This window comes from Dendrobates tinctorius, unplaced genomic scaffold, assembly GCF_039654945.1.
Source record: "Dendrobates tinctorius isolate UK_male_01 unplaced genomic scaffold, ASM3965494v1 ptg000372l, whole genome shotgun sequence".
Lineage (NCBI taxonomy): Eukaryota > Metazoa > Chordata > Amphibia > Anura > Dendrobatidae > Dendrobates > Dendrobates tinctorius.
In genome coordinates this window covers 3645-75733 of record NW_027362038.1, presented here as the reverse complement: position 1 = coordinate 75733, position 72089 = coordinate 3645, and the positions used below count along the sequence as shown (strand labels likewise).

The 72089-nt window shown below is 48.0% G+C and overlaps 1 protein-coding gene across 1 annotated transcript; it reads left to right on the top strand.

Moving 5' to 3' along the window:
- The first annotated feature begins 18535 nt into the window (after positions 1–18535).
- LOC141075817 (uncharacterized) lies at positions 18536–47531 on the top strand. Its single transcript, XM_073562957.1, has 4 exons — positions 18536–18668; positions 18752–18849; positions 19048–19138; positions 45961–47531. Exons 1-4 carry the CDS (start codon positions 18536–18538, stop codon positions 47139–47141), a joined length of 1503 nt encoding a protein of 500 aa, XP_073419058.1. The 3' UTR covers positions 47142–47531.
- The last annotated feature ends 24558 nt before the right edge of the window (positions 47532–72089 follow it).

Genomic DNA, 72089 nt, shown 5'->3' with positions numbered 1-72089 from the left:
CCAGTTGACGGGGACAGCGATGGGGGCGCCAGATGCTGAAGTTTCACTAATTTGTTCTTGCCAGACTTTGAAAATAAATATATTTATAGTGTAAACCCCCACCTGACACCTCCGTGCGGACCACCGGTACGTGGATGGTGTGTTTCTGGTGTGGGCTGGGACAGAAAGGGGTTAATGATTTCATTAAATATCTGAACGAGGAGAATAAGGTTAATATAAGATTTATTCACAATTTGGACAGAATAACTTAGATTTCTCAGATGTGAATAATAAAATAGTGGATGGTAGAATAATAACCAGCGCCTATAAAAACCTACAGCCACCAATATGTCCCTCCATTCTAATAATGCGCACCTGGAACATACTAACAGAGGCCGACCATACAGCCGGTATCTGAGGCTGAGAACAATGAATAGTAGAGAAGAAGGTTTCCTACAACAAGCGAATGACCTGACAGACGACTTATTACACAGAGGTTATCCGCCAACATTATTACACTGTGCTAGAGCGATGGAGGAACCCATGTGGGTCTAGTTACAAGATCCAGGAGGAAGAGCAGAAAAAAGGACGAGATAATAAAAGGTTTATTGTTACTTTTACACCTAATCCCAATATGAATGTAATAAAATCAGCGATAAACAGGAATTGGCATTTGTGAGGAGATGAAGATTTAGCCGTAGCAGCAAAGAACAACCCTCGATTTCTTCTAGAAGAAGCGGTGACTTAGATGACTTATCGCTACAGGAAAGATTCCAGGAGAAGAACAATAAAGTCACCTGGTTACATGGAAGACGTCCAAGAGGCCATTTCCATTGTGGGGATCGCTCCTTCTGTCATCTCCATCTTACAGGAGAAATCTGAGGATCGGGGCGATGACGGTAGATAAACTAATCACGGGCCGCACAGAGCAAGCGCTTTATGTCATATACTGCCCAGGACGATTATTATATTGCCCAGACTATTAGACCGCGGCACATCAGGCTCAGAGAACATTTCCATTCAGTTACACAGGAGAAGGATCTGTGACATTAATGATATAAGAGAGGTCCATAATGCAGACCCCGATGTGCTGAGATCTGCAGGAATTGAGCCCGCTGATTATCCTGTACAAGGCGGTGACCAGAATAGATTACTACTAACAAGAGAAGCAGCATGGATTGTGGATTGCGATGCACAAGTTCCCCTTGGCCTCAATGATACATTGAATATGTCTGTGTGGCTATGATCTATGTTATATTTCTTTTAATTTTTTATATTAATCATCTCACTGTACTCACTGTAAATGTTTTACACTTCTCAGTTAACCATTCCCTAACCCTTGTTAAAGGAAGTGGTGTAACCCCCTGACAAGTATGGACTGGTAGAAGTGCTAGGCAAGTGTGAAACGGCCGTAGTCCGTCAGGCTCTCTCCTCTGTATAGCTCCCTGCTACCTGCATGCCGCACTCTAATATGGTCTGATGTCACGTTTCACCATGGAATAAACTTGCAAGAAGGATCTGGGTGACAATTCTTTCAATTCCTTATGATTACTCTTATATGTATACACAATGGTGATGAATGGAAGGCCGCATTCAATACACCGGAGGGGCATATTGAAAATTTGGTGATGCCATTCAGATTAAACAATGCTCCGGCAGTCTTTGAAAATTTCATTTTTTTTTTCTCACCGATGGGTAGATTTGCGGTAGTTTACCTGGATGATATATTGAGTTACTCACGTCCTCTGCAGGAGCATCATGAGCATGTCAGACAGCTGGAGTGGGAAAAACATTACCCAGCAATCCCTTTTTGACATTTTGAAGACTTCCATCATTGAAAAATGTCCTAGCACCAAGAAACATAAAAGAGAAGGAAGATTTGCTAAAAATCGCCTGTCTCCTGAATAAAATCATTACATGCAATCTGAAAACTTGCCTCTGTTGTGGATCGATCTGCCATGGTCTCTCTGAATTCACCCTTATTTCTACCGGTGAAATTTCCCGATCAAAAGTCCCATGTCATGTTCCCCCAGTTATGTTACACACGTGATTATATGCTCATACCAGAAATTATATGTGGGAAGGGCGACCCAACCCCTCCACAAAAGGCTGAACTCACACCGTTCCAATACTCCATAGGGTTTTCTCCAACATGGGCTTTCACGTCACTGCACCATCAAACACAAGAAAGATTCCCCACAACTGAGAATATTCCCCACAGAGGAGATTCCCCCACAGGTTCAGATTTGCATTGGACAACTACATCGGAAAGAAATCTTCTGGATTTATAAACTAAACCCCATTACTCCAAATGGCCTCAGTGAGATTACAGATGTTACAGAGGCTCCTGCTGCACCAACCTGGGGTAAGTGAGATCATCGCCGGATCACCGAACACCTCCTGTGACCCGGCTCCACCAGCGCTGCCGATCCCCCCCCCCAGGTTTACTGAATTCGGACTGTGAGACAGACCCCCATTTCACACATTAACTTTTGCCCTATTTTCCTTCTGAAAATTTGGGGTGCGTCTTATAGTCTGGTGCGGCTTATAGTCCAAACCAATGAAGGGACTGCTGGGACCGTAACGGGGTCCATCTGAACCCCCAATGCAGAAGCCAAATGTCCTGAGAACTGGACCTGCTGGACCACAAATTGACATTTCTCCATGTTATCAAATAAACAGATGTCACGTAGAACCTGGAGAACCTGTCTGACATGCTCAGCATGCTCCTCCAGAGGACGGGAGTAACTCACTATATCATCCAGGAAAATTACCACAAATCTACCCAACAGTGAGAAAAAATATAATTAATGACATTTTCACAGACTGCCAGAGCATTGGTTACCTCGAATGGCAGCATCAGATTTTATATCTGCCCCTCAGGTGTATTGAATGCGGTCTTCCATTCGTCCCCCTGACGTACACTTATAAGGTTATATTCCCCTCTCACGGTAAGTTTGTAAAACCATTTAGCTCCAGATAATTGGATAAACAGGTCAGGTATAAGGGGTAAAGGATAGGGAAGGTGAACCGTGACTCACAGGCCCAACCCTCCATCCTTCTACCAAACCCCCCACGGTGACTGGAGAGGAGCATGGCCATATATGAGCCTCAGCCGGACTCTGGAAGGGAGGAAATAACCGAGATTTGGGCATTTTAGCTCCTGGTGTGGAGTCGATAGCACAATCATATGCCGCCATATAGTAGACGGCCGGTAACTGGTGAGAATTCCCTCATGTGTGGGGTCTATTTCCCTCCAGAGAAAACACGTTACATTCCACACATAACACTGTGTAGAGAAGGCGGCGCGGGGTAATTGTGCCAGTAGTGAGGGGCAAATAATGGCGGAAATGTCACTGACTGAGGAGAAGGCTCCATGGAGCGTTTTCACTCCGGAGATCAGGTGACCCCTGACTCCTCCCCTCCTGTGACCTCATCACAGGTCCTGTGCAAAGAGCAGCCATATATGTGGAGTGCAGCTCTGCAGGTTAGTGATGGGCAGTCCGGCTCTTCTGGCTCCTTTCCCCACTTTTTTCCCTCCTGTCCCTTCACTATAAAGCCTGGGCCTCATTATACTGCTGTACAGGGGTCTAGTGAAGGCTTTTTAGCCCTTTCCTCAGTCTGTAGCTCATGGGAACAGGCCCTCACTCCTGTCCCTTCACTATAAAGCCTGGGCCTCATTATACTGCTGTACAGAGGTCTAGTGAAGGCTTTTTAGCCCTTTCCTCAGTCTGTAGCTCATGGGAACAGGCCCTCCCTCCTGTCCCTTCACTATAAAGCCTGGGCCTCATTATACTGCTGTACAGAGGTCTAGTGAAGGCTTTTTAGCCCTTTCCTCAGACTGTAGCTCATGGGAACAGGCCCTCACTCCTGTCCCTTCACTATAAAGCCTGGGCCTCATTATACAGCTGTACAGGGGTCTGGTGAAGGCTTTTTAGCCCTTTCCTCAGACTGTAGCTCCTGGGATCAGGCCCTCACTCCTGTCCCTTCACTATAAAGCCTGGGCCTCATTATACAGCTGTACAGGGGTCTAGTGAAGGCTTTTTAGCCCTTTCCTCAGACTGTAGCTCATGGGAACAGGCCCTCACTCCTGTCCCTTCACTATAAAGCCTGGGCCTCATTATACAGCTGTACAGGGGTCTGGTGAAGGCTTTTTAGCCCTTTCCTCAGACTGTAGCTCCTGGGATCAGGCCCTCACTCCTGTCCCTTCACTATAAAGCCTGGGCCTCATTATACAGCTGTACAGGGGTCTAGTGAAGGCTTTTTAGCCCTTTCCTCAGACTGTAGCTCATGGGAACAGGCCCTCACTCCTGTCTCTTCACTATAAAGCCTGGGCCTCATTATACAGCTATACAGGGGTCTAGTGAAGGCTTTTAGCTCTTTCCTCAGACTGTAGCTCCTGGGAACAAGCCCTCACTCCTGTCCCTTCACTATAAAGCCTGGGCCTCATTATACAGCTGTACAGGGGTCTAGTGAAGGCTTTTTAGCCCTTTCCTCAGACTGTAGCTCCTGGGATCAGGCCCTCACTCGAGTACCTTCACTATAAAGCCTGGACCTCATTATACAGCTGTACAGGGGTCTAGTGAAGGCTTTTTAGCCCTTTCCTCAGTCTGTAGCTCCTGGGAACAGGCCCTCACTCCAGTCCCTTCAATATAAAGCCTGGACCTCATTATACAGCTGTACAGGGGTATAGTGAAGGCTTTTTAGCCCTTTCCTCAGTCTGTAGCTCCTGGGCACAGGCCCTCACTCCTGTCCCTTCACTATAAAGCCTGGGCCTCATTATACAGCTGTACAGGGGTCTAGTGAAGGCTTTTTAGCCCTTTCCTCAGACTGTAGCTCATGGGAACAGGTCCTCACTCCTGTCCCTTCACTACAAAGCCTGGGCCTCATTATACAGCTGTACAGGGGTCTAGTGAAGGCTTTTTAGCCCTTTCCTCAGACTGTAGCTCCTGGGAACAGGCTCTCACTCCTGTCCCTTCACTATAAAGCCTGGGCCTCATTATACAGCTGTACAGGGGTCTAGTGAAGGCTTTTTAGCCCTTTCCTCAGACTGTAGCTCATGGGAACAGGCCCTCACTCCTGTCCCTTCACTATAAAGCCTGGGCCTCATTATACAGCTGTACAGGGGTCTAGTGAAGGCTTTTTAGCCCTTTCCTCAGACTGTAGCTCATGGGAACAGGCCCTCACTCCTGTCCCTTCACTATAAAGCCTGGGCCTCATTATACAGCTGTACAGAGGTCTAGTGAAGGCTTTTTAGCCCTTTCCTCAGACTGTAGCTCATGGGAACAGGCCCTCACTCCTGTCCCTTCACTATAAAGCCTGGGCCTCATTATACAGCTGTACAGGGGTCTAGTGAAGGCTTTTTAGCCCTTTCCTCAGACTGTAGCTCATGGGAACAGGTCCTCACTCTTGTCCCTTCACTATAAAGCCTGGGCCTCATTATACAGCTGTACAGAGGTCTAGTGAAGGCTTTTTAGCCCTTTCCTCAGACTGTAGCTCATGGGAACAGGCCCTCACTCCTGTCCCTTCACTATAAAGCCTGGGCCTCATTATACAGCTGTACAGGGGTCTAGCGAAGGCTTTTTAACCCTTTCCTCAAACTGTAGCTCCCGGGATCAGGCCCTCACTCCTTTCCCTTCACTATAAAGCCTGGGCCTCATTATACAGCTGTACAGGGGTCTAGTGAAGGCTTTTTAGCCCTTTCCTCAGACTGTAGCTCCTGGGATCAGGCCCTCACTCGAGTCCCTTCACTATAAAGCCTGGACCTCATTATACAGCTGTACAGGGGTCTAGTGAAGGCTTTTTAGCCCTTTCCTCAGACTGTAGCTCCTGGGATCAGGCCCTCACTCCAGTCCCTTCAATATAAAGCCTGGACCTCATTATACAGCTGTACAGGGGTCTAGTGAAGGCTTTTTAGCCCTTTCCTCAGACTGTAGCTCCTGGGATCAGGCCCTCACTCGAGTCCCTTCACTATAAAGCCTGGACCTCATTATACAGCTGTACAGGGGTCTAGTGAAGGCTTTTTAGCCCTTTCCTCAGACTGTAGCTCCTGGGATCAGGCCCTCACTCCAGTCCCTTCAATATAAAGCCTGGACCTCATTATACAGCTGTACAGGGGTCTAGTGAAGGCTTTTTAGCCCTTTCCTCAGACTGTAGCTCCTGGGCACAGGCCCTCACTCCTGTCCCTTCACTATAAGCCTGGGCCTCATTATACAGCTGTACAGGGGTCTAGTGAAGGCTTTTTAGCCCTTTCCTCAGACTGTAGCTCCGGGGAACAGGCCCTCACTCCTGTCCCATCACTATAAAGCCTCAGCCTCACTATACAGCTGTACAGGAGTCTAGTGAAGACTTTTTAGCTCTTTCATACCTGACTCCGAGCTTTCCTTCTCCCCCCACATTCGATCACTGGTTCGCTCTTGTCATCTGCACCTCAAAAACATCTCTAGAATTCGACCTTTTCTTGCTTTTGACTCTGCAAAAACTCTTACTGTTTCTCTTATTCATTCTCGTCTTGACTATTGTAACTCTCTTCTAATCGGTCTCCCTCTTACCAAACTCTCCCCCTCCAATCTGTCTTGAATGCAGCTGCCAGGATCATATTCCTCACCAATCGTTACACCGATGCCTCTACCTTGTGCCAGTCATTACACTGGTTACCCATCCACTCCAGAATTCAGTATAAACTTATTACCCTCACCCACAAAGCCCTCCATGGCTCAGCACCACCCTACATCTCCTCCCTTGTTTCAGTATACCACCCTACCCACGCCCTCCGTTCTGCTGATGACCTGAGGTTAGCATCCTCAATAATCAGAACCTCCCACTCCCATCTCCAAGACTTTACATGTGCTGCGCCAATTCTTTGGAATGCACTTCCCAGGTCAATACGATTAGTCCCCAATCTCCACAATTTTAAGCGTGCCCTGAAAACACATCTATTCAGACTGGCCTATCGCCTCAACACATTAACCTAATCTATCCCTGTGTGGCACAGCCAAAAGTTTTACCATAACCAGGTTTCCCCGCATCATGTTCCCACATGCTTTTTACATCCATTAGCCCTCTGTGTCTGTACTGTTACACACTTAACATTATGGCTGGTCCATACAATCAGGGCAACTGTTACCACCCACCTTTCGTGTCTACCTCTTTCCTCTTAGACTGTAAGCTTGTGAGCAGGGCCCTCTTTCCTCTTGGTATTTGTTATAATCTATGTGATTATTGTTATGTTGTAATGTATATTGTCTGTACAAGTCCCTTCCGAAATGTAAAGTGCTGCGGAATATGTCGGCGCTATAGAAATAAAATTTATTATTATTATTATTATTATTATTATTATTATTATTATTATTCCTCAGACTGTAGCTCCCTCAATCCTGTCCCTTCACTATAAAGCCTGGGCCTCATTATACAGCTGTACAGGGGTCTAGTGAAGGCTTTTTAGCCCTTTCCTCAGACTGTAGCTCCTGGGATCAGGCCCTCACTCCTGTCCCTTCTGTATAAAGCCTGGGCCTCATTATACAGCGGTACAGGGGTCTAGTGAAGGCTTTTTAGCCCTTTCCTCAGACTTTAGCTTCTGGGATCAGGCCCTCATTCCTGTCCCTTCTGTATAAAGCCTGGGCCTCATTATACAGCTGTACAGGGGTCTAGTGAAGGCTTTTTAGCCCTTTCCTCAGACTTTAGCTTCTGGGATCAGGCCCTCAATCCTGTCCCTTCACTATAAAGCCTGGGCCTCATTATACAGCTGTACAGGGGTCTAGTGAAGGCTTTTTAGCCCTTTCCTCAAACTGTAGCTCCTGGGATCAGGCCCTCACTCCTGTCCCTTCGGTATAAAGCCTGGGCCTCATTATACAGCGGTACAGGGGTCTAGTGAAGGCTTTTTAGCCCTTTCCTCAGACTTTAGCTTCTGGGATCAGGCCCTCACTCCTGTCCCTTCTGTATAAAGCCTGGGCCTCATTATACAGCTGTACAGGGGTCTAGTGAAGGCTTTTTAGCCCTTTCCTCAGACTTTAGCTTCTGGGATCAGGCCCTCACTCCTGTCCCCTCACTATAAAGCCTGGGCCTCATTATACAGCTGTACAGGGGTCTAGTGAAGGCTTTTTAGCCCTTTCCTCAGACTGTAGCTCCTGAGAACAGGCCCTCACTCCTGTCCCCTCACTATAAAGCCTGGGTCTCATTATACAGCTGTACAGGGGTCTAGTGAAGGCTTTTTAGCCCTTTCCTCAGTCTGTAGCTCCTGGGCACAGGCCCTCACTCCTGTCCCTTCACTATAAAGCCTGGACCTCATTATACAGCTGTACAGGGGTCTAGTGAAGGCTTTTTAGCCCTTTCCTCAGACTGTAGCTCCTGGGATCAGGCCCTCACTCCTGTCCCTTCTGTATAAAGCCTGGGCCTCATTATACAGCGGTACAGGGGTCTAGTGAAGGCTTTTTAGCCCTTTCCTCAGACTTTAGCTTCTGGGATCAGGCCCTCACTCCTGTCCCTTCTGTATAAAGCCAGGGCCTCATTATACAGCTGTACAAGGGTCTAGTGAAGGCTTTTTAGCCCTTTCCTCAGACTTTAGCTTCTGGGATCAGGCCCTCAATCCTGTCCCTTCACTATAAAGCCTGGGCCTCATTATACAGCTGTACAGGGGTCTAGTGAAGGCTTTTTAGCCCTTTCCTCAAACTGTAGCTCCTGGGATCAGGCCCTCACTCCTGTCCCTTCTGTATAAAGCCTGGGCCTCATTATACAGCGGTACAGGGGTCTAGTGAAGGCTTTTTAGCCCTTTCCTCAGACTTTAGCTTCTGGGATCAGGCCCTCACTCCTGTCCCTTCTGTATAAAGCCTGGGCCTCATTATACAGCTGTACAGGGGTCTAGTGAAGGCTTTTTAGCCCTTTCCTCAGACTTTAGCTTCTGGGATCAGGCCCTCACTCCTGTCCCCTCACTATAAAGCCTGAGCCTCATTATACAGCTGTACAGGGGTCTAGTGAAGGCTTTTTAGCCCTTTCCTCAGTCTGTAGCTCCTGGGAACAGGCCCTCACTCCTGTCCCTTCACTATAAAGCCTGGACCTCATTATACAGCTGTACAGGGGTCTAGTGAAGGCTTTTTAGCCCTTTCCTCAGTCTGTAGCTCCTGGGCACAGGCCCTCACTCCTGTCCCTTCACTATAAAGCCTGGACCTCATTATACAGCTGTACAGGGGTCTAGTGAAGGCTTTTTAGCCCTTTCCTCAGACTGTAGCTCCTGGTCACCATGTGATCTCACCATAACCCTAACAAGCTAATTAAGGTGTGAAATCTTGGTCAAAATTATCTCAGTACTCAAATCTCCAAGGGTGCCCAAAGTTTTGCATCGCCCCTTTTTCCTTTTTGCAATTATAAATTGTAATCAATGTGTATATATATATTTTTATTATTATTTTTGAGTGAAATACAAAGGCCATGTGCCATCTTAGAGGTTCGGCCTTTTAGAGATCATTTCATCTTCATCTTACTACTGCTCACAATAACGGTCATTTTGACCATGGGCGCCCACACTTTTACATGCTGCTGTCAATGCTTCATCCCGCTGGTGCTCAATATTTAATAGGGTCTTACTATTAAACTTAATGAAAAGTTTGGTGAATTTCTTTGAGCTGTTATTACTAGAGATGAGCGAATATTGTCGGAGAAGTTGTCATTGGCTGATATCGCTTACCGAATAGCTGCATCGGGACCCCGGATCCCTGAGCGCTCCCGATAATCAGCTGCATGTGTCGCCCTCCATGCAGGTGCTGTGACTATCACACAGCGCGACACACGCAGCTGATTATCGGGAGCGCTCCAGCACACTGAGTCCTGCACACACTGAGGCCCCTGATCATGTGACCCCTGACTCCTCCCCTCCTGTGACCTCATCACAGGTCCTGTGCACAGAGCAGTCATATATGTGGCGGACACTCCTGGATGTTCTGCTTTCTGGGCCGGTTCCTCCTGTGAGTCCTATTAACCCTTTCACTCCCTGTATTCTCCTTTCTGACAGGACAGTATCTGAATTCGGACAGTGTGTCAGGAATTTAAGCAATGTGGAAGGAAAAAATGACAATTTTACTTTTTTTCCTCACAAAAATGTGACTTTAGCCCCAAAATTGGCCGCGTAACAAATCCTTATTTTCCCCACTGTAGTTTGTAGACTCCATATACAGATCCCTTAAGTGCGAAAAGAGCTGAATTCCCCACTTAAGTTATTGCATTTTGGAAATTGCCCCCCACTGGGAATTTATCTCCAGGTAAAGGCACAATTGTGTCTCCATGGGGGTTGTGCTCACAGCCCAACATCGTGCGGCCTCCAAAGAAATGCCACCCCACACCATTACTGACCACTGCCAAACCGGTCATGCTGAAGGATGTTGCAGGCAGCAGATCGCTCTCCACGGCGTCTCCAGACTCTGTCACGTCTGTCACATGTGCTCAGTGTGAACCTGCTTTCATCTGTGAAGAGCACAGGACGCCAGTGGCGAATTTGCCAATCCCGGTGTTCTGTGGCAAATGCCAAGCGTCCTATACGGTGTTGGGCTGTGAGCACAACCCCCATCTGTGGCTGTCGGGACGTCAGACCATCCTCATGGAGTCAGTTTCTAACCGTTTGTGCAGACACATGCACATTTGTGGCCTGCTGGAGATCATTTTGCAGGGCTCTGGCAGTGCTCCTCCTGTTCCTCCTTGCACAAAGGTGGAGGTAGCCATCTTGCTGCTGGGTTGTTGCCCTTCTACAGCCCCCTCCACGTCTCCTGGTAGCTCCTCCAGCCTCTGGACACTATGCTGACAGACACAGCAAACCTTCTTGCCACAGCTCGCATTGATGTGCCATCCTGGATGAGCTGCACTACCTGAGCCACTTGTGTGGGTTGTAGAGTCCGTCTCATGCTACCACGAGTGTGAAAGCACAACCAACATTCAAAATTGACCAAAACATCAGCCAGAAAGCATTGGTACTGAGATGTGGTCTGTGGTCCCCACCTGCAGAACCACTCCTTTATTGAGGGTGTCTTGATAATTGCCAATAATTTCCATCTGTTGTCTTTTCCATTTGCACAACAGCATGTGAAATTGATTGTCCATCAGTGTTGCTTCCTAAGTGGACAGTTTGATTTCACAGAAGTTTCATTTACTTGGAGTTATATTCTGTTGTTTAAGTGTTCCCTTTATTTTTTTGAACAGTGTATATAGATAGAGAGAGATATTTTTATATCTTTACTTTGGAGGGCCCAATTCCAGCTATTGCTGTGGGATCTGTGATTTCTATCTACTCCACTGTATAAAGGATAATAGAGTATAATAAAGTAGTTATGGACGTGACGTAACTAACATTGTGCAGTGACTCTGCTTTCCATATAGTGATGGATATTTCTTGTTGCTGAAACTGTGATATTTTTTCCACTTTAAACCTTTTTTAAACCCCTATGATCAGTGCGATCATACAGCATACAAGCCTCTGATGGCTCCGGTGATGCCCTGTACTACTGTAGTGCCGTGTATCATCACTGCCTGTCAGTGTAATACTAACGGCCCCATACACATGAGATCAGAGTTGGCTGATCGGTCATTTGGCAGACGGCGATCTCTCCCGACTCCCCCATACACACAAATATTCCAGCTTTCCAGTGGTCTGTATGAGAGAGTCGCCTCCAGACTCCTCTAGAGGAGGATTATCTACAGGAAGAACAAACGGATTATCCTCTGAAATTCAGGATGCCAGATCCTTCTCTGCCCTGACATCATCTGTCGGGAGGCCCCCAAATACATTATATGGTCGGCCAAACCCCCCGAAATCAGTGCTTTCATGGAGCTTTAGTCTACTGTGTATGGGGGCGTTATAAGGTAACTTATTGGACGCTGCCTGTGGCCCGGCCTAATAGACCTTCATACATTGCAGCCCAGACACCATAGGCATGTAAGTATCGTAGTAACTAGGCCGCCCCATACTATCGAGTACTTGGAGGTGGGGGGCATTCAGCCAAACTCTGTCACACCTTCTTAGATGCCATGTTTGCTTTTCAGGGTTTATGTTGAAGCCTCACCTGTACCGTCCCTGCGGTGTACATCTATGTTCTGGGGCCCAAAAAGATTAATTTCTTTGTAATAAATGTTTAATATGCTAAAAATTATAAAATGTGTCTTCTGCTTTTTGCAATTTTTTTCTTCTTACAAGAATTGTTGGAGCCAATTTTTCTTTAGAAACATTTTAATATCGGCTTTTTCTGGAGTTTTTCTTGTAATATAGGAAAGTCTAAGGCCAGAAATAATCCCCATAAATCACTGTACATGGAGACTTTGGGATCAGATCATTTCTGTCCGTTGTGTTTGTGGAAGCAAAAAATCTTTTCTAAAAGCCTTGTGATAAAACACTCTGGGATCGCCTTTGCTGGGGTCAAAGGTCACGTGCGTTCAGCATGAAACTCGGGCGCAGAGCTGGGATTCGGGTGTAACTGACACTGGGTCAGGTTTATTAATGGTGAAAGCAATGCATAAAGAAATAAAACATAAAACAAATCCTTGCCTGTCCGGCACTAACTAAACAAAGTACAACCTAACTACCAACTGGCGGGCTTCTCCCGTCCAGCCAAACCACAGTTGCAGTGGGCACTGCTCTCACATGTGTCTCTCACACAGACAGGCTCTCTGTGTTCCCAGGGTGAGACACTCACACAACCACCTGGCATCCTTTCATATCCACCTCCCATTATTCATTAGCAAGCAGGTGCGATACTGACCAGACTAGGCCACATAGGAAAGGAATCTGGGCGAGATATACCTGCCCTCATCCACTATTCCCACATGATTCTCACATATCCCCCCCCTCTGCTCAGACCACTCCGGTCAAGCAATGACACCCGCCAAACAGTGCACTCGGGACAGGGCATCTGCATTTCCCATCTGTACGACTGGGCGGTGCTCCACCGTAAAAGTGTAGGCCTGCAGGGCAAGGAACCACCGGGTCACCCGGCTATTCCGTTCCTTGTTCAAGCCTGAACTTTCGGCCCACCAGGTAATATTTGAGGGCCTCTAGAGCCCACTTAATGGCGAGGCACTCTTTTTCTACGACTACATACCTTTGCTCGTGTTTATTCAGCTTCCTGCTGAGATAGAGGACTGGGTGTTCCACGTCCCTCACTTGTGAGAGTACGGCCCCGATACCGGTATCAGAGGCATCTGTTTGTACCACAAACTCGCTGCAGAAGTCCGGAGTCACTAGTACGGGCTGAGAGCAAAGTGCCCGTTTTAGGCTATGGAAGGCTTCTTCAGCCGCTAAACTCCATTCAATCATGACGGAGTCTTTCCCTTTTGTAAGATCCGTCAGGGGGGTAGCGATGGCTGCAAAATTGGGTATGAACCGGCGATAATAGCCGGCGATCCCCAGGAAGGCTTGTACCTGCTTCTTGTTGACAGGCTGCGGCCAGTCATGAACTGCCTGAATCTTATCAACCTGGGGTTTAACAACACCCCTCCCAATTACATACCCCAAATACCGGGCTTCTTATAGCCCGATGTGACATTTCTTGGGGTTTGCGGTTAGACCTGCCTCCCACAGGTCGTCAATCACAGCTTGTTCTTTCTGGAGATGAGTCTCCCAGTCCAAGCTGTAAATGACAATGTCGTCCAAATAGGCCGAAGCGTACCGCCTATGTTGCCTCAGGACTCGATCCATCAGTCTCTGGAAGGTCGCCGGTGCTCCGTGCAGTCCAAACGGCATATACACATACTGAAATAGACCTTCTGGGGTAGCAAATGCCGTCTTTTCTCTGGCAGCCTCCGCCAGAGGGATCTGCCAATACCCCTTTGTTAGGTCTAGGGTCGTAATATACCGGGCTTTTCCTAACCGATCTATTAACTCGTCGACCCGGGGCATAGGGTAGGCATCAAATTTTGAGACCGCATTCAGTTTCCTGAAGTCATTGCAGAACCGGATGGTGCCGTCCGGTTTAGGAATTAGCACAATCGGGCTGGACCAAGTACTGTGCGATTCCTCAATGACACCTAACTCTAACATTGCCTTCACTTCTCGGGAAACGGCTTCACGGCGCGATTCTGGGATTCGGTAGGGCTTTACATGAACTGTGACACCAGGTTCCGTTACAATGCCATGTTTCATTAGCGTAGTCTGCCCGGGTTTTTCTGAGAAAAACTTTTGGTTGTAAAGTAGAAACTGCCTGACCTCAGTCTTTTGCCGCTCCGAGAGAGTCTCTGCAACCCGTACCTCCGGTACGGTATGTGAGCAGACGGGACGGGCCAGCTCCGCTGACAAGGCAGACCGATCTTTCCAGGGTTTTATCAGATTTACATGATAAATCTATTCAGGTTTCCGTTTACCTGCCTGGTATACTTTGTAGTTTACTTCACCAACTCTTTCCTTAATCTCAAAGGGGCCCTGCCACTTTGCCAGGAACTTACTGTCCACCGTGGGGACCAGGATCAACACCCTATCTCCGGGTGCAAACGTACGGATCTTGGCGCCCCTATCATAGATTCTTTTTTGGGCTCCTTGAGCCTGTATCATGTGTTCTTTGACGATAGGCATAACAGCCGCAATACGGTCCTGCATTTGTGTGACGTGATCTATCACTGTTTTAAACGGTGTGACCTGACCCTCCCAGGTTTCTTTTGCAACGTCTAACAGTCCGCGAGGACGTCGGGCGTACAATAACTCGAAAGGCGAGAATCCCGTGGAAGACTGGGGTACTTCCCTGATGGCAAAAAGCAAATACGGAAGTAAATAGTCCCAGTTCTTCCCATCCTTGTCTATCACCTTTCTCAGCATCTGCTTCAGAGTTTTATTGAACCATTCGACCAACCCGTCTGTTTGAGGGTGATACACGGATGTGCGTAACAGTTCGATTTGTAACAATCGGCAGAGCTCCTTCATTACATAAAGGGGGTCCCCTGGTCAGTGAGTATCTGTTTTGGTATACCGACCCGACTAAACACATGCACCAGTTCCTTGGCAATCGTCTTGGTGGCCGTGTTACGCAAAGGGATGTCCTCCGGGTAACGAGTGGCGTAATCCAAGATGACCAGGATATGTTGGTGTCCACGTGCAGACCGTGGAAGGGGCCCAACTAGATCCATCCCAATCCTCTCAAACGGGACTTCAATAATAGGTAGGGGTACCAAAGGGCTACAGAACCGGGGCTTAGGTGCAGAGGCTTGGCAGTCAGGACAAGACTCACAATATACACGAATATCGTGATGCATGCCTGGCCAAACAAAACAGTGTAATATCCTTTCGGTGGTTTTCTGGACTCCCAGTTGACCTCCCATCACATGTCCGTGGGCCAGGTCCAGCACCTGCCGCCGATAGGGTTTTGGCACGACTAATAGTTGCACCGTATCTTCCCCCTTTTTCTCTATCCGATAGAGTAAATCATTCTCCAGAACCATGTAAGGATATGCCAGCCTAGAGCCAGGTTCTACGGGTACCCCATTTATCACTTTTACATTTGTCCTAGCCTGAGAAAGGGTAGGATCCTTTATTTGCTCGCTTTGGAAGTCATCTTTCTGAACTTCTAAATCCGGCAAACGGGGAGGTGGACGGCTGTCGGCCTCCTCCTCTTCCCCGGTCTCCTCCGTATCACCCGCCATGACTGAAAACGGGAACTGCAGGTCATTTCCCGCAGACTCTTCCCCCGAGTCTTCCGGGGAGACATCTTCCAGGGATTCGAGACCCCCACGCGCCCTGGGAGAAGAATCATGTACACTATTACCCGAGGGCATCAACTGATTCTCCCACAATTGCCAGAAGTGGGGAAAATCCCGGCCCAGGATAACATCATGCAATAACGCCGGGACGAGTCCCACTTTATGTTGCACAGACCCATAGGAAGTAGTAATGCATATGACCGTGGTGAGGTACGAACAGGTGTCTCCATGCACACACGTTACAGAAAATATGTCTGATGGTCCAGTCGGGGCTGACACCAGACTGGCCTTCACCAGAGTCACCACACTTCCCGAGTCTAACAATGCCACCACATTTTTGCCATCAACAGTTAAATCACACAAGTGTTTTTCCACATCCTTTTGACCGGCATTCACACTCACTACCCGTGCAACCATAGACATGCGGTTTTTAGAGTCTGTGACGTCGCACTGCATGGGTTCAGTAGTGACCGGACAGTTCGCAGCAATATGTCCCATCTCTTGGCAGCGGAAACACCTAACGGGCCCCTTGCTTAGACCATAGTTCGTTACTCTCGGCCTCGCAGTGCGGGCAGTCCCGTTTTCCTCCCCCACTGTCTTAGGGATTTTTCCATCTCCCCTACTCCCTGGAACAGTCTTAACGGTTCCACGTGGAGATGATGAAGAATGAGGTGGGGTAGCGTCGTCTCGGAGTCCTTCCGCCACGGAGTAACGTTCAACCAGATCCACCAGTTGATCTGCCGTCGTACGATTTCCATGGCTTACCCACTTCCTCAGGGCTAGCGGTAGAGCTCTCAAGTACTTGTCCATGACGACTCTCTGGATTATCTCTGGCGCTGTCAACACCTCGGGTTGTAGCCACTTCTTCGTCACGTGGATCAGGTCGAACATCTGTGACCGCGGTGGTTTATCCGGCTGATAAGTCCATTGATGCACTCTCTGTGCACGGACAGCGGTCGTCACTCCCAGCCGGGCCAAGATCTCAGCTTTCAGTTTGTCAAAGTCCTGCGCGGCTTCAGGCTCTAAGTCATAATAAGCCTTTTGGGCCTCACCGGAAAGAAACGGGGCAATCAGGCTGGCCCATCGTGCCTTCGGCCATGTTTCTCGCACCGCAGTCCGTTCAAACGTGGTCAGGTATGCCTCGACGTCATCTTCGGTCGTCATCTTCTGCCAGTACCGACTCACGTGAATCACACTCGACTCAGCTTCCAGGTTAACCTCATGTAGGCTTGCCAGGCGCTGCGCCACCTGCTGGAGAAGCGAACGATCGGTAGCTGTCATGTCCACCAACTCCTTCAGCTGGGCCATCATCACCCGATTAGCTTCTTGCTGGACGGCGGTGGACTGTACCAGCGCTTTCACCACGTCCTCCATGCTCATGCTTGCAATGTGATGCCCGCGTTCTCCACCACAATGTGATAAAACACTCTGGGATCGCCTTTGCTGGGGTCAAAGGTCACGTGCGTTCAGCATGAAACTCAGGCGCAGAGCTGGGATTCGGGTATAACTGACACTGGGTCAGGTTTATTAACGGTGAAAGCAATGCATAAAGAAATAAAACATAAAACAAATCCTTGCCTGTCCGGCACTAACTAAACAAAGTACAACCTAACTACCAACTGGCGGGCTTCTCCCGTCCAGCCAAACCACAGTTGCAGTGGGCACTGCTCTCACTCACATGTGTCTCTCACACAGACAGGCTCTCTGTGTTCCCAGGGTGAGACACTCACACAACCACCTGGCATCCTTTTATATCCACCTCCCATTATTCATTAGCAAGCAGGTGCAATACTGACCAGACTAGGCCACATAGGAAAGGAATCTGGGCGAGATATACCTGCCCTCATCCACTATTCCCACATGATTCTCACAGCCTCAAACTTCTTTGTGTGACTCAGAGCTGAGATATAACGTGATAGAAGATTCCAGTGCAGGGAAGACGGGAAACCTTCATATAGACGGCCGATGGGGATGGAGGCAGTGACCAACTCTGGCCAAATCTGTTCCTAGAGCCGTAGTAGAAGATGAAGATGTCGTCCTCATTATGAAGGAGTTATTTCTCATGTCGCGTGTAATGAATATCTCCTGCAGTATTGCTAATGCCGATTCCAGTGTCGGTAATGAGACGAGAATTAGCGTTATGGAAGATGAGTCTATGAGGAACGTGTTCATCTGCCGACTCCGAGGAGGAAACTGCTTGTTGTCTGTGGCCTAAATATATAGGTTTTATTAGTAGATGTCAGGGAAGACAACTAAACCCTGTAAGATAATAAATCTCCTCATATGTTTCCCTTATTATCTCCAGTAATTGTATTATTACACAGGATTCTTATGATGTTACATCGGATCATCTTCTTCTCATTCAGGTCTCTACAATATTGGATCCTCTCAGTGAAGATCTTCTACATAAGAGAATATTCCTGATTTACCCATCAAGGATGGATATGGACAGAGACAAGATGGTGGAGAGGATGTTACACCTCACCCTAGAGATCCTCTTCCGTCTCACTGGAGAGGTGAGAGATTCTGATGACGTCACATTACATCATTCTTATCTATGGGAATAACAGATGGACAGAACTGGAGAGGTGAGGACTCTGGAAATGTCTGTAGTGAGATTTATTAATGTGTCCCTCCATAACCAGGATTACACAGTGGTGAAGAAGACCTCTAGTGATCGCTGTCAGGACCCTGTGTCTGAGGGATGTGGAAGACCCCTGAGCCCAATCACGGGGCCTCCACCTCACCCCCTGATCCATGAGGACATCAATGACCAGAAGATCCTAGAACTCATCTACAAGATGATTGAGCTGCTGACTGGAGAGGTGACACTGTTGGGAATGCTGGGACATTATACAGTAACACTATGAAGGGATCGGGGGGATGACGTTATCATTGTATGTGTCAGGTTCCTATAAGGTGTCAGGATGTCGCTGTCTATTTCTCCATGGAGGAGTGGGAGTATTTAGAAGGACACAGAGATCTGTATAAGAACGTCATAATGGAGGGTCCCCAGCCCCTCACATCACCAGGTAATAGACAGGACTAAATACACACGGCCTATAATTATCTGTATGTAGAGAATGAATTCAGTCCCTGTATGTGTTTCCTCCAGATCTATCCAGTAAGACGACAACACCAGAGAGATGTCCCCGTCCTCTTCTTCCACAGGACTGTAACCAAGAAGATCCCAGTGCTCCTCAGGATCATCAGGTAGATGGAGAGAAGGTGTCAGGAGATCTCCCCTATGATGTGTAGACGGCTGTTAAGGTCTTGTGCTCAGTCTTGTTTTATCCACCAGTATTATATGTTTTATACTTGTGTAATGAGAACGGTGGAGATGGCAGGATTAGAACTGATCATAGATGGGACTTCTCCATCTCTCTGTGACTTTTACAATATTTGTTTCAGGGTGAAGATCTGACCCATATTAATACTACAGAGACATATGTGAGAGATGATGAGCTGTGTAAAGAGGAGATTCCCACATATGACTACCCAGGTGAGTAGTAACCACTGAATGCAGAGAAGTCACAGATTCCTCTCAGTCACCGGCTGTGGCTGCTTTATCGGTGGTGTAGTCCGGCCGTATTACCATCATACCTCCCAACTTTTGAAGAAGGGAAAGAGGCACATTTTAGGCCACGCCCCGACCACACCCATTAAAGAGCTAGTCACACCCGTGTCCATGCCTCAGCCACTCCCAGAGAAAGAGGGGAAGGAAAGAACATAGAGAAAGGAGAGAGAAAGAAAGAACGAACAGAGAGAGAAAGTGGGGAAAGAAAGAGAGAACAGAGAGAAAGAAAGAACAGACAAAGAAAGAGGGGAAAGAAAGAACAGAGAGAAAGAAAGAACAGAGCAAAAGAAAGAACGGAAAGAAAGAAAGAACAGAGAGATAGAGAGAAAATACAGAGAGAAAGAAAAAGGGGAAAGAAATAAAGAACAGAAAGAGAGAGAAAGAGGGGAAAGAAATAAAGAACAGAGAGAGAACGAGGGGAAATAAAGAAAGAATAGAGAGAAAGAAAAGAGAAAGAAAGAGGAGAAAGAAAGAGAACCGAGAGTGTTGTGAGTTCATTTTCCCCTTCATTACTGAGGCCCGAGGAACTCCCTCTTCTGGTAAAGAAAGGTAGTGAGCCTGATTATCAAACACCTGAGGCTGATGATGATGACTGGCTGAGTGGAGTTACTGACTGGATATAAGGCTGCTGACACCCTTCTGCCCTGCGGATGATTTCTCTGTGGGATCCTTGGAGACCAGTCTGAATTCCTGCTCCTCTAAAGCTAAGTTTGCTGCTCGGCCTTTTGCTTTGGTGCTTTGACTTTGTTTTGCTTTGTTTTTCTGGATTTCTGCCATTCCCTGCTGTGATGTGCTGAATTCATTTAGCTCTGTCTTCTGAAAATACCTGAGTGCTGATTTAGTTTTTGAAGCCTAGCTGCTTCAGGGCCTTTTTCATATCAGCTTGTTGGCTTATGTCTTTGATAGGGTTTTGGCAGATTGCAGACAGCAGCCTTCCTGTCCTTTCCTATCTAGGTAGTTTTGGGCCCCGTCTTTGCTCAGTCTATCTTTCTGTCTGTGTTAGTATTTTCATCTTGCTTCACCGTCATTATATGTTGGGGGCTGCCTATTGCTTTGGGGTCTGCTCTGGGGCAGTTTAGATTTCCCCTTTCTTTCTTTAGGCCTATGTAATTCTCTGGCTGTGATCGAGGGGTCTAGGGCATCGTAGGAACCCCCCACGGCTACTGCTAGTTGTGTTGATAGGTTCAGGGGTCTGCAATCTGATAGTTGCCAACTTCTCTGGCTTTCTGGACTTAGCTTGTATTTCTGCTTTTGCCTTCTACGGTGACTCATTCATAACAGAATCACCCGCCATACCGCAGATTCTAGGGTACTCGATAGCAGGAAAGAATTGTATAAAAAAAAAATAAATAAATAAAAAAAAAGTGTATATTTTTTCCTCTATATCTCTGAGGCCGTAGGGGGAATTTTTTTTCTCTCAATGGAGATAAAGCAATTGTCTGATCGTGTGGAGAAGTGCGGGGAATTTCCGCCTACCTTGCTCATTCACATGCTGCTGAACCAAAGATTCCTACACCTGATGTATTTTTTGGGGATCGGTCTAAATTTTTGAATTTCAAAAATAATTGTAAATTATTTTTTGCCTTTAAGCCTAAGGCCTCTTTCACACTTCCGTTTTTTACAATCAGTCACAATCCACCAGGTTTTGAAAAAAATGGATCCTCAAATTTTTTTTGAGGATCCGTTTTTTTCCCCATTGACTTGCATTAATGGCGGATTGTGACGGATTGCTCTCCGTTGCATCCGTTTTTTTTGAGGATCCGCCAAAAATTGCTGTCCGTCACCATCCTCAAAGATTTCAAAACGGAGCTTGTAACGTTTTTTTCTGTGGCGGATCCTCCAGACACTCATTTAACCCGAAATTCTTTCTGGGTGCCGGACAAAAAAAAAAATTCTCTCTCTCTCTCTCTCTTTTCCCGGCCAGCATTTCCTTTATATTTCCGCATTTTCAGGATCCGTCTAAAAACGGATCCTGTGCCATCCGTTCACATCAGTTAACAACCGATCCGCTTCAATGACTTTTTGGCGGATTTGAACTGATGCAAAAAAACTGAAGTGTGAAAGAGGCCTAACTCGTCAGGGAGCTCCGCGCAGCAGGTTAAAATTGTCATCTCTTTGCTGCGGGCGATCCCCAGTATTGGGCGTTTTCTTTGAAACCAGATGATCCTATTCTGACTAATGTGAACGCATTCTTTCAAGCTTTGGGGTTGTTGTATGACGAACCTAATGCCATTGATCAGGCTGAAAAGACCCTGCTGGCATTGAGCCAGGGTCGTGATTCTGCAGAATTGTACTGTCAAAAATTCCGAAAGTGGGCAGTACTTACTACCTGGAATGATAATGCCTTGGCTGCACTCTTTCGGAAGGGGTTGTCAGAAGCCGTAAAAGATACTATGGTGGGATTTTCTGTTCCCTCTGGTCTTGACGATTCTATGTCATTAGCCATTCAGGTTGATCGGCGTTTGCGCGAACGCAAAGCTGCACGAGAGGTGTTGCCACCTGTTGAACAAATGTCTGAACCTATGCAATGTGATAGAGTTTTTTCCAGAGAGCAGCGTCAGGAGTTCAGAAGGCGTAATAAGTTGTGTTTTTTCTGTGGAGGTGCCTCGCATATTATTTCTGTTTGTCCTAAATGAGAGAAACGCTTTGCACACACGTTTTCTGTTGGGGGTGTTCAACCTAAGTTTCTTCTGGCTATTACTCTGATCTGCTCCCTGTCCACCTTTTCCGCCAAGGCTTTTGTGGATTCGGGAGCAGCCCTAAACCTAATGGACTTGGATTTTGCTAAACGTTGTGGATTTCCGATGACACCTCTGCAGACGCCTATCCCTTTGAGGGGGATTGATGCTACTCCTTTGGCTAAAGATAAACCCCAGTTTTGGACCCAGGTGGTAATGCGGGTCGCCCCAGACCATCAAGAAAATTGCAGATTTTTGGTGTTACATAATCTGCATGATACTATTGTTCTGGGGTTTCCCTGGTTACAGATTCATAATCCAGTTTTGGATTGGAAATCTGTGTCTGTGGTGAGTTGGGGTTGTCAGTGTGCCTTTATTGAGGCTCCGGTGTTTTCCACCTCTCCTCAGTCGCATGATGTTCCTGATTATTTGGCGGACTTTTATGATGTATTTAGTGAGAATGAGTCTGCATCTCTGCCTCCTCATAGGAGTTATGACTGTGCAATTGAACTGAGCCCGGGGTGTAAATTTCCCAAGGGTCGGCTCTTCAATTTATCTGTACCCGAGCACGAGGCTATGCGATCCTATATTAAGGAGGCGTTGGAGAAGGGTCATATTAGACCATCCTCGTCACCCTTAGGTGCCGGGTTTTTTTTTGTAGCCAAAAAGGATGGATCATTAAGACCTTGTATTGATTATCGTGCCCTCAACAAAATTACTGTTAAATATCAGTATCCGTTACCCCTGATTTCTGATCTATTCTCCAGAGTTAAAGGTGCTTGCTGGTTTACCAAGCTTGACCTCAGGGGGGCGTATAATCTTATTCGCATTAAGCATGGGGATGAATGGAAGACGGCGTTTAATACTCCGGAGGGACATTTTGAGTACCTGGTGATGCCTTTTGGGCTCACTAATGCCCCTTCTGTCTTCCAGTGCTTCATGAACGATATTTTCCGAGATTTTGTCGATAAATTTTTGATTATCTATCTGGATGATATTTTGATCTTCTCCAAGGATTGGGATTCTCATGTGGAACATATTCGGACTGTGTTCCGGATCTTGAGGGAGAATTCCCTGTATGTCAAAGGATCTAAATGCCTTTTTGGAGTACAGAGGATTTCTTTTTTGTGATTTATTTTGTCCCCGTCAACTATTGAAATGGACCCGGCCAAGATACAGGCCATTCACGATTGGGTTCAACCCACTTCTTTGAAGGCCCTCCAGAAGTTTTTGGGTTTTGCTAATTTTTATCGGAAATTTATAGCAAAATTTTCTAGTATTGCCAAGCCATTGACTGATTTGACTAAAAAGGGTGCTGATGTGTTAAATTGGTCTCCGGAGGCTGTTTCTTCCTTTCAGGAGCTGAAGCGAAGATTCACCTCCACCCGGGTTTTGCTGCAACCTGATGTCTCACTTCCATTCCAGGTAGAGGTGGATGCTTCTGAGATTGGTGCAGGAGCTGTTTTGTCCCAAAAGGATCCTGTAACATCTAAAATGAATCCCTGTGCTTTCTTTTCCCGAAAGTTCTCTCCATCTGAACGTAACTATGATGTGGGGAATAGGGAACTGTTGGCCATGAAATGGGCATTTGAGGAGTGGAGACATTGGTTGGAGGGAGCTAAGCATCAAGTCGTGGTCCTCACTGACCACAAGAATTTGATTTACCTAGAGTCGGCTAAGCGCTTGAACCCTAGACAGGCTAGGTGGGCCTTGTTTTTTACACGTTTTGATTTTGTGGTTTCCTTTCTTCCTGGAACAAAGAATGTCAAGGCAGACGCCCTCTCTAGGAGCTTCTTTGCTGATTCTCCTGTGGTGACCAAGCCTGCTACCATCTTAGGCGAAGGGGTAGTTCTTTCTGCCATCTCGCCCGATTTGAGACGTGCTCTGGAAGAGTTCCAGGAGGACAAACCTGAGCATTGTCCCAGTGGAAAGTTGTATGTTCCTGACCAGTGGAAGAAGAGAGTGATGTCTGAAGTTCATTGCTCTGCTTTGGCTGGTCATCCAGGTATTTTTGGTACTAGAGATCTGGTGAGTCGGTTTTTTTGGTGGCCCTCCTTGTCTCGTGATGTCAGGAATTTTGTGCAGTCCTGTGGGACGTGCTCCCGGTCTAAATCGTGTTCTCGCTCTAGTGGGTTGTTGATGCCTTTGCCTGTCCCCAAGAGGCCATGGACCCATATTTCAATGGATTTCATCTCTGATATGCCTGTCTCTCAGAGGATGACTGTTATTTGGGTGATTTGTGATAGGTTCTCTAAGATGGTTCATCTTGTACCACTCCCTAAGTTGCCATCTTCCTCTGAGTTGGTGCCCCTGTTTTTACAACAGGTGGTTCGTTTGCACGGGATTCCTGAGAACATTGTATCTGACAGAGGAGTCCAGTTTGTGTCTAGATTTTGGAGAACTTTCTGTTCCAGGCTGGGAATTCAGTTGTCCTTCTCCTCTGCTTTTCACCCTCAGACCAATGGGCAGACAGAGAGAACAAACCAGACCTTGGAGTCATATTTGAGATGTTTTATTTCTGCTGATCAGGATGATTGGGTTTCATTTTTGCCCTTGGCCGAATTTGCTTTAAATAATAGAGCTAGTTCTGCCACTTTGATGTCACCTTTTTTTGTAACTTTGGGTTTCATCCTCGATTTTCTTCAGGGCAGGTGGAGCCCTCTGCCTGCCCAGGTGTTGACACTGTGGTGGAGAGAATGCACCAGATCTGGGACCAAGTGGTGGATAAGTTATCTCTCTCCCAGGAAAAGGCCCAGCGGTTTTCCAACCAACATAGGACCATTGGTCCCCAGTTTAAGGTTGGTGATATGGTGTGGTTATCATCAAAAAATATTGCTATGAAGGTGGCTTCTCCTAAGTTTAAACCTAGATTTATTGGACCTTACAAGATTGTGGAGATTATTAATCCGGTCTCTTTTCGTTTGGCTCTTCCTGTCACATTTAAAATCCATAATGTGTTCCATAAATCTTTGTTTAAGAGGTTTGTTGAACCTGTTGTTCCGGGGGTGGCACCTCCAGACCCTGTATTGGTTGAAGGTAACATGGAATATGAGGTAGAGAAAGTACTGGATTCCCGTCTGGCTAGACGGAGACTCCAGTATTTGGTTAAGTGGAAGGGTTATGGTCAGGAGTATAATTCCTGGGTCTCTGCCTCTGATATTCATGCCAAAAGATTGGTGCGTGCCTTTCATCGGGCTCACCCTGATCGCCCTGGTGGCATGGTTGAGGGTTCGGTGACCCCTCCTCAAGGGGGAGGTACTGTTGTGAGTTCATTTTCCCCTTCATTACTGAGGCCCGAGGAACTCCCTCTTCTGGTAAAGAAAGGTAGTGAGCCTGATTATCAAACACCTGAGGCTGATGATGATGACTGGCTGAGTGGAGTTACTGACTGGATATAAGGCTGCCGACGCCCTTCTGCCCTGCGGGTGATTTCTCTGTGGGATCCTTGGAGACCAGTCTGAATTCCTGCTCCTCTAAAGCTAAGTTTGCTGCTCGGCCTTTTGCTTTGGTGCTTTGACTTTGTTTTGCTTTGTTTTTCTGGATTTCTGCCATTCCCTGCTGTGGTGTGCTGAATTCATTTAGCTCTGTCTTCTGAAAATGCCTGAGTGCTGATTTAGTTTTTGAAGCCTAGCTGCTTCAGGGCCTTTTTCATATCAGCTTGTTGGCTTATGTCTTTGATAGGGTTTTGGCAGATTACAGACAGCAGCCTTCCTGTCCTTTCCTATCTAGGTAGTTTTGGGCCCCGTCTTTGCTCAGTCTATCTTTCTGTCTGTGTTAGTATTTTCATCTTGCTTCACTGTCATTATATGTTGGGGGCTGCCTATTGCTTTGGGGTCTGCTCTGGGGCAGTTTAGATTTCCCCTTTCTTTCTTTAGGCCTATGTAATTCTCCGGCTGTGATCGAGGGGTCTAGGGCATCGTAGCAACCCCCCACGGCTACTGCTAGTTGTGTTGATAGGTTCAGGGGTCTGCAATCTGATAGTTGCCAACTTCTCTGGTTTTCTGGACTTAGCTTGTATTTCTGCTTTTGCCTTCTACGGTGACTCATTCATAACACGAGAGAAAGAATGAAAGAGGGGGAAAGAAAGAACAGAGCAAAAGAAAGAACAGAAAGAAAGGAGAGAGAAAGAAAGAGGGGAAAAAAGAACAGAGAGAAAGAAAAGAAAGAAAGAAACGGGAATGAAAGAGAACAGAGTGAAAGAAAGAGGGGAAAGAAAGAACAGAAAGAGAGAGAAAGAAATATTACAGAGAGGAAGAAAAAGAAAGAAAGAACAGAGAGAAAGAGGGGAAAGAAAGAAAGAGGGGAAAGAAATAAAGAACAGAGAGAAAGAAAGAGGGGAAAGAAATAACAGAGAGAGAAAGAGTGGACAGAAAAAAAGAACAGAGAGAAGAAAAAACGAAAGAGGGGAAACAAAGAATAGAGAGGGAGAGAAAGAAAGAGGGGAAAGAAATAAAGAACAGAGAAAGAAAGAGGGGAAAGAAAAAAGAGAGAAAGAAAGATAAGAAAGAAAGATGGGAAAGAAGAGCAAGAGAAAGAGAGAGAAAGAACAGAGAAAGAAAGATTAGCGAGAGAAAGAGGGGAAAGAAAGAAAGAACAGAGCGAAAGAAAAACAGAGAGAAAGAAAGAAGAGAAAGAAAAGAAAGAACAGAGAGAGAGAAAAAAATGAAAGATTAGAGAGCGAGAGAGAAAGAAAGATTCTATAAATATACTATAGCAGCCTGGCTCCCATTGTAAAGCCCACCTGAGCCTCCCAATGCAGGACATATCATGATCCGCTCACATGGCCGGCATCCCCGATTCCAAGGCGATCCCGCTGTCCGCGCTGTTGGAGGATGACACAGTAATTTATCTGAATCATTCCCTGAAGTGCCTCCATGGTTCGGTCACAACCTCCTCCCGAAATTACCTCATTTCCGGTCAGCTTCTAGCACGTAACTTCCGATGGAACGTCACATGCGAATTTTAAAGTGCTCCTTGGGGTTCCGCTGTGTACTCCTGTGTCCGCAGGAAAAGTAAGCTCCTGGCCGGGACAGACTCTCTCTTAAAATCGGGACTGTCCTGCTGGATCCGGGACGGTTGGGAAGTATGAATGCTCCCCACCATACACCTTGTACACGCATGGCTCCGCACACCTCATGCACACACGGTTCCGCTTTGTATGCCTCGTACACATGCGGCTCCGCTCCGTACACCTCGCACACACGCGGCTCCGCTCCGTACAACTCGTACACACACGGCTCCGCTCCAAACACCTCGTACACACACAGCTCCGCCCTGTACACCTCGTACACACACGGCTCCGCTCCATACACCTCGTACACATGGCTCCGCTCCGTACACCTTGTACACACATGGCTCCGCTCCGTACACCTCGTACACACGCGGCTCTGCCCTGTACACCTCGTACACACGCGGCTCTGCCCTGTACACCTCGTACACATGAGGCTCCGCTCCGTACACCTCGTACACACCCGGCTCCACTCCGTACACACGCGGCTCCGCTCCGTACACCTTGTACACACTCGGCTCCGCTCCGTACACCTCTTACACTCGCAGCTCCGCCCTGTACACCCCGTACACATGTGGCTCCGCTCCGTACAACTCGTACACACACGGCTCCGCTCCATACACCTCGTACACATGGCTCCGCTCCGTACACCTTGTACACCTCGTATACGCTCCGTACACCTCGTACACACGCGGCTCTGCTCCGTACACCTCGTACACACGCGGCTCCGCCTTGTACACCTTGTACACATGAGGCTCCGCTCCGTACACCTCGTACACACCCGGCTCCACTCCGTACACACGCGGCTCCACTCGTACACCTCGTACACACTCGGCTCCGCTCCGTACACCTCGTACACACGCGGCTCCGCCCTGTACACCTTGTACACACACGGCTCCGCTCCGTACACCTCGTACACACGGCTCCGCTCCGCACACCTCGTATACACGGCTCCGCTCCGTACACCTCGTACACACATGGCTTCGTTCCGTACACCTCGTACACTCACAGCTCTGCTCCGTAATCCTCGTACACACACGGCTCCGCTCCGTACACCTCATACACACGCGGCTCCGTTCTGTACACCTCATACACAAGCAGGCTCCGCACCGTACACCTCGTACACACGCGGCTCCGCCCTGTACACCTCGTACACACACGGCTCCGCTCCGTACACCTCGTACACACGGCTCCGCTCCGCACACCTCGTATACACGGCTCCGCTCCGTACTCCTCGTACACACATGGCTTCGCTTCGTACACCTCGTACACACACGGCTTCGCTCCGTACACCTCGTACACACACGGCTCCGCTCCGTACACCTCGTACACACGCGGCTCCGTTCCGTACACCTCGTACACACGTGGCTGCGCTCCGTACACCTCGTACACACGTGGCTCTGCTCCGTACACCTCGTACACACGGCTCCGCTCCGTACACCTCGTACACACACGGGTCCGCTCCGTACACCTCGTACACAAGCGGCTCCGCTCCGTACACCTCGTACACACTTGGCTGCGCTCCGTACACCTCGTACACACGTGGCTCCGCTCCGTACACCTCTTACACACACGGTCCTGCTCCGTACACCTCGTACACACGCGGCTCCGCTCCGTACACCTCGTACACACGCGGCTCCGCACCGTACACCTCGTACACACATGGCTCAGCTCCGTACACCTCGTACACACACGGCTCAGCTCCGTACACCTCGTACACACACGGCTCCGCTCAGTACACCTCGTACACACACGGCTCCGCTCAGTACACCTCGTACACACACGGCTCCGCTCCTTACACCTCGTACACACACGGCTCCGCTCCGTACACCTCGTACACACAGGGCTCCACTCCGTACACACACGGCTCCGCTCCGTACACCTCGTACACACACATCTCCGCACCGTACACCTCGTACACACACGGCTCCGCTCCGTACACCTCGTACACACACGGCTCCGCTCAGTACACCTCGTACACACACGGCTCCGCTCAGTACACCTCGTACACACAGGGCTCTGCTACGTACACCTCGTACACACACGGCTCCGCTCCGTACACCTCGTACACACACGGCTCCGCTCCGTACACCTCGTACACACACGGCTCCGCTCCGTACACCTCGTACATACAGGGCTCCACTCCGTACACCTCGTACACACACAGCTCCGCTCCGTACACCTCGTACACACACGGCTCCGCTCCGTACACCTAGTACACACACGGCTTCGTTCCGTACACCTTGTACACTCACAGCTCTGCTCCGTAATCCTCGTACACACACGGCTCCGCTCCGTACACCTCATACACACGCGGCTCCGTTCCGTACACCTCGTACACACACGGCTCCGCTCCGTACACCTCGTACACACGGCTCCGCTCCGCACACCTCGTACACACACGGCTCCGCTCCGCACACCTCGTACACACGGCTCCGCTCCGTACACCTCGTACACACACGGTTCCGCTCCGTACACCTCGTACACACACGGCTCCGCTCCGTACACCTCGTATATACAGGGCTCCACTCCGTACACCTCGTACACACACAGCTCCGCTCCGTACACCTCGTACACACACGGCTCCGTTCCGTACACCTCGTACACACACGGCTTCGTTCCGTACACCTTGTACACTCACAGCTCTGCTCCGTAATCCTCGTACACACACGGCTCCGCTCCGTACACCTCATACACACGCGGCTCCGTTCCGTACACCTCGTACACACGGCTCCGCTCCGTACACCTCGTACACACGTTTCCGCTCCGCACACCTCGTACACACACGGCTCCGCTCCGCACACCTCGTACACACGGCTCCGCTCCGTACACCTCGTACACACACGGCTCCGCTCCGTACACCTCATACACACACGGCTCCGCTCCGTACACCTCGTACATACAGGGCTCCACTCCGTACACCTCGTACACACACAGCTCCGCTCCGTACACCTCGTACACACACAGCTCCGCTCCGTACACCTCGTACACACACGGCTCCGCTCCGTACACCTCGTACACACACGGCTCCGCTCCGTACACCTCGTACACACACGGCTCCGCTCCGTACACCTCGTACACACACGGCTCCGCTCCGTACACCTCGTACATACAGGGCTCCACTCCGTACACCTCGTACACACACAGCTCCGCTCCGTACACCTCGTACACACACGGCTCCGCTCCGTACACCTCGTACACACATGGCTTCGTTCCGTACACCTCGTACACTCACAGCTCTGCTCCGTAATCCTCGTACACACACGGCTCCGCTCCGTACACCTCATACACACGCGGCTCCGCTCCGTACACCTCGTACACACACGGCTCCGCTCCGTACACCTCGTACACACGGCTCCGCTCCGCACACCTCGTATACACGGCTCCGCTCCGTACTCCTCGTACACACACGGCTCCGCTCCGTACATCTCGTACACACACGGCTCCGCTCCGTACACCTCGTACACACGGCTCCGCTCCGTACACCTCGTACACACGGCTCCGCTCCGTACACCTCGTACACACACGGCTCCGCTCCGTACACCTCGTACACACGGCTCCGCTCCGCACACCTCGTATACACGGCTCCGCTCCGTACTCCTCGTACACACACGGCTCCGCTCCGTACACCTCGTACACACACGGCTCCGCTCCGTACACCTCGTACACACGGCTCCGCTCCGTACACCTCGTACACACGGCTCCGCTCCGTACACCTCGTACACACGGCTCCGCTCCGTACACCTCGTACACACAGAACTATGCTCTGTACACCTCGTACACACGCGGCTCCGCTCCGTACACCTTGTACACACACGGCTCCGCTCCGTACACCTCGTACACACGGCTCCGCTCCGTACACCTCCTACACATGCGGCTCCGCTCCGTACACCTCCTACACACGCGGCTCCGCTCCGTACACCTCGTACACACGGCCCCGCTCCGTACACCTCGTACACACGGCTCCGCTCCGTACACCTCGTACACACACGGCTCCGCTCCGTACACCTCGTACACACGGCTCCGCTCCGCACACCTCGTACACAAACGGCTCCGCTCCGCACACCTCGTACACACGGCTCCGCTCCGTACACCTCGTACACACACGGCTCCGCTCCGTACACCTCGTACACACACGGCTCCGCTCCGTACACCTCGTACATACAGGGCTCCCCTCCGTACACCTCGTACACACACAGCTCCGCTCCGTACACCTCGTACACACACGGCTCCGCTCCGTACACCTCGTACACACACGGCTCCGCTCCGTACACCTCGTACACACACGGCTCCGCTCCGTACACCTCGTACATACAGGGCTCCGCTCCGTACACCTCGTACACACACAGCTCCGCTCCGTACACCTCGTACACACACGGCTCCGCTCCGTACACCTCGTACACATATGGCTTCTTTCCATACACCTCGTACACTCACAGCTCTGCTCCGTAATCCTCGTACACACACGGCTCCGCTCCGTACACCTCATACACACGCGGCTCCGCTCCGTACACCTCGTACACACACGGCTCCGCTCCGTACACCTTGTACACACACGGCTCCGCTCCGCACACCTCGTATACACGGCTCCGCTCCGTACTCCTCGTACACACACGGCTCCGCTCCGTACACCTCGTACACACGGCTCTGCTCCGTACACCTCGTACACACGGCTCCGCTCCGTACACCTCGTACACACAGAACTATGCTCTGTACACCTCGTACACACGCGGCTCCGCTCCGTACACCTTGTACACACACGGCTCCGCTCCGTACACCTCGTACACACACGGCTCCGCTCCGTACACCTCGTACACACACGGCTCCGCTCCGTACACCTCGTACACACACGGCTCCGCTCCGTACACCTCGTACACACACGGCTCCGCTCCGTACACCTCGTACACACACGGCTCCGCTCCGTACACCTCCTACACACGCGGCTCCGCTCCGTACACCTCCTACACACGCGGCTCCGCTCCGTACACCTCGTACACACACGGCTCCGCTCCGTACACCTCGTACACACACGGCTCCGCTCCGTACACCTCGTACACACGGCTCTGCTACATCCACCCTGTAAACCCCTCCTGACCCCACACAGAAACTTCCCCTCATCCAGCACCATGACAACCAGCACAGCAGAGTCCTGCACACACTGAGGCCCCTGATCATGTGACCCCTGACTCCTCCCCTCCTGTGACCTCATCACAGGTCCTGTGCGCACAGATGCAACAGACTAGCAAGTCATCGCCGACTGTGGGGGTCGGTGCATGGGGGGGCGTGGTGGCTCAGTGCACTGCGGCTGTGCGGGGCAAAAAAGAGGCCCGCGTGGGACAGGCAGTCAAAAACGGGAATGTCCGCCATATCCGGGACGCTTGGGAGCTATGTTACCATAATCACCATTTTGCCTCTAGATCACAACATTCTCCTCCACCAAAACTATTCACATGACTTTGAGCATTGAAATCCCTTTTCTGTAGAACTTACAACCTGGAGGATCCACCCTACCCCCTGGGATTAGGAGACGCTGACCGTTACCTGCCCAGATCTGTAACTATAAAGCCAAATGACAGCGTACGTAGAATGTGCTGACAAGATAGAAAATCACTTGAAGAAAAATCTTATGCTGCGCCTGTAAGAGAAAGCGGAGGGTAATGATGCTGTTGGCTTCCTAGATCCCTGAGATCTTATCGGATGAATCTTCTCTCCCTTCTGTGCTGCTGAATGTCTCGTGGTCCCTACAAGACCAGGTCCAGTCTTTTTGGCCAAACTTCCCTTTTATGAGCGACACCAGTAAATGTGCAGTGAGGCCAAGTGTGAATTTCTGTCCAATAGCAGCAGAGTTTCCCTTTATCCTGACTTTTCAATTTGTATTAAAACCAACTAACTTCCAGGAGGATTGTGATAATCTCCAGGACAAACATTCCACCTGTGTGTGGGGGGGGGGAGAGAGAATGAGAGAGAGAGAGAATTTTTTTTTGTCCGGCACCCAGAAAGAAAAAAACGTTGCAAGCTCCGTTTTGAAATCTTTGAGGATGGTGACGGACAGCAACTTTTGGCGGATCCGCAAAAAAAACGGATGCAACGGAATTCTCAAGTCACATGAAAAAAAGAAAAAAAAAAAGAGAGGGTCCTTGAAGCTATAGATTGTATTGAAAGGCATGCCTACCTTGTTCTCTTCTCCCCTCCAGCCACTGTTCCTGGCTCAGAGGAGCCAATTTCTTCTGTAGGCATGCAAAATATGATTGCCATGACCCCGGGGACTTTACCCTAACAGGGTCCTATAAAATATAAATGCTTCTGGAGACCAGGGGGCCATACCGTGATGGTTACCCCTCCATATCAGGGGGCCATACCCGAGATGGTTACCCCCTCCACACCAGGGGGCCATACACGAGATGGTTACCCTCCACACCAGGGGGCCATACCTGAAATGGTTACCCTTCCAAACCCGGGGGGGTCATACTGTGATGAACACCCCCCCCAACCAGAGGTCCATACTTAATATGGTTACCCCTACTAACCAATAACTTCAAGGACCCACTAAAAGGAAAACAAATAACTGTTTTGTTTTTTTGTTTTTGTTTTCATTTTTTGTTTTTTAAATTTTTAATTCATGTTCTTATTAAAATAAACATAAAATAAACATCAAGGCATAAATAACATTAACACGCTGGGGGGAGTCCTTGAAGCTCCCAAATCTGGTGATTACAAACATAAAATGTACCAACAATTACTCCCAGCCGTTACCCCACTAGCTCGGGAGCACCATAGCCACAAGGGTTCCAATGTTCACTTGAATTTCCTGGGGATCCGACAAACTCTTGCCGAAACTCCCCTCCACCTTTCACCAGGTCCAGAACCATATTAACTACCAAAAAGAGGAATCCATATCCCAATGGATCCCCCAGACCAATTTCTAACCAACTTCAAGGACCCCCCCAACCACCAGGCTCCAGGTAATCCACTCAGGCCTGTGCTATCTGCCAACTTAAGTAATATAAAATAAGCACTTGGTGGGTATACACTGATCCCTTTTTTTTTTTTAATATAATTATTATTCACACCTTTATTAAACAAACATACCATAAAACATCAAACATAAATAATATTAACACGCTGGTAGGAGTCCTTGAAGCTCCCAAAATCTGGTGATTACCAAACATAAAGTGAACATGAAATGTACCAACAATTACTCCCAGCCGTTACCCCACCAGCTCGGGAGCACCATAACCACAAGGGTTCCGATGTTCACTTGAATTTCCTGGGGATCCGACAAACCTTTGCCGAAACTCCCCTCCACCTTTCACCAGATCAGAACCATATTGAATTCCAAAAGGAGGAATCCATATCCCATTGGATCCCCCAGACCATATTTAACCAACTTCAAGGACCCCTCCAACCGCACAAGATGTGGGATAAGTGAGGGTGAAAACCATGCAGGTTTACAACGATGGTATACAACAGGTTAATAATGGAAAATATCCCATCGTAAGGTCCAGAAATAGACAGAGATGGGCAATGCTGTGTTATATGCTGTAACCATAAATGTGAAGCCGCCTGCTCCTCTACAGCAGTTACAGACTCTAATCACCAGCTGCGCATAAATGGTAAGAAACATGTAGGTCTAATATCAGCTGCCTGCAGCCATAGGTGTGTGAGCAGAAAACTGCAAGTTCTGTATCCCAGTCACTCTACTACATACACTTACAATAGACGAGACACAGGGCTGAAAACTGGGCCCATGAGGTGTCCTCCAGAGCAATGTGCCGCTTCACACTAGGAGTGCCCACTCACTGCCCGCCATGTGAGGAGTTATTACTGCCCACTCACTGCCCGCCATGTGCGGAGTTATTAGTGCCCACTCAAATGTGCCGAGTTACTCCACGATTATTTATTTTACACATGATTAGAATTGAGCGAAACGGGTCGGTCAGATTCAAAAATCGCTGACTTTCGCCAAAGTCTGGTTTCGCCGATCAAAACCCGACCCTAGCGTAAGGTCAGCCATGAGGTCGCCGATCAGCGCGCCAAAGTTGCGTTTCAAATAATCCTTTCAGCGCCTTTTCTCACCCAATGATGGAGGACGCACACTGTGGGCAACGCGATGATATGCGCAGCGGCCAGCACCATCTTAGAGAAGGGCAATGAAGTGATTGGCTGACTTTGTGTGGTGTCACAGGGGGTATAAAAGGCTGTGAACACCGATCACCATCTTCTGCCGATAGCATAGCGAGAGGTTGCTGCTGCTGATTCTGAACAGGGAGAACATTAGGCAGGGAAGAATAAAAAAAAAACTGCTTCTGCTGATAGCGCTTTTCACTGTACAGTTGGTGTGCAGTGAAAGGGGAGAATTTTTGTTGTGTGCAGCAGCGCTGGTGGTGATTAGGCTGCCTTTTAAGGCTACCTGCTAGCTGCATTGGTGTGTGCACACTGCTGTTCAAACTGCTTTTTTCAAAGCACTCCAAATTTTATTATTTTGTCCTGGTGAGATACTGAGCGTTCATTTTTTCACACACCGTCTAGCGGTGTATGCTCCTCACACACTACCGTGTACCGGCTAGTATCACGGACAAATAGAAGCTACCTGTGTGTGACTCTGGAAAAAAGAAACTAGGAGTTTGTCCGTTTTTAAACACCTACACCTTAGAGTTGTGTCCATTTTTCAAACAGTTTCGTATATCTGACAGCGTGTGTCAGTCCGTATACAAATACACGGAGCTTGACAATTTTACATACACCGTACAGTGGTGTACGCTCCTTACACACTACCGTGTACTGCCTTCTAGCACGGACAAATAGAAGCTACCTGTGTGTGACTCTGGAAAAAAAAAACGAGGAGTTTGTCCGTTTTTCCAGACCTACACCTTAGAGTCGTGTCCATTTTTCAAACAGTTCCGTATATCTGCTTGTTGGATTACGGTCCAATACATACTGTGAGAGCGTCTGTGAGTAACATAATATATATGTTGATTTAATTTGTTTAATACACCTTACACAGCTGGACGCTCCTCATACAGTACCATCTCTCTGCTGGTATTTTTGGTACATTTTCCCAAACATGTGGAAGTATGGTGGAAGAGTCCGTGGACGTGGGCAGGTGGCGCAGCTGGTACTGATGGTGGTGGTGCATCGGCTGGTTCTGGCAAAAGCACAATAGCAGCTAAGGCAGGAGGTGTTGAGCCTGCGTCATCCTCTGGCCCAAGAAGGCCTGTAAGGTTGCCTTTTCTTGGAGTCGGAAAACCGCTTTTAAAGCCGGAGCATCAGGAACAGGTTTTGGTGTACATTGCCAAAACAGCCACCAGCTCTATCGCCTCCTCTTCTAAACGGTCAAAAACTGCAAGCACAGTCGTCAGTGCAGGGTTCTGGTCATAAAAAAACCCTTTCCTTGTGTCCTTCACCCCCACCAAAAGTTACAGATGCGGCAGCCCACACTTCAGATTACTCTATGGTGCTCTTTTCACATACCATGCCTTGGTTATACAGTCAAATCCAGAATTCCCCAGTCCAAGATAAATCTTACATGGAGTGCACTGATGCACAGCCACTGCTAGATGATTCTGCTGGTACATTGACCCACAGCACTACATTGCCCTCGCAGTCTATTGAGCCAGAATCTGACCCAGATGAAACCCAGGTGCCCCTTCCTGCATACCATACCACCTTACACGGTGACACAGAGGAACGTAAAGAGGAAGGTGCAGATGACTTTGAAGAGGAGGTGATGGATGACCCAGTTCTGGACCCGGATTGGCATGCATTGGGGGAGGAGGGTGGCGCTGGCAATAGTTCAGATAAGGAGAAGGATCCGCAGCAGGCATTGACATCACAGCAGCGGTTATCTAGCAGGCCCTTAGCTGTCCTAAAACGTGGAACAAGAGTTGCAGGACAGCTTGACCAGATGGTCAACTTAGCACAGCGTGCAAGGCCAGAAAATGTTTACCATAGTAGGAAGAGTTCAGTGTGGCACTTCTTTGTCCAAAAACCTACTGATGAGGCAAAGGTTACCTGTAAGAAGTGCGGAAGGACCCTGTGTTTGAACACATACATTGCCAAACTAATCTCATTAGAGATGATGCCCTACCGTTTGGTTGAAAGTGAAGCTTTCCGCGACCTCATGGCCTACGCTGTCCCACGCTATGACCTACCCAGTCATCACTTCTTTTCTCGAAAAGACAACCCTGCCCTCCACCGGCATGTGAAAGACCACATTGTCCATGCAATAAAACAGTCAGTGAGTGGAAAGGTGCACCTCACAAGGGATGCAAGGACCAGTATTCATGGCCAGGGCCGTTACGTGTCCATCACTGCGCACTGGGTTAATGTGGTGGATGCAGGCTCCACTGGGGACAGCGGCGGTGGAACAGTGCTGCCTAGCCCACGGTATAGGAAACAGTTGGCTGTAGGCTTTCGCTCCTCCTCGTCTATCAGTGAAAGCTCGTCCACATAGCGCAGTCGCATGAGCACTGCATCCGCAGCTGGCAGTGTTGCACACGAGGTGTCCCACTATCGAACAGCTAGTGGTAAGCATCAGCAGGCTGTGTTAAAGATGATGTCTTTGGGCGACAACAGACACACAGCGGAGGTACTGGACGACTACTTGCAGCGAGAAACAGAGTCATGGCTGGGCAGTCTACATCTTGAGGCTGGCAAGGTAGTCAGTGATAACGGCCTTATTTTTGTGGCAGCCATAGCCTGTGCAAAACTCAGCCACATACCTTGCCTGGCTCACACTTTGAACCTGGTGGTGCAGTACTTCCTCAATAATTATCTGGAGTTAACACCCCTGCTCCATAAGGTGCGAAGACTGTGCTGGCACATCTGTCGCTCGGCCGTACACTCCAGTCGTATGCAGAAGCTGCAGCGATTGCTCCTCCTCCCCAAGCACCGCCTAATCTTAGACGTTGCAACAAGGTGGAACTCCACCCTGCACATGGTTGAGAGGCTGTGCGAACAGAGGCAGGCTGTAATGCATTTGTGGGAGGATACACGGGCAGGCAGTTTGAGGGAAGACATGAAATTGTCGGGTGTGCACTGGTCAAAGCTGAAAGACCTCTGTAAAGTCCTTCAGTGTTTTGAGGAATGCACACGGCTGGTAAGCGCAGATGACACCATCATAAGCATGAGCATCCCACTTATGCGTCTGCTCATGCAAAATTTGACGCACGTTAAGGATCAGGTGTCTGCAGCGGAGGAGGAAGGAAGCCTTGATGACAGTCAGCCATTGTCTGGTCAGGGAACTGTCCTGGACAAGGTGGAGGAAGAGGAGGAGGATGAGGGGGATAATTATTTTGGGCAGGAGGATGTTTCTCAGGGGGCAAGAGAAAATGTTGGCGTTCCAAGGTCAGGGGCAGTGTTTGTGCGTGACTGTAGGGATGTGGATTTGCCAGAAACTGCTCCTCCACCCACCACGGGCAGTCCATCATTGACACCTGGAACATTGGCCCACATGTGCGACTATGCTTTGCGGATCCTAAAAATGGACCCCCGCATTGCCAAAATGAGATGACGACTACTGGCTGGAGAGCATCCTCGATCCACGCTGCAAAGGGAAATTACACAACATCATGCCACAGGAGAACCTAGAGATAATATTGGCAAACAAACAAGCAACTCTGGTAAACCGTTTGAGGCTTTCCCAGCATACAGCAGTGGTGCTGGTTCTCCCACGAGCCGTAGTGGGCACAATGGAAGAGGTGTTCGTGGTGCACACAGCAGAAGTGGCGTCGGAGACAGGGGTTTAATGACCATGTTGTGGAATGATTTCTCAAGTACCGCTCACATGACTGCTAATACTGCATCGATTAAAAGTGACAGGAGGCAGCAGTTGTCAACTATGGTTACAAACTACTTTTCCTCCTATATCGATGTTCTCCCTCACAGGTCATTCCCCTTTGACTATTGGGCCTCTAAACTGGACGCCTGGCCTGAATTGGCACAATATGCCTTACAGGAGCTCGCTTGCCCTGCTGCTAGTGTGTTATCTGAAAGAGTCTTCAGTGCTGCTGGATCAATCCTGACAGAAAAAAGGAACTGTCTGTCTACCCAAAATGTTGATGATCTAACCTTCATTAAAATGAACCATGCATGGGTTTCAAAGGATTTTGTCCCACCTTCCCCTAATGACACATAGGTTACCAGAAAAGTGCCTTGGTTTTTCCCTCCTCTTCCTCGTACTTGCCCAATTATGCCCTTTGCAGCAGCTGAATGTCCAGCCAACACATCTACATATGCCAATTTTTATACCTCCATAACTGAGCTGCCCACCCCTCCCCCAACGGCTGAGGTCAAGACCTGGCTCACCCGAGCAAGTGCCGTTGCTCTGAACAGGTGGATGGGCCCACTGATGGCCGACGGCAATGGCACAGGACCCATCATAGTACAATACAGGGTCTCAGACGGTGGGAGGGCCCACTCGCCGTCAGACACACCAGCGTACTATGAGGGGCCCTGTGCCAGTACCGTCGACCACAATTGTGCCCCCTCTGCTTGGTCATGGCCACCGCACTTGAAAGTTGAAATACTTACCTCTCCCTGTATTAGATATGGTCTTGCTTTTAAAATATTCAGGAGGCCGTAATGGCACAGTGAATAATAAAAATGTAGAGTAGGATCCCTCACATGAGATTGCCTTGGCGTGGCGGGGTGGCTCAATTTATTGATCAATAATATTTTGCCAAATGTCTCATTTTGAATACAGTCAGATGTTAATATGTGCATTGCACTTCATGTTATGCGTTCTGACCACAAGCAGCACTGGCTTCTTTCTTTTTATATTTGCATATTGCGTTGCGGCTGACCCCCACTGTTGCCGTGCGCGCTGGGTTATGTTCACCATTTTTGCTGTGTTCATTGTGATGGATCTAGGCTGCTGTGCACACACACAGCAGCCCCGCCCTGCCCCAGGCTTTATTTAATTTGTGCACCTGTGTCTGAGCCTGCATCGCCCTTCATCTGTGTTTGCTGGTCGGGCAGTGTGTGGAGGTTAAACCTGAGATGTCTGTGTTCAGAACTGGTTGGCCTTTATCTGCACTTGTTTCATCTGGCTGCACGGGAGCGATTCAGACATGTTTCAGGTACGTTTGCATTAGATATGGTCTTGCTTTTAAAATATTCAGGAGGCCGTAATGGCACAGTAAATAATAAAAATGTAGAGTAGGACCCCCCCACATGAGATTGCCTTGGCGCGGCGGGGTGGCTCAATTTAATGATCAATATTTTGCCAAATGTCTCATTTTGAATACAGTCAGATGTTAATATGTGCATTGCACTTCATGTTATGCGTTCTGACCACAAGCAGCGCTGGCTTCTCTCTTTTTATATTTACCATTTTTCAATGTATCCTCTCATGCCAATCCAATAGAACCGCCTACGGCCTGTGGCTTCTGTCTTTTGCACTCCAAAATGACCAGACACATCATGATAGGCGTTGAGGACCATGGGTACATCTCTCCCTGTGATCACAATTTGATGGAGACGCGTAATGGTGATGTGATCCACGCTACTGCGATAAAGCAATCCTTTCTTCACAAAGAACCTTTTTCGGTTTCTCCACAGACACAGTAATTGAGGGTCTGCATCGCCTCTGCAACATATACCGGGAGGTTTTCCCGCCATGAGTAATTCCAACATTTCTGCTAACACTCGACTTTGCGTCTATACTTGTATCCATGTAGTTTCCAGTAGCGAAGATTATTGACTGGCTTACTGAGATTGAAATATATACGAAGATTTAAAAGTACCACAACACTGTATACTGATGTACGCTATGAATACCTTTCCCTTTTTCTACTTTTTTAATTCTGGTGTAATACATAGTGATCCTGTGAGTGTCTGTGTCTGACTCCGGAAGTATAGATGGAAATTTAACCCTAGACTGGACACACCTGGTATGTGCTGATACAGTACCTTGTTTCAAAAATTTGTATTAAGGTATCATCTGTAGGATAACCAACTGGGGGGGAACCCTCTTCTTGCCGCAAACAAACACGAGACTGAGACAGAGTTTATGTTGAACAGGTCAGTTTTTAATGCCCATCCTTCTGTCGACAACAGCAATTCACCACAGCCGTTTCACATTTCTCTGTACACAGGCCCCGGTACCTTCACTTCCTCTGTAACTATAATGGTGGCGTCCTCTGTGGCTCTTCCACTGTGGCTGGCCTAGGCCCAACCACCACAGTGCTGCACCAGTCTGAGCACACCGTCCGTATGATAGCCCCAGGCCGTCTTCGTCTGCGGCTACCGTCCTCTGGGCCACCCCCCCATGACCGCCTCAACTGTCAGTCCTCTCTGGAGCCTTTTCACTGTCTATTTCCTCAGCAGAACTTCCTCCTTACTGTGTTCCCTTCTCTGACTGACTCTTCCAAAACCTTCCATCAGCCTTTTATACTTCCAGTTCTGGTAACTCCGCCCACCATCACCTAACAGTTTCTCTGACCAATGGCAGTTAATCAGTCCCACTCCTACACTCTCCACTGCCCTCCAATGGGCAAGCTAAAACACTGCACCCTTTCTCTTTATCTTAGCGGTTTCACACCTACACTGCGCTACACCTCTGCTTCTCACTACAGGTTGGTTTGTCTGTCAGTCCACCTTCCCTACATCATCCATAGTGAGTGAGCGTGTGTGGGTTACGCCTTCTATATATATGGTGAATCGGAGAAACAAATTGTTATGCTATACTCGATACAGCTTGTATCTTGTTATACAGTACCTTTGTTCGACATTTATCATTACGGTCAAATCCATACTGTGTAAGCGTCTGAGAGTGACTACGGGACTATTTATACAGAGATTTCAATTGTACCCTAAAAATATATACTTGCTATCTTGTTATCCAGGAACTTTTTTACAACATTTTTCATTATGGTCAAAACAATACTGAGTGAGCGTCTGAGGATGACTACGGAAATATATACCAATATTTTTAATTTGGGCAACACTGTATACAGTAAAACGCTTCTGATACAGTAACCTTTTTAGCTATTTAGATTCTGGTGTAATTCATAATGAGCCTGTAAACGTCTGTCTGTTACTCCAGCAATATATTTGGAACTTTAAGATTACCCCAACTCTGTATACAGCTGTACGCTTGTGTTACATTACCCATTTACAGCTTTTCATATTCTTGTGTAATCCTTACTGGGCCTGAAAGTGTTTGTGTCTGCCTCCTGAAATGCATACGGAGAATCAGAATGTTTACACTATACTATATATACCTTGTATCTGGTGATACTGTTCCTCTTTTTCAACTTGTTATTTTATTGGGTAATCCATACTGAGCCTGTGAGCGTCTGTATATGCCTCATGAAATATATACAGAGATTTACTGTTATCCATATACTGTATAGAGCTGTACGCTTCTGATACAGTACCATATATCTGCTGGTATTTTGGGTCCATTTTAAAAAACATGAGGAAGTATGGTGGAAGAGGACACGGCTGTGGGCGTGGAGGGCCACCTGGTACTGATGGTGGTGGTGGTGGTGGTGCATCTGCTGGTAGAGCCAAAAACACAATAGCAGCTAAGGCAGGAGGTGTTGAGCCAGCATCAGGGTGTAGCTCTGGAAGGCCTGTAAGGCTCCCTTTTCTGGGAGTAGGTAGACTGCTTTTAAAGCAGGAGTATCAGGAACTGTTTGTGACTTACATTGCTGAAACAGCCTCCAGCTCTATCGCCTCCTCTTCTGAAGTTGTAATAAATGCAAGCACTGAGTCGTAACTGCAGGCTTCTGGTCAGGAACATCCCCTTTCCTTGTGTCCTTCACCCACACCAAAAGTGAAGGATGTGGAAGCACACACCTCAGATTACTCCATGGAGCTCTTTTCACTTACCATGCCTGGGTTAATTAAAAATAGGGCCCATCATGTACTGGAGCAATGTAAATGGGGCAGATCAGACACTGGAGCAGCATCTAAGGAGCAAATTATACACTGGAGCATTACAAATGGGGCCCATTATACACTCACTGGCCACTTTATTAGGTACACCATGCTAGTAAGGGGTTGGACCCCCTTTTGCCTTCAGAACTGCCTCAATTCTTCGTGGCAGAGATTCAACAAGGTGCTGGAAGCATTCCTCAGAGATTTTGGACCATATTGACATGATGGCATCACACAGTTGGCGCAGATTTGTCGGCTGCACATCCCTGATGCGAATCTCCCGTTCCACCACATCCCAAAGATGCTCTATTGGATTGAGATCTGGTGACTGAGGAGGCCATTTGAGTACAGTGAACTCATTGTCATGTTCAAGAAACCAATCTGAGATGATTCGAGCTTTATGACATGGCGCATTATCCTGCTGAAAGTAGCCATCAGATGTTGGGGACATTGTGGTCATAAAGGGATGGACATGGTCAGCAACAATACTCAGGTAGGCTGTGGCGTTGCAACGATGCTCAATTGGTACCAAGGGGCCCAAAGAGTGCCAAGAAAAAATTCCCCACACCATGACACCACCACCACCAGCCTGAACCGTTGATACAAGGCAGGATGGATCCATGCTTTCATGTTGTTTACGCCAAATTCTGACCCTACCATCCGAATGTCGCAGCAGAAATCGAGACTCATCAGACCAGGCAACGTTTTTCCAATCTTCTACTGTCCAATTTCGATGAGCTTGTGCAAATTGTAGCCTCAGTTTCCTGTTCTTAGCTGAGAGGAGTGGTACCCAGTGTGGTCTTCTGCTGCTGTAGCCCATCTGCCTCAAAGTTCGATGCACTGTGCGTTCAGAGATGCTCTTCTGCCTACCTTGGTTGTAACGGGTGGCAATTTGAGTCACTGTTGCCTTTCTATCAGCTCGAACCAGTCTGCCCATTCTCCTCTGACCTCTGGCATCAACAAGGCATTTCCGGCCACAGAACTGCCGCTCACGGGATTTTTTTTCTTTTTCGGACCATTCTCTGTAAACCCTAGAGATGGTTGTGCGTGAAAATCCCAGTAGATCAGCAGTTTCTGAAATACTCAGACCAGCCCTTCTGGCACCAACAATCATGCCACGTTCAAAGGCACTCAAATCACCTTTCTTCCCCATACTGATGCTCGTTTTGAACTGCAGGAGATTGTCTTGACCATGTCTACATGCCTAAATGCACTGAGTTGCCGCCATGTGATTGGCTGATTAGAAATTAAGTCTTAACACACAGTTGGACAGGTGTACCTAATAAAGTGGCCAGTGAGTGTATATGGAGCATTATTAGAGCCCATCATACACTGGAGCATCATCCATGAGGCCCATCATGTACTGGAGCAATGTAAATGGGGCAGATCAGACACCGGAGCAGCATCTAGGGGGCACATTATACACTGGAGCATTACAAATGGGGCCCATTATATATGGAGCATTATTAGAGCCCATCATACACTGGAGCATCATCCATGAGGCCCATCATGTACTGGAGCAATGTAAATGGGGCAGATCAGACACCGGAGCAGCATCTAAGGGGCACATTATACACTGGAGCATTACAAATGGGGCCCATTATATATGGAGCATTATTAGAGCCCATCATACACTGGAGCCTCATCCATGAGGCCCATCATGTACTGGAGCAATGTAAATGGGGCAGATCAGACACTGGAGCAGCATCTAAGGGGCACATTATACACTGGAGCATTACAAATGGGGCCCATTATATATGGAGCATTATGTGGAGCTCATCATATACTGTATGGAACATTATATGTGACCAATTATTCTGTATGGAGAAATATATGGGGCTCATTATTCTGTATGGCGCACAATGTGGTGGCCATAACACTGTATGGAGTAATATACTGTCTTTTTTGAGCTATTGTACAATTTGAAATAGATAATATCAGTCATGTCATGTAAGCAGTGAAGTATGTGTCATTGTACTATACCTATATTTCTGTGGCGTCATGAGTTGTGGTATGTGTTAAAGGGTTGCACTGACACTCTTTGGCCCAGGGCACGCGAAAAGCTGGAGCCAGCCCAACCCCCCCACAACTTTAGCCAAATAACCCCCAGTTTTCAATGCGTAACTATTCTTAGGAAGTAAATTAAGGTTGATAAGCTTCAGTTATAAGAATTGATGTTTTTGGCATTGAAATGGGCACTGTAGGTGTGTTTACTGTCTTTCACTCCCTGCCGACTTTGCTTCTCCATTGACTTGCATTGGGTTTCGAGTTTCAGTCGGCCACCGACTTTTCCCTATAGTCGGCCGATTTCGTTCGTTCATGAAACTCGACTCGACCTGAAAAAAGGCAAAGTCGCTTATCTCTACACATGATAAAACATAATCCATTCAGGCCTGTGCTATCCACCATCTTAGGTAATATAAAATAAGCTCCCGGTGGGTACACTCTGATCATGCAACATACGAGGGAGACGATATACAGAAACAGGATGGATATATCCAGCAGGACAGCATGTAACATAAAAGGACAAAAGGCAGCAATAGCTACAGAAATAAAGCACTAAGCTGGAAGTCATGCGTTTTGACACCTGTGGATTCTTATAATGGAGCAGGTGTAAAACGCTGCGGAATCTGCACAAAGAATTAACATGCTGCAGAAATGAACCCTCAGCGTTTATGCTGCGGATTTTCTGCACCATGTGCACAGCGTTTTTTCTTTTACATTGACTATAATGGTACTGTACAATGCAGGAGAATCTGCTGCGGATCCGCAGTAGAATCCACAACGTGTGCACTGACCCTTACAATAAGATGCTTCAGATTGAAGATAGAGGAGGGAGGGGTTTGGGTGTGTTTTGGAGTGGGTGTGCTAGGTGCTGGCTTACAGGCCAGTGCAATGCATCATGGAACATGTAGTATTAGAGCACAGTAAGTCGGGAGAAAGAAAGTTGTCGATTAACCCCATGAGAGCTGCAGCCAGCACTGAAAATGTGCTACTAGAGCATGATGAAAGGTAATATTGCTAAAATAAACATAGTGGATGTTTTTAGTGGCACATAATAACAAGATTTATGAAAAAAAAAAGTTATAGTAGTGGGCAACTTCTTTAAGTAGAAATGTTCAAAAATATAAAACTCAAGGATATTTTATTAAAGAAACTTGTTTTTATCTTAGCAGATGACTGTACCAGGAGATCAAATGGACAGCTGACATCTTCAGTTTTTAAATCTGATGATCTTGAGATCCTACAAGATACAACTGAAGTGAATGCCATTACTCCAGATATATCATTATCCATTCACAGCAAAGATCTGTCATCTGGTCCTATGAAACAGGTCCCATCTTCTGATTCATTACTGACTGCTAAGGAAAATCAAAGTCACAAAAGAGGCAATAAAAAACAAACTGCTTCTAAAGCAAAGAAGTCATTTTCCTGTTCAGAATGTGGGAAATATTTTAACCAGAAATCAAATTTGGTTAATCACCATAGAACTCACACAGGGGAGAAGCCTTTTTCCTGTTCAGATTGTGGGAAATGTTTTAACCAGAAATCAAATTTGGTTAATCACCATAGAACTCACACGGGGGAGAAGCCTTTTTCCTGTTCAGATTGTGGGAAATGTTTTAACCAGAAATCAAATTTGGTTAATCACCATAGAACTCACATGAGGGAGAAGCCTTTTTCCTATTCAGATAGTAGGAAATGTTTTAACCAGAAATCACATTTTGTTAAACACCAGAGAACTCACACAGGGGAGAGGACTTTTTCCTGTTCAGAATGTGGGAAATGTTTTAACCAGAAATCAAATTTGGTTAAACACCATAGAACTCACACAGGGGAGAAACCTTTTCCCTGTTCAGATTGTGGGAAATGTTTTAACCAGAAATCACATTTTGTTAAACACCAGAGAACTCACACAGGGGAGAAGACTTTTTCCTGTTCAGAATGTGGGAAATGTTTTGCAGATAAATCAAATTTTGTTACTCACCATAGAACTCACACAGGGGAGAAGCCTTTTTCCTGTTCAGAATGTGGGAAATGTTTTAACCAGAAATCACATTTGGTTGATCACCAGAGAACTCACACAGGAGAGAAGCATTTTTCATGTTCAGAATGTGGGAAATGTTTTGCACGTAAATCACTGCTTGTTACTCATCAGAGAACTCACACAGGGGAGAAGCCTTTTTCATGTTCAGATTGTGGGAAATGTTTTAACCAGAAAGGGAATCTTGATGAACACCAAAGAACTCACACAGGGGATAAGCCTTTTTCATGTTCAGAATGTGGGAAATGTTTTAACCGGAAAAGGGATCTTGTAAAGCACCAAAGATCTCACACAGGAGGGAAGCCTTTTTGATGTTCAGAATGTGGGAAATTCTTTACTCAGAATTCAAGTCTTGTTACACATGAGAGAATTCACACAGCAGAGAAGCCATATTCATGTTAAGAATGTGTGAAATGTTTTAAATGGGAAATAGATCTTGAACGCCATCAAAGAACGCGCACATGGGGAGAAGCCTTTTCTCCTGTTCAGAATGTGGGAAATGTTTTAACTCGAAAGCAATTCTTGTTAGACATCAGAGAACTCACACAGAGGAGAAGCTATTTTCATTTTCTTAATGTGGGAAATATTTTACTTGGAAATCAACTGTTAATAAACATCAGAGATGTCACATAGGGGAGAAGCCTTTTTTATGTTCATAATGTTGGAATAGTTTTAACCAAAATAGAATCTTCTTAAATGGGTTGTCTCTTGTCATTCCTCATGTTTGCTGATAAAAGTAAACTTTATTAATTCCAAATGTAAAACTATACCCATAATTCACCCCTGAAGGTTAGTCAATGGGTGACTAATAGAAAAAACATGTACCCAAAGTTCAGTGGGTGAGATGATGTATACACACTCACTGTCCAAGCCTCTCATTTCTACGGGTTTCATCGTCCTCACCAAAGGCGACTCATCAGGAGACTATTTAATATTGACCTATATTCAAATGAGACTAGACAAAAAAAACTAAAATCATGTATCATGTTATCTGAAACAGTCAGAAAACTAGCCACTAGAGTTGAGCGACTTTTGGTTTTTTAGGGTCGCGTTTCGTTTCGTGAAACCCGACTTTTCCAAAAGTCGGGTCGAGCAAGATCGTCTGATTATAGGGAAAAGTCGGGGTCGTCCCGAAACACGAAACCCAATGTAAGTCAATGGGGAATAAAAGTCGGCAGTGAGAGGAGGACAGGAAACACACGTACAGTGCCCATTTGAATGCCAAAAGCATCAATTCTTCTTACTTAAGCTTGTCAACCTTAATTAACTTCATAATACAAGTTACGCACTGAAAAATGGGGGTTATTTGGCTAAAGTTGTGGGGGGGGGAGGGCTGGCTGCAGGTTTTCATGTGCCATGGGCGAAAGAGCGCCCCTTTAACACATACCACAACTCATCATGCTCCGATACGGCAGATAAATAGCGGTATAGTACAATGAAAAATACCTCACTTTTTACATCTCATGACGAGGCCCATCTATTTCTCCATACAGAATCATTGGTCCCATATAATGTTTGAAACAGTATATGATGAGCTCCACATAATGCTACAGTATATGTTGGTCCCCATGGATGAAGCTCCACTGTCTTATGGGCCCAAATAATGCTCCAAACATAATGGGCCCCATTTCTAATGCTCTAGTGTATAATGGGCCCTGTAAATGCTGCTCCAGTGTCTGATGTCCACCTTTGGAATGTTCCAGTGTATGGTGGGCCCCATCTATCATTCTCCAGAGTATAGTGCTCCCCAAAAATTGCTGTCCCAACATTGAAAACAATCAAATAAGTCTCCTCGCTAGGGAATCCCTGTACTTGTCTGGACAGGTGCTGTAGCTTGCTTAACAGCTCGCCAGCCATTCTCACGCCCAGTATGGATTGCACGTGATTGCACAAAGGTTAGAAAGGGTACCGTATCCCTGGATAACATGTATGGATAGCGTACACATTCAAAATATATGTCTCAGGAGGCAGGCTCAGACGGTGTTAGGCCCAGTATGGATTGCACGTGATTGCACAAAGGTTAGAAAGGGTACCGTATCCCTGGATAACATGTATGGATAGCGTACATATTCAAAATATATGTCTATACAGCATGAGGCAGGCTCAGACGGTGTTAGGCCCAGTATGGATTGCACATGATTGCACAAAGGTTAGAAAGGGTACCGTATCCCTGGATAACATGTATGGATAGCGTACACATTCAAAATATATGTCTATACAGCATGAGGCAGGCTCAGACGGTGTTAGGCCCAGTATGGATTGCACGTGATTGCACAAAGGTTAGAAAGGGAACCGTATCCCCGGATAACATGTATGGATAGCGTACACATTCAAAATATATGTCTATACAGCATGAGGCAGGCTCAGACGGTGTTAGGCCCAGTATGGATTGCACGTGATTGCACAAAGGTTAGAAAGGGTACCGTATCCCCGGATAACATGTATGGATAGCGTACACATTCAAAATATATGTCTATACAGCATGAGGCAGGCTCAGACGGTGTTAGGCCCAGTATGGATTGCACTTGATTGCACAAAGGTTAGAAAGGGTACCGTATCCCTGGATAACATGTATGGATAGCGTACACATTCAAAATATATGTCTATACAGCATGAGGCAGGCTCAGACGGTGTTAGGCCCAGTATGGATTGCACGTGATTGCACAAAGGTTAGAAAGGGTACCGTATCCCCGGATAACATGTATGGATAGCGTACACATTCAAAATATATGTCTATACAGCATGAGGCAGGCTCAGACGGTGTTAGGCCCAGTATGGATTGCACGTGATTGCACAAAGGTTAGAAAGGGTACCGTATCCCTGGATAACATGTATGGATAGCGTACACATTCAAAATATATGTCTATACAGCATGAGGCAGGCTCAGACGGTGTTAGGCCCAGTATGGATTGCACGTGATTGCACAAAGGTTAGAAAGGGTACCGTATCCCCGGATAACATGTATGGATAGCGTACACATTCAAAATATATGTCTATACAGCATGAGGCAGGCTCATACGGTGTTAGGCCCAGTATGGATTGCACGTGATTGCACAAAGGTTAGAAAGGGTACCGTATCCCTGGATAACATGTATGGATAGCGTACACATTCAAAATATATGTCTATACAGCATGAGGCAGGCTCATACGGTGTTAGGCCCAGTATGGATTGCACGTGATTGCACAAAGGTTAGAAAGGGTACCGTATCCCCGGATAACATGTATGGATAGCATACACATTCAAAATATATGTCTATACAGCATGAGGCAGGCTCAGACGGTGTTAGGCCCAGTATGGATTGCACGTGATTGCACAAAGGTTAGAAAGGGTACCGTATCCCCGGATAACATGTATGGATAGCGTACACATTCAAAATATATGTCTATACAGCATGAGGCAGGCTCAGACGGTGTTAGGCCCAGTATGGATTGCACGTGATTGCACAAAGGTTAGAAAGGGTACCGTATCCCTGGATAACATGTATGGATAGCGTACACATTCAAAATATATGTCTATACAGCATGAGGCAGGCTCAGACGGTGTTAGGCCCAGTATGGATTGCACGTGATTGCACAAAGGTTAGAAAGGGTACCGTATCCCTGGATAACATGTATGGATAGCGTACACATTCAAAATATATGTCTATACAGCATGAGGCAGGCTCAGACGGTGTTAGGCCCAGTATGGATTGCACGTGATTGCACAAAGGTTAGAAAGGGTACCGTATCCCCGGATAACATGTATGGATAGCGTACACATTCAAAATATATGTCTATACAGCATGAGGCAGGCTCAGACGGTGTTAGGCCCAGTATGGATTGCACGTGATTGCACAAAGGTTAGAAAGGGTACCGTATCCCCGGATAACATGTATGGATAGCGTACACATTCAAAATATATGTCTATACAGCATGAGGCAGGCTCAGACGGTGTTAGGCCCAGTATGGATTGCACGTGATTGCACAAAGGTTAGAAAGGGTACCGTATCCCTGGATAACATGTATGGATAGCGTACACATTCAAAATATATGTCTATACAGCATGAGGCAGGCTCAGACGGTGTTAGGCCCAGTATGGATTGCACGTGATTGCACAAAGGTTAGAAAGGGTACCGTATCCACGGATAACATGTATGGATAGCGTACACATTCAAAATATATGTCTATACAGCATGAGGCAGGCTCAGACGGTGTTAGGCCCAGTATGGATTGCACGTGATTGCACAAAGGTTAGAAAGGGTACCGTATCCCCGGATAACATGTATGGATAGCATACACATTCAAAATATATGTCTATACAGCATGAGGCAGGCTCAGACGGTGTTAGGCCCAGTATGGATTGCACGTGATTGCACAAAGGTTAGAAAGGGTACCGTATCCCCGGATAACATGTATGGATAGCGTACACATTCAAAATATATGTCTATACAGCATGAGGCAGGCTCAGACGGTGTTAGGCCCAGTATGGATTGCACGTGATTGCACAAAGGTTAGAAAGGGTACCGTATCCCTGGATAACATGTATGGATAGCGTACACATTCAAAATATATGTCTATACAGCATGAGGCAGGCTCAGATGGTGTTAGGCCCAGTATGGATTGCACGTGATTGCACAAAGGTTAGAAAGGGTACCGTATCCCTGGATAACATGTATGGATAGCGTACACATTCAAAATATATGTCCATACAGCATGAGGCAGGCTCAGACGGTGTTAGGCCCAGTATGGATTGCACGTGATTGCACAAAGGTTAGAAAGGGTACCGTATCCCTGGATAACATGTATGGATAGCGTACACATTCAAAATATATGTCTCAGGAGGCAGGCTCAGACGGTGTTAGGCCCAGTATGGATTTGACGGCCCAGATTACACAGCGGAGGAGCAGGGAGAGGTAAAGATTGCAAATGCTGGGGCCCTGTCCAAGCAAGGGGGGCCCACTCGTGGGCGTCGGTACTGGCACTGGGCCCCTCATAGTACAGCGGTGTGTCTGACGGCGGGTGTGCACCACCACCGTCAGAGACACTTGATTGCACTATGAGGGACCCTGTGCCAGTGCCCGCGCCCAAGAGTCGGCCTACCCACCTGTCCAGGGCAACGGCACTCGCACGGTGTCGTGCGCTAGGTGTTGACCCCGGCCATGGGGGGGGAGGCAGCACAGTTAGGGAGTTTTAGAAAGTGGCATATGTTGATGTTGGACATTCAGCTGATGCAAAAGGCGAAATAAGTGAAGTACCAGGAAGAGGTGGACCAAAGCAAGCCATTTTTCTGTCACCCTATGTGTCATCAGGGGAAGGTGGGACAAAATCCTTGGAAACCCATGCGTGGTTCATTTTAATGAAGGTTAGATCATCCACATTTTGGGTTGACAGACGGGTCCTTTTTTCTGTCAGGATTGATCCAGCTGCACTGAAGACTCTTTCCGATAGCACACTTGCAGCTGGGCAAGCGAGCTCCTGTAAGGCATATTGGGCCAATTCAGGCCAGGTGTCCAGTTTAGCGGCCCAATAGTCAAAGGGGAATGACCTGTGTGGGAGAACATCGATATGGGAGGAAAAGTAGTTTGTAACCATAGTTGACAACTGCTGTCTCCTGTCACTTTCCATCGATGCAGTATTACCAGTTGTGTGAGCGGTATTTGAAAAATCAGTCCACAACATTGTCATGAAACCCCTGTCTCCAACGCCACTTCGGCTGTGTGCACCACGAACACCTCTGCCAAGCTGCCCCCGGCCCGTACGGCTCGTGTGAGAACCATCACCGCTGCTGTGTGCTGGGAATGCCTCAAGCAACCGATTTACCAGAGTTGCTTGTTTATTAGCCAATATTAGGTCAAGGTTCTCCTGTGGCATGATGTTTTGTAATTTGCCTCTATGGCGTGGATCCAGGATGCTGGCCAACCAGTAGTCGTCATCGTTCATCATTTTGGCAATGCGGGGGTCCCTTTTTAGGATCCGCAAGGCATAATCTGACATGTGGGCCAATGTTCCCGGTGTCAATGATGCACTGCGAGTGCTGGGTGGAGGAGCACTTTCTGGCAAATCCACATCCCTCCAGTCACGCACAAACCCTGTACCAGACCTTGCCACGCCAACATTTTCACTTGCCCCACGAGATGCATCCTCCTCCCCTAAGTAATCATCCCCATCATCCTCCTCCTCCTCCTCTTCTTCCTCCACCTCGTCCAGGAGAGGTCCCTGAGCAGACAATGGCTGAATGTCATCAAGGATTCCCTCCTCCTCTTCCTCCTCATCAACATTGGCTGCAGACGCCTGCTCCTTAAGGTGCGTCAAAGTTTGCATGAGCAGACGCATAAGTGGGATGCTCATGCTTAGGATGGCGTCGTCTGCGCTTACCAGCCGTGTGCATTCCTCAAAACACTGAAGGACTTTACAAAGGTCTTTCAGCTTCGACCACTGCACGCCTGTCAACTCCATGTCTGCTCTCAAAGTGCCTGGCCGTGTATCCTCCCACAAATGCATTATGGCCTGCCTCTGCTCGCACAGCCGCTCCACCATGTGCAGGGTGGAGTTCCACCTTGTTGCAATGTCGATAATGAGGTGGTGGTTGGGAAGGTGGAGCAATCGCTGCAGCTTCTGCATACGAACGGAGTGTACAGGCGACCGGCGGATGTGCGCGCACAGTCTTCGCACCTTCTGGAGCAGGGCTGTTAACTCCGGATAATTTTTGAGGAAGCACTGCACCACCAGGTTCAAGGTGTGAGCCAAGCAAGGTATGTGGCTGAGTTTTGAAAGGGCTATGGCTGCCACAAAATTACGGCCGTTATCACTAACTACCTTGCCTGCCTCAAGATGTACACTGCCCAGCCATGACTCAGTTTGTCGCTTCAAGTACTCGGCCAGCACCTCGGCGGTGTGTCTGTCGCCCAAACACATCATCTGCAACACAGCCTGCTGCCGCTTTCCACTAGCTGCTCGATAGGGGGACACATCGTGTGCAACATTGGCAGCTGCAGATGGAGTGCTCGTACGACTGCGCTCTGTGGACGAGCTTTCGCTTCTGGAGGAGGAGGAGGAGGGTCGAACGCCTACAGCCAACTGTTTCCTATACCGTGGGCTAGGCAGCACTGTCCCACCACCGCTGTCCCCTGTGGACCCTGCATCCACCACATTAACCCAGTGCACAGTGATGGACACGTAACGGCCCTGGCCATGCCGACTGGACCATGCATCAGTTGTGAGGTGCACCTTTCCGCTCACTGACTGCTTGAGTGCATGGACAATGCGGTCTTTCACATGATGGTGGAGGGCTGGGATGGCTTTGCGAGAGAAGAAGTGGCGACTGGGTAGGTCATAGCGTGGTACTGCATAGGCCATGAGTTCGCGGAAAGCTGCGCTTTCCACCAACCGAAAGGGCATCATCTCAAACGAGATTAGTTTGGCAATGTGGGCGTTCAAACCCAGTGTACGCGGATGAGAGACTGAGTACTTTCTTTACCTACTCATAGTGTCTGGGAGGGTGAGCTGGACTTGAGAGCTGCATATGGTGGAAGTAGCGGTGGACAGGGCGGACTGAGAGAGGGTTGATGATGGTGATGGAGTTGGTGTTCTTTCTGATGGCCTAGAATCAGTCTTTCGTTGATATAACAGTGGGATTCCCTGACTGCTGTGGTCTTGCAACGACACCTCAACATTTGCTGCTGTGCTAACCGGTGGGCTTACAGTGGGGGAAACAATGTAGTGTTGCTGACTACCTTCGTTGTGATCAGTTGCACATGTGGCACTTGAGGTTTGGTGTTGTGTCCACGCTTGCAAGTGCATGCTGGTTAAATGTCTAAGCATGCAACTGGTATTCAAATTTTTCAGATTTTTCCCTCGGCTAAAGGTCTTTGCGCACTTCTTACAGATAACCTTGGCCTGATCATGAGGATTTTGTTCAAAAAAGTGCCACACTGCACTCTTCCTACTTTGGCAGACATTTTGCGGCCTAGCACGATGTGATCTTTTGACCCTCTGGACAAGCTGTCCAGCAACTCTTTTGATGTTTGGAACCTGTCTTCGGAGTGCTCCGGGCCTGCCAGATAACAGCTGTTGCGATGTCGATGTCTGCTGTGGATGCTCCTCATCTGAGCTATTGGAAGCAGCACCCTCTTCCCCCAATGGATACCAATCTGGGTCAACAACTGGGTCATCCATCACCTCCTCTTCTATGTCATGTGCACCTTCCTCTGTGTCACCGTGTATGGTGGTATAGTGTGCGGGAAGGGGCACCTGAGTCTCATCAGGGTCAGAATCTGGCTCTGTACACTGCGAGGACAATGTAGTGCTCTGAGTGAATGTACCAGCAGAATCATCCATCAGCGGCTGTGCATCAGTGCACTCCATGTCAGATTCATCTTGGCCTGGGTAATTCACCATTTCACTTGATAATCCAGGCATGGTATGTGAAAACAGCTCCATGGAGTAATCAGTAGTATGGCCTGCGTCATCCTTCAATCTTGGTTGGGGTGAAGGACACAAGGAAAGGTGTGGTTCATGAACATGAGCCTCCAATGACGACTCAGTGCTTTTACTTTTTACAACTGAAGAAGAGGAGGCGATAGAGCTGGAGGCTGAGTCAGCAATGTAAGACAAAACTTTTTCCTGATGCTCTGGCTTTAAAAGCAGTTTGCCAACTCCTAGAAAACTAAGCGTTCGAGGCCTTATGTAGCCAGACGATGATGCAGGGTCAGCACCTCCTGCACTCGGTCCTATTTTGCTCTTGACACTACGATCAGATCCACCACCAACACCATCATTACCAGCTGCCAACCCCCGCCCAATTCCACGGCCTCTTCCACCAGCCTTCCTCATTTTTGGTAGAAATGTAGACAAAATCCAACAAACTATATAGTAATGTAAAACAAGGTACAAGGTGTCTATAGGACAGGGGAGATTTAGAATTTCTGCACACACTTGTGGACAGTGGACACTTTTGGATTGTGTGAGGCCCACTGATATCTGAGCGCTATGTGACAGGCTCGATGGCACAGCTGCCTGTGACAAAAGTGACGAGAGGATAATGGAGATTTTGAATCTCTGCGCACACTTTTGGACACTGGACACTTGTGGATTGTGTGAGGCCCACTGATATCTGAGCGCTATGTGACAGGCTCGATGGCACAGCTGCCTGTGACCAAAGTGACGAGAGGATAATGGAGATTTTGAATCTCTGCGCACACTTTTGGACACTGGACACTTGTGGATTGTGTGAGGCCCACTGATATCTGAGCGCTATGTGACAGGCTCGATTGCACAGCTGCCTGTGACAAAAGTGACGAGAGGATAATGGAGATTTTGAATCTCTGCGCACACTTTTGGACACTGGACACTTGTGGATTGTGTGAGGCCCACTGATATCTGAGCGCTATGTGACAGGCTCGATGGCACAGCTGCCTGTGACCAAAGTGACGAGAGGATAATGGAGATTTTGAATCTCTGCGCACACTTTTGGACACTGGACACTTGTGGATTGTGTGAGGCCCACTGATATCTGAGCTCTATGTGACAGGCTCGATGGCACAGCTGCCTGTGACAAAAGTGACGAGAGGATAATGGAGATTTTGAATCTCTGCGCACACTTTTGGACACTGGACACTTGTGGATTGTGTGAGGCCCACTGATATCTGAGCGCTATGTGACAGGCTCGATGGCACAGCTGCCTGTGACAAAAGTGACGAGAGGATAATGGAGATTTTGAATCTCTGCGCACACTTTTGGACACTGGACACTTGTGGATTGTGTGAGGCCCACTGATATCTGAGCGCTATGTGACAGGCTCGATGGCACAGCTGCCTGTGACCAAAGTGATGAGAGGATAATGGAGATTTTGAATCTCTGCGCACACTTTTGGACACTGGACACTTGTGGATTGTGTGAGGCCCACTGATATCTGAGCTCTATGTGACAGGCTCGATGGCACAGCTGCCTGTGACAAAAGTGACGAGAGGATAATGGAGATTTTGAATCTCTGCGCACACTTTTGGACACTGGACACTTGTGGATTGTGTGAGGCCCACTGATATCTGAGCGCTATGTGACAGGCTCGATGGCACAGCTGCCTGTGACAAAAGTGACGAGAGGATAATGGAGATTTTGAATCTCTGCGCACACTTTTGGACACTGGACACTTGTGGATTGTGTGAGGCCCACTGATATCTGAGCGCTATGTGACAGGCTCGATGGCACAGCTGCCTGTGACCAAAGTGATGAGAGGATAATGGAGATTTTGAATCTCTGCGCACACTTTTGGACACTGGACACTTGTGGATTGTGTGAGGCCCACTGATATCTGAGCTCTATGTGACAGGCTCGATGGCACAGCTGCCTGTGACAAAAGTGACGAGAGGATAATGGAGATTTTGAATCTCTGCGCACACTTTTGGACACTGGACACTTGTGGATTGTGTGAGGCCCACTGATATCTGAGCGCTATGTGACAGGCTCGATGGCACAGCTGCCTGTGACAAAAGTGACGAGAGGATAATGGAGATTTTGAATCTCTGCGCACACTTTTGGACACTGGACAATTGTGGATTGTGTGAGGCCCACTGATATCTGAGCGCTATGTGACAGGCTCGATGGCACAGCTGCCTGTGACAAAAGTGACGAGAGGATAATGGAGATTTTGAATCTCTGCGCACACTTTTGGACACTGGACACTTGTGGATTGTGCGAGGCCCACTGATATCTGAGCGCTATGTGACAGGCTCGATGGCACAGCTGCCTGTGACCAAAGTGACGAGAGGATAATGGAGATTTTGAATCTCTGCGCACACTTTTGGACACTGGACACTTGTGGATTGTGTGAGGCCCACTGATATCTGAGCGCTATGTGACAGGCTCGATGGCACAGCTGCCTGTGACCAAAGTGACGAGAGGATAATGGAGATTTTGAATCTTTGCGCACACTTTTGGACACTGGACACTTGTGGATTGTGTGAGGCCCACTGATATCTGAGCGCTATGTGACAGGCTCGATGGCACAGCTGCCTGTGACAAAAGTGACGAGAGGATAATGGAGATTTTGAATCTCTGCGCACACTTTTGGACACTGGACACTTGTGGATTGTGTGAGGCCCACTGATATCTGAGCGCTATGTGACAGGCTCGATGGCACAGCTGCCTGTGACCAAAGTGACGAGAGGATAATGGAGATTTTGAATCTCTGCGCACCCTTTTGGACACTGGACACTTGTGGATTGTGTGAGGCCCACTGATATCTGAGCGCTATGTGACAGGCTCGATGGCACAGCTGCCTGTGACCAAAGTGACGAGAGGATAATGGAGATTTTGAATCTCTGCGCACACTTTTGGACACTGGACACTTGTGGATTGTGTGAGGCCCACTGATATCTGAGCGCTATGTGACAGGCTCGATGGCACAGCTGCCTGTGACAAAAGTGAGGAGAGGATAATGGAGATTTTGAATCTCTGCGCACACTTTTGGACACTGGACACTTATGGATTGTGTGAGGCCCACTGATATCTGAGCGCTATGTGACAGGCTCGATGGCACAGCTGCCTGTGACCAAAGTGATGAGAGGATAATGGAGATTTTGAATCTCTGCGCACACTTTTGGACACTGGACACTTGTGGATTGTGTGAGGCCCACTGATATCTGAGCGCTATGTGACAGGCTCGATGGCACAGCTGCCTGTGACCAAAGTGACGAGAGGATAATGGAGATTTTGAATCTCTGCGCACACTTTTGGACACTGGACACTTGTGGATTGTGTGAGGCCCACTGATATCTGAGCGCTATGTGACAGGCTCGATGGCACAGCTGCCTGTGACAAAAGTGAGGAGAGGATAATGGAGATTTTGAATCTCTGCGCACACTTTTGGACACTGGACACTTATGGATTGTGTGAGGCCCACTGATATCTGAGCGCTATGTGACAGGCTCGATGGCACAGCTGCCTGTGACCAAAGTGATGAGAGGATAATGGAGATTTTGAATCTCTGCGCACACTTTTGGACACTGGACACTTGTGGATTGTGTGAGGCCCACTGATATCTGAGCGCTATGTGACAGGCTCGATGGCACAGCTGCCTGTGACAAAAGTGACGAGAGGATAATGGAGATTTTGAATCTCTGCGCACACTTTTGGACACTGGACACTTGTGGATTGTGTGAGGCCCACTGATATCTGAGCGCTATGTGACAGGCTCGATGGCACAGCTGCCTGTGACAAAAGTGACGAGAGGATAATGGAGATTTTGAATCTCTGCGCACACTTTTGGACACTGGACACTTGTGGATTGTGTGAGGCCCACTGATATCTGAGCGCTATGTGACAGGCTCGATGGCACAGCTGCCTGTGACCAAAGTGACGAGAGGATAATGGAGATTTTGAATCTCTGCGCACACTTTTGGACACTGGACACTTGTGGATTGTGTGAGGCCCACTGATATCTGAGCGCTATGTGACAGGCTCGATGGCACAGCTGTGACAAAAGTGACTAGAGGATAAGGGAGATTGGATTGCTTTTAAAAAAGCAGCTTGCGGAGCAGTGGGTAAACAGCAATGCCAGCGTGTCAGGAAGCCTTAAAAGGCAGCCCAACAACCAACACCACTGATACACCACTATATAGCCTCCCCTTGCACTGCACACACAGTGACTTGTGTGTTGTGTAGGCCAAATCGCTAGCAGCAGAAGCAGTTTTTTTGTCTTCTTCCCTGCCTAACGCTCTCCCTACAGAATCAGCAGCAACCTCTCCCTATACTAAGATCGGCAGAAGTAAGATGGCGGTCGGCGTGCACGCCCTTTTATACCCCCTGTGACGCCCACCAAAGCAAGCCATTCACTTGCATGCCCTTCTGAAAGATGGTGGTGACCCGTGCCTAGGTCATCACGTTGCCCACAGTGTCCGTGGATCCTGATTGGCTGAAAAAGAGCGCAAAACAAACTTTTGAAACGCGACTTTGGCGCGTAAGTCGCCGACCTCGTGGCCGACCTCATCCTAGGGTCGGGTTTCGTTTCATGAAACCCGACTTTGCCAAAAGTCGGCGACTTTTGAATTTTTTCGACCCGTTTCGCTCAACTCTACTAGCCACATATTGGCAGATCCCAGACCTCAAACTATATACTTGGTAAGTTTATAAGCCACTCCAGTGTCAGGAATAGATAGTGTGATGGTGTGATATGTTATGTGGATGTCATTTTTTGTATATTCCTATTTTTAACAATTCCAGTTATTTTCATAGTGTTTTTCTTATTACATTGTAAGCCTACAGCCTCACTGTATCTGTCTCTTGATGACCCCCTGTAGTGCATTAATCCCTAAGGCCTTTTGTTCTCCTCTGGGAGGTAACTTGTTTGACTACCCCTGGACAAGGAAGGGGGTGGGGGAAAGAACAGCAGCTGGACAACAAGTCAGTTCCGGTAGAGACAAGATGGTGAAAAGGCTGCATTTCAGAGAGAAGGATCCATTATTATCCTCTGGTACTAGAGTGTTTTGGAATCTCATTTCCCTGGACATTTTATCCTGATACTGGACATCATTCTTATTCTGGACTATCTTATCCTTTGTGTGGTGGACTGAATATGGACCTTTTCGTATTTTTGCCTGAATAAAGGTCTTGGAATTGTTCACTCTTCGCTTGCTCTGTTGATCGTGTGATACCAGAGAAGGACCCCGTGACAACTGGTGGCAGCAGTGGGATCAACAGTGCGTCACCCAATGGAGAACCACCCACAGCGTGAGTACAGAAATTGCACTGTATGCAGTTTACAGGAGAGAGCCAGAGACCTGGGCCTGAACTACCAGGGACTGACTAAAAAGGCCTTAATCGATCTACTGGTGGGCGCTAGCCCGGCCACCTCCTCCCAGATGTCTGAAGGACGAGCACTGGAGACAGGGATCCCCATCCAGAAAAGCCAGTGGATGGTGTGGTATGAAGAAGAGATGGCGGTTCTGGGCCCCGGCGTCTCTCAGGAGTACAAGGAGGAGGCTGCCCGCCAGGCACAGCGGAGACAGGAAGCAATGGAGCTTGAAAAAGGGAGTAACGCAATGTGGAGTGTAACCCCAACAATCCGGGAGCCTGTACGGATCACCCGGACAGAGTTTAAGCCATTTGATGATGTTTCTGGAGATGTGGAGGGGTTCTTCAAAGACTTTGAGCAGCAGTGTGCTGTGATGGAGGTGCCCCCACTCTAGCTGGATGCGTTTGTTAGTGGGGCTCCTGAACGGAAGCATGGCGGAGGCTTACCGAACCATTGATGCACTGCGGAATCGGGATTATAACATTGTAAAGCGGACTATCCTGGATTACCATGCTATCACCCCAGACTCATATAGGGCCAAGTTCCGAGACCTCCCATGCACCACTGGAGGATCGTTTAGGATGTATGCACATAAGATGTCCGAGGCATGTCGGAGATGGCTGGAAGCAGAAAACGCCTTTACTGTGGAAGATGTTATACAGGCGTTCCTTATAGAACAATTTCTTGCCAAGTGCCCTGCAGAGGTACGGGAATGGGTCCGGGAGCGCACGCCATGTACCGTGGATAGAACTGCAGCCCTGGCCGATGAAGCCCTTACTATCCGTCCGCAATGGAGGAGGCTTCTGGACAATGAACCACGGCCTGCTCTCACGCCCCATCCCCCTCCAATTATATCTGCCCTTCCACCTAGTCGCAAGCCGATGACAATCACGCCTCACAATCCTAGGCCCCAACAGTTCCGACCACGACCTGGGGGTATCACGGAGAGGAGGTGTTATGGCTGTGGGCAACCTGGACATTTGCAGTCTGGCTGCCCCTCCAGGATTCGGAGGGAGCCCCATGCAGCCCCACCTCATCCAGTGCATCTTGTACATTCCACCACACCTGAGGAAGAGCTACCACCACCCCCACCAGAGTGGACCACCGACCACGGCACCATAGATACCCCTCCAGGAGTGTACGGACTCCGGCCTCTGTCCTTTAGCTACTCAGAGCAATGGCAACGCCACCTGCAGGATGTCTTTATTGATGGGTACAAAGTGTCAGGATTTAGAGACACGGGGGCATTCTTGACTATCGCTGACCCCCGTGTGGTTCGACCCGAGGCAATTTACCAGGGTCCGGGAATTCCCATTGTCCTGGCGGGCGGTGCCCGCAAATATATACAGCGAGCTTCTGTGCGTTTGGATTATGGTTGTGGAGAAAAACTGTGTTCGATTGGAGTTATGGGAGGACTTCCTGCAGATATCCTCCTTGGGAACGACATTGGGGAGTTACAGTGCCAATTTGTGGGAGCAGTCACCCGACTACAGGCCCTTCAAGCACTACGTCATCCGGACCCCACCGGGGAGCAACCACCACGAACCGCATCAGAGTCGGTAAGCAATACTTTCGCTGCTACTACATTGGGAGAGTCTTGGGACAGAGAGGAGTTTAGGAGAGAAATAGAGGGTGACACTACCTTAGCAGCCCTTAGGCGAAAGGCAGAAACTGGGCACATGGGAGATAATGGGGATGGCTTCACTCGAGAAAACGGACTGTATTATCGTGTAACAAAGGGCAGTGACCAGGGCAACCCTGACGCAACGACCAGGCAACTCATTGTCCCTCAGAAGTACAGGGCACAGCTACTTCAACTGGTCCATGACATCCCCTTGGCTGGGCATCAAGGGAGAAAAAGGACTGAAAAGAGACTCACCCAAAGTTTTTACTGGCCGGGCGTCTCGCAGTCGGTAGCCCATTATTGCAGCACCTGCGATGTGTGCCAGCGAATGCGGCATCCAGGAGCTCGACATAAGGTACCCCTGCAATCCCTGCCCATAATTGAGGAACCATTTCAACGTGTAGCCGTCGACATCATAGGTCCTCTGGCCCACCCCAGCAGGTCAGGGAAAAAATATATCCTGACCGTGGTGGATTATACCACTAGGTATCCTGAAGCTGTGGCCCTGTCCAGTATTACAGCAGTAAAGGTAGCCGAGGCCCTTGTTACCATCTTTACCCGGGTAGGGTTTCCTAGTGAAATATTGTCGGATCAAGGCACTCAGTTCATGTCAGATCTGGTCCAGTCCCTATGGCATACCTGTGGTGTTCGAGCCATTCGCACCACCCCATACCACCCGCAGACCAACGGACTATGTGAACGCTTTAATGGAACCCTAAAAAATATGCTGAGGGCTTTTGTTGATGTTGAAAAAGACTGGGAAAAGTACCTGCCACATCTCCTCTTCGCCTATCGGGAGGTTCCCTAAGAGTCCACAGGTTTCTCTCCCTTCGAACTACTGTTTAGCCGGAAGGTCCGTGGGCCTCTCACTCTTCTGAAAGAACATTTGGAGGGAGACATCTCAGATACCGGAATGCCCATCATTCCCTATTTTCTAGAGCTCAGAGACCGTCTAGCCCAGCTAGCTAACTTCGCTAAAGAACATCAGCGAATGGCCCAGTCCAGACAAAAAAACCTGGTATGACAGTAATGCCAGGAACCGGGAATTTATGGAAGTACAGCAAGTGCTCATGATTACTGCTTCCCCTTCCAACAAGCTTCAAGCAGTGTGGGAAGGCCCTTATCAGGTTGTCAAGAAAATTAATGACACTAACTATGTTATTGCCCTGGACTCTAGTGGTCGACGACAGAAAACCGTCCACATTAACATGCTGAAAGACTACCATGACCGATCTCTGCCTGTTCTAGCTGTCTGCCACCCCCTAGTGATACCGCCGATGACGAGTATCTCCCAGATCTCCTCCAGGTTGCCCAAGCGGGAGGATCACTGGAACAAGTGCCCCTGGGCTCCCATTTATCGGATATACAAAAGGACGATATTGTCGCCGTACTAAGGCCGAGGGCTGCTGCTTTCTCCTCAAAGCCGGGGAAGACTACTCTCACCAGTCACCATGTGGAAACCCCCGGACAACGCCCCATCCAGCAGGCTGCCTACCGGGTTCCAGAGGCTGTTCAAGGCATGATAAAGAACGAACTGGAGGAGATGAAACAACTGGGAGTTATTCAGCCATCTCACAGTTCTTGGGCCTCTCCTGTCGTCCTGGTCCCCAAGAAGGATGGTACAACACGATTCTGCGTTGATTACAGACGACTAAATGATGCCACCAGGAGTGATGCTTATCCCATGCCCAGGATTGATGATCTATTGGATCGTCTGGCAAGTGCCCAATTTGTGACCACATTAGACTTGAGCAAGGGGTACTGGCAGATACCCCTAACGGAGCACGCTCGGGAGCGCTCAGCCTTCATTACTCCATTTGGGCTTTATGAGTTCCTGGGAATGCCCTTTGGGATGAAAACTGCCCCCGCTACTTTCCAGAGACTGGTGGATCGACTGTTACAACAATGTCAGGACTTTGCCTGTGCTTACTTAGACGACATCGCCATTTTTAGCACAACCTGGGAGGAACATCTTAAACACTTGGGCATAGTGCTGGACTGTATCCTTACTGCAGGACTGACCATTTGCCCTGATAAGTGCCAAATAGGGATGGCTGAGGTGCAGTACCTCGGGCATAGAGTAGGGGGTGGGACACTAAGGCCAGAGCCTGCCAAGGTGGAAGCCATTAGCAACTGGTGTAGACCCCAGACTAAAAAGCAGGTACTTGCATTTTTAGGAACTGCTGGTTACTATCACAAATTTGTTTCTAACTTCAGCACCTTGGCCAAGCCCCTAACCGACCTGACCCGCAAGAACATGCCTAGGAATGTGACATGGACGCCTGCATGCGAGGATGCCTTTTCAGCGTTAAAGACTGCCCTCGTCACTGCTCCTGTCTTGGCTGCCCCGGATTATAAACGCAGGTTCCTCGTGCACACAGATGCATCCACCTTTGGGATTGGGGCAGTACTTAGCCAAGTGAACGCCGCCGGAGAAGAACATCCTGTTGCTTTTGCCAGTCGGAAACTACTGGATCGGGAAGTTGCCTATGCTACTATTGAAAAGGGGTGCCTTGCCATCGTATTGGCGCTAAAAAAAATTGCAGCCCTACTTGTATGGCAGAGACTTTACGATTGTTACAGACCACAACCCCCTCACATGGCTGAATCGCGTATCAGGGGACAATGGAAGATTGCTGCGGTGGAGCTTGTCCTTACAACCCTACAGCTTCTCCATCCAATACAAGCGAGGAAGCCAACACCAGAACGCCGATGGACTGTCTCGACAAGAAGAACCATAGGCTCCCCAGGCCGACCTACCCCTGCCACTGTACAAGGAACTACAAATAACTGAGCAATGTGGACTAAAGTGAGCAGGCCAGAGGTCTGTGTAGACCTCATGGCGTGCTCACTTATTATGGGGGGGGAGAGGTTGTGATGGTGTGATATGTTATGTGGATGTCATTTTTTGTATATTCCTATTTTTAACAATTCCAGTTATTTTCATAGAGTTTTTCTTATTACATTGTAAGCCTACAGCCTCACTGTATCTGTCTCTTGATGACCCCCTGTAGTGCATTAATCCCTAAGGCCTTTTGTTCTCCTCTGGGAGGTAACTTGTTTGACTACCCCTGGACAAGGAAGGGGGTGGGGGAAAGAACAGCAGCTGGACAAGTCAGTTCCGGTAGAGACAAGATGGTGAAAAGGCTGCATTTCAGAGAGAAGGATCCATTATTATCCTCTGGTGCTAGAGTGTTTTGGAATCTCGTTTCCCTGGACATTTTATCCGGATACTGGACTGCATTCTTAATCTGGACTATCTTATCCTTTGTGTGGTGGACTGAATATGGACCTTTTCGTATTTTTGCCTGAATAAAGGTCTTGGAATTGTTCACTCTTCGCTTGCTCTGTTGATCGTGTGATACCAGAGAAGGACCCCGTGACAGATAGTATGTGATAATACAGTATAATTCTTGTGTTTTTCTCCTATAGGGACTGCCCTAGTTGGGTAATGTAACAGCTGTTAATTAGTAGTGCAGACAAGTTGTCCTAGACTATACTCAGCTTTCAGACGGCCCAAAATGTACCACTCAGGCTAGTTTCACACTTGCTTTTTTTTGCAGCGCGTTTTTCCCGCAAAAAAACGCATTAAAAAAACGCATACAAATGCATACAAACGCTGCGTTTTTTTCCAGCATTTTAATGCGCATGCAGGAAAAAAACGCAGCGTTTTTGCGCGTTTGTATGCGTTTTTTGTGCGTTTGCGTTTTTTTACAGATTTTGGAAAAACCCCACAAAAAAGAAAAAACAACCATTCAACAACACACAAGACCAATGGGACTTCATTGTGGGTGTGGTATGTTAATATATATACACCCTGTCTACAGTATTCTTCACATTTGCTTGATTCTTCTCGTGACCATGGATCTGCGCTGGAAGAGTTTTCACTTCAACTTGGATTTGGACATCGCGATGGCTCAGGCGTATGCAGTTGCTTGCCATGAACAAAGGAAGAGAGAGAGGCAGCGAAGACGGCGGCGTATGTGGATACATCCGATTGTTGAACTCCGGGAGAGCCGTGGGGCATACCATACCCTCTACAGCGAGCTCCAGTCAAACCCGGAGAAATTTACAGATTATATCCGGATGTCCCACGAAAGTTTCATGGATTTGCTTGCTCGTGTCCAACAATCCATCCGGAGACAGGACACACAGCTCCGTCGTGCGATTCCTCCTGAGGAACGGCTACTGGTGACATTACGGTATGTTTTAAAAACAAAGGGGTGTGGTCTGATGTTTTTTTTTGTAAATTTAGTATTCAAAACCTTGGGTAATTAGTTTTCGTGAATGTACTAATATTTTTTTTATAGTTTTTAAAAATAATATACATAAATATTAATTTTACTTCTTTGTCTGTTCACAGATTCCTGGCGACTGGAGAAACCCTATCCTCACTACACTTCCAGTACCGTATTGGAATCTCTACCTTGTCTGGAATTGTTGCTGACACCTGCCGGGCTCTCTGGAATGTTCTTTGCCCAGAATTTATGCCCCTGCCCACCGCTGAAAAGTGGATGGAAATTGCTGACAAATTCTGGACAGTATGCAATTTTCCCAACTGTTTGGGAGCTGTTGATGGGAAACACATACGGATCATCAAACCCCAAAGAACGGGATCTGAGTACTATAATTACAAAAAGTACTTTTCAATAGTACTCATTGCAATTGCGGATGCCGGATGTATGTTTGTAGCAGTGGACATTGGAGCATTTGGCCGTGGTAATGACTCGCAGGCTTTTAAAAACTCAGACATGGGCCGGAGGTTGTATGGCAACCAATTTAATTTCCCTATGCCACGGCCTCTTCCTCACACCGAAGCTCCACCACTGCCCTTTGTAATGGTTGGCGATGAGGCTTTTCAAATGTGCGGAAACTTACTGAAACCCTACTCCAGCCGGGACTTGGACCACACCAAAAAAATTTTTAATTACAGGCTGACCAGGGCCAGAAGAACTGTCGAGTGTGCTTTTGGGATTCTTGTTTCCAGATGGCGAATTCTGGGCACGGCCATTAATCTTAAACTTGAAACAGTCGATGAGGTGGTGAAGGCCTGTGTGGTTCTACATAACTTTGTGATGGCTAAAGAGCACCCGACCTTTGAACTGGACGATGATGCTCCTAACCCATTGCCTGAATTCACTCAGCACACTCTCAGGTCATCCGTTGAAGTTGGCCAAATGAGGGACAAATTTGCGGCCTACTTTATTTCTGATGTAGGACGGGTGCACTGGCAAGATGAAATGGTGTAATGTTGTTGTTTATGGTAATAAAAATCCTTATTTGATACCATTACTGAGTGCACTATATTTTTTAAACTCCGATTAATTAAAAAACTTCCCATGTATAACTGAATTTTGTTATGTTCACACACCTGGGCAGGTAAATACACATACGAGTTAAAATGCAGCATTGCTAGTCTGCGTGAAATATATTGGAATGAGCAAAGCTGCAGGCCATGAATCAGGAAACCATTTTTTTTCAAGATAAAATTGTGCAAATAGTTTAAAACAAAGTATGTGATTTTCTCAAAACACAACACTCAAAACCCAACCCCAATGAAAGTCCATGGGGAATACAAGTCAGCATTGAGTGGATGAATGTAATCTGCTCCATTAAAAGTTATTACACTAGGCCTTTGAATTGACTATACTAGGCCGTGGTATTTCAAATATGAGTATACTAGGCCTTGGGGCTAGTAGTATAGTAATATGTGAAATACCACGGCCTAGTATAGTCATACCAAGGCCTACTGTAATAACTCGATTTTTAACAACTAGCATCTTGTTTCACCAAAAACAAACTGGTGAAACTAGAAAGAAACTTATTTTTTAGACAAGTTTCAACAGTTTGTTTTTCATGAAACCAGATTCTATTTTGTAAAACTAGAGTTATTACACTAGGCCTTTGAATTGACTATACTAGGCCGTGGTATTTCAAATATGAGTATACTAGGCCTTGGGGCTAGTAGTATAGTAATATGTGAAATACCACGGCCTAGTATAGTCATACCAAGGCCTACTGTTATAACTCGATTTTTAACAACTAGCATCTTGTTTCAACAAAAACAAACTGGTGAAACTAGAAAGAAACTTATTTTTTAGACAAGTTTCAACAGTTTGTTTTTCATGAAACCAGATTCTATTTGGTAAAACTAGAGTTATTACACTAGGCCTTGGAATGACTATACTAGGCCGTGGTATTTCAAATATGAGTATACTAGGCCTTGGGGCTAGTAGTATATGTGAAATACCACGGCCTAGTATAGTCATACCAAGGCCTACTGTAATAACTCGATTTTTAACAACTAGCATCTTGTTTCACCAAAAACAAACTGGTGAAACTAGAAAGAAACTTATTTTTTAGACAAGTTTCAACAGTTTGTTTTTCATGAAACCAGATTCTATTTTGTAAAACTAGAGTTATTACACTAGGCCTTGGAATGACTATACTAGGCCGTGGTATTTCAAATATGAGTATACTAGGCCTTGGGGCTAGTAGTATATGTGAAATACCACGGCCTAGTATAGTCATACCAAGGCCTACTGTAATAACTCGATTTTTAACAACTAGCATCTTGTTTCACCAAAAACAAACTGGTGAAACTAGAAAGAAACTTATTTTTTAGACAAGTTTCAACAGTTTGTTTTTCATGAAACCAGATTCTATTTTGTAAAACTAGAGTTATTACACTAGGCCTTTGAATGACTATACTAGTCCATGTTATTTCACATATGACTATACTAGCCCTTGGGTTGGTTTTTAACATGTATTTACCCATCAGTGTGTGTGAGCGGCGCAAACAACATTAATGAAACTTATTAATGGTGAACCACAAATGTAAATTTATTTTTTATCACAAAAAAAAAATTTAAAAATTATTTTTTACGGCGTTTGGGGGCAGATGGTTTCAATTTGGGGGTGTGCAGGGAATATGCAACACTTGCAGTTGAAGACGGTGTTTGAGGGGAAGGGGCAACAAAACTTGTGGGGGAAGGTAGTCCAGTTAAGGGAATTAAACTTGGAACACTTGTAGGAGAGGAAATCTGTTCAGTTACATTAGTTGTAATGGCATGTCGCCGTAGGCTTGTGTGCCTGGACCGACTTTGGCCCAATGCCCGCCTTGATTGATTTCGCCTTGAAGTAGGGGCAAATATGGAATGTAGGTCCCCCGTCTGCTGGTATGGCTGCTGCTGCTGAGGTGGCGGCTGCTGCTGCAGAGGTTGCGGCTGCTGCTGAGGTGGCGGCTGCTGCTGAGGTGGCGGCTGCTGCTGAGGTGGCAGCTGCTGCTGAGGTGGTTGCTGCTGCTGAGGTGGTTGCTGCTGCTGCTGAGGTGGCGGCTGCTGCTGAGGTGGTTGCTGCTGCTGCTGAGGTGGCGGCTGCTGCTGAGGTGGCTGCTGCTGCTGAGGTGGCGTCTGCTGAGTTGGCTGCTGCTGCTGAGGTGGCTGATGCTGCTCTTCTTGTTCAGTGCTCGTCCTTGCAGGAGGACTGGTGGCGGCAGTGATGGCCCAGGTTTGCAGAGTGGTGGTGGCAGGGCTACTACATGTTGTTGTAGCGGCAGGGCTGTTCCATGTTTGCCTAGTGGTGGCTGAGCTCCACGCATGCATGGGATTGGCGGTGGTGCTCCAGACAGGAGCAGCGCTTGCCATGGTGGTGTCGGTGAAGTGACCAGCTGCACTCAGACTTGTGGTGGTGTAACGGTGGGTGTCCAGCCTTTGAAGAGAGGTGTCCGTGCAGTGGTATGCAGCACAAGTCGGTAGTGAGGTGAAGCGAGTCAATGGTGGCACAGGTGGAAAGGACACCACTGACTGCTGACCGTACCGATTATGCTGCATAGCCTGCAAGAAAGCATTGTTGCAGGCCTGCAGCACATTCAGCTGTTGATCAGGACTAAGGTGTTCCGCCATGCCCTTTTCAATCTTACTAAAAAAATGGTGTGCTGGTCTGTTGAGGTCGGCCTCCAGACGGTCAAGGCGCTGTTCTACAGAATTGAAGCGGTGTTCAAAGTGGTTAAAACCACGTTCCATCAGTGCAAAACCGCTTTCAACTCTGTCGGACAGTGACTTGAGGCTGGAATTAAATGTCTCGCTCAAATGCATAAACTCGGGCAAGACATTCCTGTCCAAGGCCCTCTGCCGCTGGCGGGTAGTGCCCGCATAACCAGTGGCAGAGACCTGGGACAGGGGAACACCTGATGGCCCAGCTTCCTGGTCACCAGCTGTGTGTGTGTGGGACCTGCAAGGTGCTTCCTGGCTGTCGGATGGCTGGGACGGGTCAGAGGACGTCCGACGAAGGACCGCTCCAGGGCCAGGTTGCAGGGTGCTGCTCCAGGTGCTGTGGAAGAAAGGAAAATCATTACTACCATGCCTTTACAAGAAGCATCAGCTGTGGATTAGAAAAACACAGATTAATAAAAATAAAAACCCAAAATGTATAATACTTACGATCTTGTGGCAAGGACCGGTCTTAGGAACTGCAACGCGTGATAGTGACGGTATCTAGTTCTGGTCCTTGACGCAGATCCACTGCGAACCTGGCCCTCAGCACGAACATCACTGTTGAAGCGGTCCTTGATCGAACGCCAACGTGTTCGGACTTTGTCCACTGTTGATAAAAAAAAACAGTGCCGTCAAGTACAACAGTCACTGCTTCACAATTTAGCAATACAATAATCAAAGCAGTCACTGTACACCCCGATGACACTGTTGGGTTTCCTGCTAGAATACACCTAGCACGAAACCCAACAGTGCCGTCAAGGACAACAGTCACTGCGGCACAATGTAGCAATACAATACTCAAAGCAGTCACTGTAGACCACGATGACACTGTTGGGTTTCCTGCTAGAATACGCCTAGCACGAAACCCAACAGTGCCGTCAAGGACAACAGTCACTGCGGCACAATGTAGCAATACAATACTCAAAGCAGTCACTGTAGACCACGATGACACTGTTGGGTTTCCTGCTAGAATACGCCTAGCACGAAACCCAACAGTGCCGTCAAGGACAACAGTCACTGCGGCACAATGTAGCAATACAATACTCAAAGCAGTCACTGTAGACCACGATGACACTGTTGGGTTTCCTGCTAGAATACGCCTAGCACGAAACCCAACAGTGCCGTCAAGGACAACAGTCACTGCGGCACAATGTAGCAATACAATACTCAAAGCAGTCACTGTAGACCACGATGACACTGTTGGGTTTCCTGCTAGAATACGCCTAGCACGAAACCCAACAGTGCCGTCAAGGACAACAGTCACTGCGGCACAATGTAGCAATACAATACTCAAAGCAGTCACTGTAGACCACGATGACACTGTTGGGTTTCCTGCTAGAATACGCCTAGCACGAAACCCAACAGTGCCGTCAAGGACAACAGTCACTGCGGCACAATGTAGCAATACAATACTCAAAGCAGTCACTGTAGACCCCGATGACACTGTTGGGTTTCCTGCTAGAATACGCCTAGCACGAAACCCAACAGTGCCGTCAAGGACAACAGTCACTGCGGCACAATGTAGCAATACAATACTCAAAGCAGTCACTGTAGACCACGATGACACTGTTGGGTTTCCTGCTAGAATACGCCTAGCACGAAACCCAACAGTGCCGTCAAGGACAACAGTCACTGCGGCACAATACAGAGCAGGGAAATACTCACTAAACGCCTTTTTGGCGGATGCTGTGGCGCTGTCCCAGCCATCCATCAACGCTGCGGCCACCTCATTCCATAGCCGCCGTGTCACCACATTGTCCTTGTACAGCCGGTCACGGCTGTCCCACAACGGCGAACGCTCCTGGACCAGGCTGATGAGCTGCTCATTATCCAGGTAGACGTCTTCATCCCGTTGTGGAACCTAGACAAAACAC

Bases quoted from the DNA above. Each gene is read 5' to 3' on its own strand.
- LOC141075817 (XM_073562957.1), top strand. From the start codon at position 18,536: ATGTGTCAGGTTCCTATAAGGTGTCAGGATGTCGCTGTCTATTTCTCC. The intron at 18,669-18,751 runs GTAATAGACAGG...TGTTTCCTCCAG, and splicing joins CCAGCCCCTCACATCACCAG to ATCTATCCAGTAAGACGACA. The intron at 18,850-19,047 runs GTAGATGGAGAG...TATTTGTTTCAG, and splicing joins GTGCTCCTCAGGATCATCAG to GGTGAAGATCTGACCCATAT.